This window comes from Ambystoma mexicanum, chromosome 5p (assembly GCF_040938575.1).
Source record: "Ambystoma mexicanum isolate Mex_15411 chromosome 5p, UKY_AmexF1_1, whole genome shotgun sequence".
NCBI lineage: Eukaryota > Metazoa > Chordata > Amphibia > Caudata > Ambystomatidae > Ambystoma > Ambystoma mexicanum.
Genome location: NC_090930.1, coordinates 1,226,466,732 through 1,226,538,820, shown reverse-complemented (window position 1 = coordinate 1,226,538,820; position 72,089 = coordinate 1,226,466,732).

The window sequence follows — 72,089 nt, the reverse complement described above, 5'->3', positions numbered from 1 at the left end:
AGATCAAAGCTTGTGGGGGAACACCTTAGCAGCCTGATACATAAATCTCAGAGCCCATTATTTACTAGACACAACAAATGTAATGATACTGTACAGTTCATGGCTGAGGTTCTGAGCCTGTTGCCTATCTGTTTTGGACAAGTGCATTTCAGTCTGATCAAATAATCATGTAATGTGTTTAGTGTTCATAGGATAGTGTCAGTACCTACAATGTTCATCAACCCCTAGGTTGCCCATCTTGGAAGGCTTACAAAGTCCAGCTTCACATGTACTTTACAAAATATCATCATAAGGCCAAAATCACAAATAACTCTCCATCTGCACCCTGTGTAAGATAACTTTGTCATGGTGTAAGGAAGAGGAAAGCAGAAACCAGTTCAGATAATATATGTTTGTGGCATCCCATTTGATGTGTCACCATGGACCATGCACAGCACTTCTAGGAACTCACGGTACCTAATCGCAACCCTCTCAATCCCACTAGCCAATCAATAAATGGCCCCAGCCTATACTTCTAACCCAGAAAACAAAAATATGCCTCTTGCACCATTGCATGTGACACAAAACACTAGCCCTAATTCCCGAGGGTGTATATCACTCACAGGATAAGTATTGATTCCACTTTGTTCTAAGTCTTTGTGATAGAGGCAATTGAGCATGGATAAAAACATCAAAGTGGGAATTTGGCAGACTACACTTGCTCCACATTATGTGGTGATAAAGGTGTATGGACATCTTGCCACATTCATTTGAAGAAAAAAAAACAGTTTCCAATGGATTATGGTATTAGAAATTCATGTTTAGGAAACTCCCAGTCACCATTATTTTCTGATTCAATGATGCCATGCAATTTCGCATGAGTGTCCTTCAGAAGTGGGACAGGCAGTAGCTCTATCTCAGGGGGCTAAACAATGACTCACACTGTGAGTCACAAAACCCTCCATCTGTTCCTATTGATGTTGTTATGATGTTCAATTGACACTAACACATCACATGGAGATTACATTAAGTATATCAAATGTGGGTCCTGTTAAAAAACAATCAAATATTCTGCTCAATCAGATACTACCTCAGGAAGAGGACTATCTTCTCTTATGTTATAATGTTTCAAAAATTAAACAATGGGGTAATAATAAGAGATTCACAAGCACGCCTGGGTGAAAGGATTCAGGCTACATTGAAATCCACTCCCACATTTTGGGTGGTTTGAGGTCCAACAAAATGTTGAATTTTCCCCAAACTTCCTCTGCAAATGTTCAAGATTAATTAGTGCCCTTGCCTTTCCCATCTCCACCAGGCCCAGCAACATTCCCCACTGCTCATCTGTAGCTTGTTACACCCTTGAAGGCAGTAGGGCATGTTATGCATCTTATTTTTTATTTGCAATGCACTTGATCTAGAAATAGAAAAAAGTGTTCCGTTTTGTTATGCTTTGGGGAGGGAAGCAGACTGGTGATTCAGAGGCACAAGGGAGGGATATGTGTGCTTTGGGAGGTGTGTTTGCTCAACTCGTCCACTCAAAAGGTGATCTGTAAATATTTAGTGGTCATTGCAACTACGAGGTGGTGACAAATACAAATTTGAAGATCACCTTTACTGTTCTCATGGCATAATTCATATTTTATTTTCCTTTGTTTTCTATTTCCAGTGCAATTGACATGGCAATAGAAAACAAAAAGAGCGTCCCCCTTTTTAGTATGCTCTGTGGGCTGACATCTAAAGGGGTTCTTCAGAGATGAAAGGAAAGCAGAAGGAGTGATTTGGGAGAGGGGATTTGTTCAGCTCATCCATCCCAAAAATGAACCTCAAATATGTTTGTGGATCATCAAAACTTCGAAGCAGTGACAATTTCTGGTCATTTTTTGGAGGGTTTGCTTGGCATTTAGTCATAAGAAAATATATGAAGGTGTTTTAATTTTCAGAAATTATTGCAAATGATTAACACGTACTTACATGTTCTTTATGACAGGAAAGGCAATGAAACAACTAAAAGAAATTCAATTTCTCTACATACAAGAACTCTTATATTGTTCATTCAAATGTTACGTCACTCTTTCTATATATGACAGATATACCTGCGATGAATGACTGTATGCTAAAATCGCTATGTACCAATGAACACCAGGCTAAGTGTTAATTTACTGTTTCACAACCCTCACCCAAACATTAAAATGTATGTAACATTGATGAATATATATTGATTTGGACAGTCTCAATATTGAGATGTGAAGATAAAATGGCTGCCTTATGTGTCCCTCCAAATGGGACCAAGAACCACCCAGAGTAATGTTTCCGTTCCCTACACAGCATATTAGCTGGGTGTCATGGTAAAGATGGTAGTGCACACGTTTGTTTCAAATGATATGATAAGAGATGATAAGAGAACGATATATAGAATTGTATGATTATCACATATTTAAGAATAGACATTGTGAGTAATTTTAAATTAAAAAAATGTAGAAGTCTTTGCTGTCAAAAGCAAGAGAAATGAGATGTACTGATTTAGGGATCTGTCAAATTATGGAGCACACTGAAGTATTGGAAGACAACTGTTGAACGTTCAAACCCAGACGTCATAATACCAATGTTCAGAGACATGTTTTCTTTCAGTCATTGTGAAACCCAGATAAAGTTTATAAGAAATATATTTCATCAATGCCCATCCATAATATGTATTGTGAAGTGCACAGTCCTTTTTGCAAAACACATCCCGATGGTGTGTGACATCCTGAGCCCAAAACATCAAAGAAGGATGATGTGCATTTGGGGTGCAGCGTTGGGTAGGGGTGGGCTAAAGTCCCACTGGTAAAAGGAAACATTTGCCAACAATTCTGTTCCACTGGATGAATGATTTTACACCTTTTCTCCCACACGTTCAGTGCTTTTTTCCACACAAAAAAGATTCTTTAGAAATTTCACTTTTCACCAAAATTTCATTTTTTGTTGGAGTCCGAAACACACAAAAAACAAAAGTTTGAGGAACAATAAAATTGAATTTGCAAAACACCCCTTTTCTGCCAAAAATGTCATTTAAAAAAAACTTTACAAAATATATATATATATATATATAAATTCCAGTAAGAAAAGGCCAGCAAAATTGGCAGATTGGGCAATATTATCCACTCAAATTTTCCTGCAGAACGTAATTATCTATTTTTGTACACTGATGGCTTTGAACAGAACGAACTATAATGCTTGAAGTGCTGGGAATACTACAAGCCATTTAATTGAAAGTTTATAATTGAATGTCTTCATATGTCCTTCAAATGCAAACAGCAAATGTAAAGATGATGTCATTCCAGTCAATGCGAGAATTAATATATAATGTGTTCCTTTATCCTGCAATGTTAGTAATTCCTTTCAAACTATGTTGGTTGGAACTTAAAACTAGGAATTAAAATGCTATTACATTGTTTTGCTTTGCTGTGTACATTGTACAGACTGGTCTGCGTGGATAAATGAAGACATTAAACAGAAAGGATCTGGAATGAAAGAACAGAATCACAATTGTCTACTGCCTAATAGAAACAGGATGGAATATATGTACATGTTATGGCCAGGCCAGGTGGCTGTTAAGACCACCCTGAGATTCACCTTTATTGTATTCAATACAGGGATTCAGATCAGTTAAACACTCTACATTTTCTTGAGGCATTCACTCAGGATACCAGGCTTTGCCTTCAAAGAATATATCACATGTTTTATTTCACATCAACTCATAAACTTAATCCATTTGCAATGAAAGGTCTACAAAAGAGGCCACTGGCATTTACATGCATGGCGCCAGCCATCCGTCTTGGACTATTCAAGGGTATCGGTCATTTAGAATATGCACTGCAAGACCTTTTACTTTATATAGGTGGGGCGTCCTCTCTACCCTCCTGTGGAGAACTGCTTCAATAGCACACTCATGAAATCCAAATGCATTTAAATGATCAGTAATCTCACTTAAAACGTATACAAATTATTAAATTAAGCCTTGCATTACCATGCAATATCTGATTGAGTTGAGCTTTGGACAGGTTATAGATAACAGTAATCTCTATCAGAATATTCAAACAGAAATGTATATCACCATGTTATGAAATAATCAAAATTGCTGAAGCATTGCAAAATCAGCAAAACATGTCAGAATTCCATCATTCAATATCTCTAAATATTTGCCTTGACTTGTAAGATCTAAAAATATATGCTCTATCAAGGAGTACAGATGAGTCCACATTTAGAGCATAACATGACATAGGCTTATCTCAATAAGGAGGATTTCCTCCCACCATTAGAGATAGAAAGCTACACTCCTGACACTTAACTCAGGGCTCTGCTGCTCTGGGTGCACTTCTCCTTGTACCCTCTCCCCTGCACTTGTTGTTTTGCGCACTTGCACGATCTCAATGACACAAGGCTTAGTAAGATCATTGTCTTTTCCTCCCTCTGTTCCCCCTCCCTTGCCTTGTAGCGCCTTGAAACACTTGTTTATAGGCCCATAATAAATAACAATAATCAAATAATCAATCGATCAATCCATACCAGCCAGAGGTGGAGTTTAAGGGAAATAATATGGGATACCCATACGAAGGAGGGACAGAATTTCTAGTTATGGAATATGCTGTGAGGAAGAGAGAGAAGCAGAACAAACTGCAGATTGAAGAACAAGATAACTGACTCTTGGCTGATAGCAGACCAGTCCATGAGACCTGTCATTGAGAGAAAGAAGACAGAGCAGCCCATGAAGGGAGGACAAGCTGGCACTTGTTGATTTATTCTAAAAAGGCCACCTGAATTGAAGGTTTCCTGACAGGATGATGTCTAGCTGACTGGGTCCCTTGCTGGGGACGTTACATGTAAAAAGGTAGATCACCAATCCCCACATTGTCCAATTAGAAAACTGGATAAAACATGCGAAGATAAAAGGACTGGGAATGCAAAAGGGTGCAATTTAAAACCAAGAATACAGGTGTTGATAAATGCATGCCCTCTGTTCCCCCATATACATATTGGGCCTCATTACGACCCAGGCGTTAAGGGTTAACGCCTATTCTGATTTTAACGGCTGCTCTTAGCAGCCGTTAAAATCCATGGCGCTAACCTGCCATGATGCTAATTATGCCACCGTAATTTACGGTGGCGTAACTAGCGCCTTCCCCACTCCCATTATGCCCTATGGGGCAAAAATGGGAATGGGGAAGGGAAAATGGGAAATGGGGATTTACCGCCCCACTCACCTTGGAATGGGGCGGTAAATCCGCCATCCACCATGGTGTAAACGTAGTTTACACCATGGTGGTAAAGTTGGCGCAATTAGCGCCTGGGTCGTAATGACCCCCATTGAATGCAAAGCGAGAGGTTGTCCTTTAAAGGACTAATTGACTTTTTATTAACTATTAAATTAAAAAGTGAATACATTTTGGCTGCCACTTTGCCTGTGTAAAGTTAAATATTATTTGCAAATATAGTTAGTAGTTGAAGCTGATGCTGAATCATGGTGAGCTATAGTGCAATTGATAATAAAACATTCCTGGCCAAAGATACATGGATATAATTGATGTTCTGATTTAACTAAAATATTGGAGAGAGAATTACATTTCTGGAAAGGTGCAGCCCTAATTAGGGGCCAACTAAGATGTGCCAGTTATAATAAGGCATAGTTGCCTTATTTCTTTTTGTGGTTTATCGAGGTCCTTGTGCTATAGGACCAGTTTTGAACTGGCAGCTCCAGGTTAAAATTATATAAAACTGACTGAGAGATATGTACACTTAATTAAAGCGAGTAAACATTGTGGTGCCCACCACTCCCGTATTTCTCTAGTTATATTGTTGTGTCATGTCTGAGTCAACTACTAGCCAACAAAATAACAAAATACAGTCCACCATATGACAAATGGCATCCCGAAGAAGCTCAAAACACACGTGTAATATGTTACCTGTCACTGTACTGTCCACTAATATTTGAAATTATGTGAGTGCATGTTTTCAGGCATACCCAGTAGGGTGCACATAAACATAAAGAGTGCCCCAAAAGTATATGTATTTATTTATCTTCCCAGTGAATGCCATCTCTGTAATATTTGACTTTTAAAAATTCATTTTGTTACTGACACTGTGCATGAGATTGGTGACATTGGTTATGCCAGGTTTATTAACATGCCATCCTCCTCATTAAAATTCCTAGTGACAAATAACCTTTCACCTACTTGGATAAGGGTGGTGGGTAGTCAATGTTTTTTCTAGTTGTGTTTATATTTGTGCTATTTGGGACGTACAGTGTTCTGTGGTTTAATTTCATATTAAACGCACATGTATGTTTGTCTTGGAGGATGTATATTTTTGCTTTGTGTATGTATAGAGAAAAGCTGCACATGTCAGTGTGATGTCTCTGATAACAACATAGGCACATATGAAAAGGTGTCCAATCTATGGACACTCCTGTCCCCTGCACAACTTAATGCTGATGAAACAGCCAAATAATTGAATAATAGAGCAATTTCACAGGTGAATCAAAAGAAAAACACTCTCAGCTATCATGTACCTCTTCCAATGTTCTTTATTCCTTAATGTTCAGATGTCAATCAAAGGTGTTCGATCAGTTTCAGCAATATCTCCCTGTTATTCAGGTGCAAAACTGCAGATATAAACGTAAACAGACCACATGTCTTATATAAAACACTTTGTGTACATTAATTGATTATTGCACATAATGTTCACCATCTAACCAACATGAAACACTAGAGCATATCATGCCACAGGTTTACAGGTGTGTTATACTGTGAGCATACTTCCTAAATCCAAATCTTGATAGGAAAAGAGTAAACCTCTTAAGAAAAAGTCCATAGTGATAGAACACCAATCAAACATGTGCCACCACCCTAAGCATCACAACCCTTTGAGTACCAAAAAAACAACCAGTGCGTCATTCTCAAAAATTGATAAAGGTGGTCAGGACTAATGAGCCTGCATGGCCCATTTAAAGGCAGCTAATGCACTATTAAGCTGATGTATACACAGGGATCTCAGTGCCTGAAATAAAAACATGTTTGATTTTAGGAGAAGAATATTTTGTTTGTGGTTCAAGTGTGAAATGTATTCAAAGCTATGATGTCACCACCACCTTCTAGAGGAATTCCAAACATACTAGGACAGCACTGACATACACTTCAACATCCCAGGAATCATAAATATTCTTGAGAAAGTTAAATATACATATGCCTTATTAGTATCAGTGTTCTAAACAATTACCTACTACAATTTCAATGTTGTATATGCAACCAATGCTGCCCACAATGTCCACACGCAACTCCTCTTACAGAACTATGTGCATATCAAACTGAAATTCTCTCTTCCGCTAAAGCTTGCCTATCTCGGTCTGCTGAGAACCCTGCTGGTGGTCATTTGAAAAGCACTTCCTGGAGCAGTCACGTGAACAAAATTCAACCATGTGTCCCGCATATTAATCAGAGCCTAAACATCGTAAACATTTGGTGGCCTTCTTGGAGAGTATTGTCGACATGGAACTGAATTATAACCAGTATTAAAAGAATGGTGAACTAAGGTATCCCAATACAGATAATGGGTGTACAAAGCAGATTCCAAAGGTATATACACAGAACCTATACAGAGACATCGAAGCAGAAGGTTAAAATCTGTCAACATCCACATGATATCGACCAAAATTGGAAAAGACACATTCAGTCTCTGTTCATTTTTAAGGAAACCCACGTGGAACGTCAGAAATTAACAACAAAGAACTGCTTATCTGCTATTTTGAAATATCCAAAATAAACACAAAAATCAATCTGGAGAACTGGAACTGCAATGCTCACAGTATAAGGTACATCCTGTCTAACACTACCCTCTCCTAATTAGTTCACAGATCCTGGTATTGTCAATCACAAGGCACTCGGGTGGGTCCAGAGGCTACTGTCAATCATCATATGTGTCCACACATCTCTACATAAAACCTCCCAATATATAGATGGAACCATAGGTTTCCAAACATTCCAGCCAATCCAATTCATATTTAATATGTAATGCCCCACATGGGGTGCTCATATGCACATGCCCATATCACATATCTTATGGTGATCCTACATATGTGAATTCCCTCACCGAGTGGCATGATAGCACTGAGATATACATTTCATACCTCTAAAGTTGTAGATAGTATACCACTTCCCAACATTCCCACAGATATACTCCTCATGAGTAATTTCTTATATAGTTTACATATCGTGCAGATCCTAAAGCAACCAACATGTAAAGACAAGGTTTAACTGTATCACCAGGGTGCCCCATTTCAAATGAAAAAATGTAGGCAAAATTCTTCATTCATATCCCTAGGGTACACAATATCCAACAAATGAACCCAGAATATGTTTCTTTGCAATCAGCATGTATTGAAGTCACCCCCCTGTTAGAGTGTTTCACCACTTCCAATATTGTAAACTGCATTTCTGCAATTGAATGTCTCTTCTCATTAAAGTGTCTAGCTACTGGTGATTTTAATATTGTTGTTCCAGACATTAGATTTATGATTGGTCGACCTTTCACAAGCTGTTCTCGAGGTTTGACCCACACATAACAGCCCACATGGACACTTAATGCTATAGATCACACCTGATGTCATACAAGTGGCATAGTCATTTATAACAATCATCCTGCCTGTGTGCGGATGAGTGATCATCTTCCCTTTAATCACATTATTACAATGACTACAAGAAATGCAGGGACATGTTCCCTTTTTTCAAGTACTCAGGGCAGTTTGTCTTTTGTGTGGTTTTTCTGATCGTACCAATTTATCCCTCAAATTAGGGCCTCGTTTGTAGGCCATCACAGCTGGTTTGGGGAATATTTTAAGTAATTGTGGATCATGTTGTAACATACTCCAATTCTTTCTCAAAATGTTGCCAATTTGAAAGCTTTGTCTTGAGAATTTAGAGATACATAGCAATGATGTCTCAGTGTCTTTATGTTTAGGTTGCAATAACAACTCTTTAGATACTTATTCTGCTCGTAACAACGCTTCACCTAGTACATCCTCCGGCTACCCTCTTTTGCTGAATCAATTTCAAAGGTCTCTACACTCATTGTTTAACACTTTCATATCTTAGATGAGTCTGAGCCTCTGAATGTATGGGAAACTTTTTTCATGGCTTTTGGGTGGAAACTCACATAATGTAATACATTGTTAACATCTGTGGGTTTATGATACAGTGTAGTAACCACTCTTCCTTCCACTATTGGCAATTGTACATCTACAAAGTGTATGTCAGGTTGCCCCATCTTTAGAGTAACTTTATTATGAAAGTGGACTTGTTTGAGATACTTAAAGAAGACCCTCAGTTCTTGTTTACTCCCACTCTCAATCCCAAATATATAATTAAAGCATTGTTTCCATATTAGTGTCTTACTTCCCCAATTCAGGTGTTCTAATACAAAAGTATTTTCAAATACATACATAAAGATGTTAGCATAGGCTGTGGACATTGCTGACCCCATAGATGTCCCAGATGCTTAAGTATAACATTTCCCTTGGTATCTATAGTAGTTGTTAAACAGGATGATGTTAATCATCTCAAACATAAAGTGCATATTACCTCTCGATGTTTCAGCATTCACGAGCATCCACTCAATGGCCTTGATTCCTTTGTTGTGGGGAATGGATGTGTATAGACTACTCACATCAAGTGAGAAGAGTAAACAGTCATGCCTAAGTTCTCCAACACCATGTATACAGTTCAAAAAATCTGTGGTATCTCTCAAATATTTGGGTTTCCCTTGGTTTAGTAGTTGTAAAATGTTGTCATAGATTGCTACGGGATCGAAGATGCTCTCTGGACCCGCCACAAGAGGTCTAAGCGGTGGTCTTGTTCAGTGTTTGTACATTTTTGGGAGACCATAAAAGACTGCAGTAATAGGAAAAATGTTTTGTCGCTAATCGAATCATTATCGGATGCTTTGTCTACACTGTCTGGATCAGATTCTTAATCTTGTTGATTGGGTCCTAGTCCAAGATAACACATGTATATTCATCCCTCAACAGTGTAAGGCAACTCTCATGGTAATATGAGAAGTCAATAAAGATTATGGCTCTCCCCTCATCTGCCCATTTTAGGGTTAGTTGTTCTTCTCTTGCTGTAATTCAACCTCCACTTTTTTTATCAAACATATTCAAAGCAGAGTTTTAAACAGGGTGGTCAAAATGACTTTTCGGACACATTTCCAAATTGTCATAAGTAACAGAGGGTTCAATGGTGGTTGTGTCTCCAAAAATATTCAGAGGCAGATTCTCTGTTAAAAGTTTGTCCAGATCGACACACAAACATACACGCATGCATGCAATGTGCCAAATGCAGACACTGGAATTAGTACTAGGTACTTTTAAGTGTCCAGCTATATTCATAAGTTCATGAGTACAAACGGCAGTCTTTCTAAAAGAAATACTGTTTTTTCTGAAACCGCATGACAAACACATCCAAAGCATATAACCATCATTCATTGCAATCTATCCAAAAGTTTATCAAATTTATATGAACATTTTCGGAAATGGAATAACACTCTTGGGCTCTAAGTCACAGAAAAAGGTCTATGTTTGTGCAAAGCAATTAGCACGTGCAAGAACATTGTGTTGCCTAAATGCACCGAACCGGGATCTGATTCACAGAATGAAATGCACTCAGAAGCATTTAGTGCAAACAAAAATGAGTAGAGACAAGCATGACCACAACACGCCTCCTGGACATAATGAATAAAGAGCTGTGGAAGTACTCTGTACCACATTGTGAAGTGTGACATTGCCTGAAACAAGGGCAAATAAGTAATCAAGGATTACTTACCAGCAATCACTATCACTTCTACTCCCCTACTGTGACCGTCAAGTCCCAGTACCTACACTAATCTGCACCCCTCCAATCCTACACTAAGGCAGCACCTACAAGTCCTTATTCCAGTACCTCCACTAAAATCAGCAGGAATCTACACCCACTCCCCTTTCTCACAGTGCGTGCCCCAACAAGGTGCAAACTGAAATTCATGCATCCCAAATACACATCACTCCACCAGCTACTCTTCTATTGCACAGTACTGGCACTGAGTGTTGGATATAAATCCAAATGTCTGAGTGAAATCCATCTGAATCTGCTTGCTGAAGAGGTCCATGATGAAGCCCCAGTCCACCTTAGTAGGCCTCCTCCATGTGATTTGGCTACAACACCCTGTTGACAACACCTCAGTGGATATGCCCTCCATACTGCTTGCGCTTCATAAAACAGCTTTTCAACTCCCACTTGTTACTAATCTTGTTGGTTGGTGAACACACAGAACTGTATGCTGGCCCACCCTCACAATCTTCTGTGATTTGGGTACAATCACATACCCAACAGTACCTTTACACCCCCTCACAAACCCTAGAAGATGCTGAACAGTCTTGTGGTCCTAGCTCAGTACCATCGTGGTGTTAGCATTACAATTTTTGTAAATCAAGAACACTTGCCAGCTATGCACCTTGAACACCCATGGCACAGTTAATTGTTGATGACTTACCTCCCTCAACTCTTCAGGCCTGTGTCTACGATGAACTTCACCTTGCAGATATCCTCCTCCAACATGATCACTTCGAAGCAGTGTTGCTAGTACCAGGACAGTCATATTTCCCATGGATTCCCCTTGGATCACACTCAGCTGCACAACAACAGTCAGCCACATGGTTTCTGCTGCGACCCCTTGAACATTTGACGTTCAAGTGATATAGCCCTCATGGTAGGGAGCCCATTGAATCTAAGGGATCCAACATCCTTTTTATCATCCACAATGCTAATAAACTATATGTGTTGAAGACGTGTGAGCACATCCACATGGACCATCAATTGCCAAATGGCCACCAAACTGCTCTGGCAGCATAAAGGAACACTACCTAGAAGAAAGTGATCTGCTGAAGTGAATTGGCAGAGCTGAATGAGCTATCTCCATATTCATCAAATATCTCAGCGCTAGAGAACGTCTGGCCAGACACCTAAACAAATGTGTAACCATTCTCAATAAGAGACCAAAACATCTTCATAAAAATACTTCCTATCACGCAATTTCCACCCACAACCCCACCAGTAGACACACAAATCAAATCATACTCAACTACCACTAATACACCAAAAGCAAACATACAATACTTCTGTACTATAAATTCCATCATTCATCCATAGCTTGCTACCCACACACTTGTGAGGCTCCCCATCCTACCAGTGAAACACATGTCCATATGGCCAAATGGGCAAGTCAGTCAAAGTAATGCCGCCATGCATACCTCAAATAACCACAAGACTCATGAAAACCTTTACAAAAAAGTGCAGTGCCAACCAAAGCATACATGGTTGACATACACACCATGTACATCATTGAAAATCATGCTTGTAAGCCAAAGCGCAGAAGTGGCAAAGGAACAGATGGGTTGCCTAAACATGTGAAACTCATAAAACTCTAAACATGTCAACTCCCCACATCAACCATAGGACACATTCATATGTTGGCCATAATGGCATGATAATAAACATCACACACACCAGAATTATGCACACGTCCCCAAGAAAAATAGGTCATTGCCACTATGATTCGCATAGTGTGCCCTAAAACCACCTGACAGCCATAGTTGGAGACCATATGATAATGACATGGCTAAAGAACCACAAAAGGACACATACAACAACAAGTTAAAACATGCTGCACATTGTACAAAGAGACAGAAATCTGTTGCATTGAGTAACAAAACATGTATGTAGTAATGCTAAACTATGTAAATACGGAGAATGAAAAAAGTCATATGCAACAAAATAAGTAAAATAAAAAGAAACCTACAACTACAGAACTATGTTCCTGAGCCAACGGGCTAGTCCATTGAAAGTTCTGCCAATCCTGTACCAAAGCCAATCTCCCACTACATACGCCTCCTGAAGGCGTATCTCTGTTGTTTCAAGGAGGGTTTGATGGGTCTCCGTCATCCTTGAGTCTATCTCCTCTGCTGCCCTGCAAGACCCCTCCAGAATGGCAGCCCATGCCAACCTCTCCACAGACTCAGTCCTCGCCCTTGCAATTGCTGTATCATGTGCCTTCTGACTTTCCTCATTCTGCTGACTCAGGAATTGCACCTGGGAGACACCAGGACATGTAATCACCACCTTGCCCCCTGCTTTACTTGCACAATGTGTGGTCCTTGTTGCCTCATTCTGGCAGCTATCCTATCAAGGATTTACCCCTTCTGCCCCAACATCTGGCACTGCCTATTAATGTGCCTTTGGTGCAGGAAGTCCCTTCCATCCAATAACAGTCTATATCGGGGGAGTACTGCACCGGCAATGACAACACTTGCCTGGGATTCTACCACAGCTAGTTTTGGTGTTTGTTCCTGGGCTGGGTCTGTGACCACCTCATCTGCACTGTATTGAATTCCACCTCCACAAGGGACAGACTCTCCAATGGCAGCACACGGCACAGAATTCCATGGTGTTGGCTGACATGGAGGTTTCAGTTGAGGTTAACTGGGGCACAGATGAGGAGGAGGGGGCATTGCAGTGGCCTGTCCAGAGAGGCCACCGCCAAGCAGTGCTGTTGACATTTGTGAACAGAGGTGTTCCGTCTGAATATGAGGATGTTCAAGCAACTCAGGAGTCGTATGAACAGCATCACATAGAGATGCCTGCCACTTCAAGCTATCCACCACCAGTGGCAGCACACCATCATGGATGGCTGCATTGGCCAGATGTATGGTATCTGTCTGGGTAGAGACCTCATCAAAGGAGGGTTGTGCTGCAGTAGGTGGTCCAGGGACAGGAAGATGCTTTGACTCCTCCACGGTGGACTGCTCACCCTTCAGTCTCAGAGCCAAGTGTGTAGACCTGCACATTACCCTATATAGACTGTCCTGACACTGTGGGCAGGACTGCAATTATCTCCTCCTCCTCCATCATCACGTGTCCTCCAATGAGTTCCCCATTCCTTGGACCCCCCTCTGTGGATACATTACCACTACCCTGTCCCTCTGCTGCTGAATTTTCTCACTCAATGATGGGATCCAGGAGCCTTTCCTCAGCAAGTCAGCAGCTGTGTCATCAGAAGTTGACGCTCCCCAAGGCACATTACCATCCAAGGAGTTGATGTAATTGGGCATGCCTGCCCGGGGTCTGCAGTGGAGTCTGGAGGCCTTGGCCCTGGATTGCAGCTGCACAGCAAAGGTTGTCCCCTCTTCTTGAAACACCACAACTGCAGAAATTAAAGATACAACATGGGAATCAATCACAAATGCCAATGCATGGGTAATCCCATCAATTGTATTATTAGCATACAGTAATCTTACGTCACCAGCCCACTGCCTCACACACGCAGGCCCATACTTGGAAGTATAAATGAATACAGTCCCAAAAGTGAAAGCAAAATGACTATTTACAATGATGGGACATGCACATCTGAACAATGCACATTGTGTTGTGCTGACATACACATGACAACAACTAATTTCACATAACAATAGCAATGAGACTGTGACAAGTGTATCCTGCAGGAAGGGCATTGCAAATGACGCCTGGTCACATGTGTCTATAGCATCATGGTCACATCTTCATGCAACAACATCTACCAACATGCATCCCTGACAACCCAGAAATTGTGCAACACATAAATGCACACAATACTGAGGATTAAGCAACAATGATGTTGGTCCCATCATGAATAAACATTATGACATGCCATGTATGCCCTATCATTCAATGGCTGGATTGGTCCTGATGTTCATTCAGACTGCCAAATGCACTAAATTGTCATGACCAGACATCCTAACACATATGTCAGTCCGATCTGCTGAGTGGACGTGACACAATCATCATTCCCTACTTACTTGAACAACCTTTAGAGGAGGTGTTCATGAATGTACCTTAACCTTGCCTCAAAATCTCAATCAGGGTTGTGTCTCTATCAGAGGCCTTGCAGTCTGCATCTTGCATAGCATGCACATGAGTATTCTTTGTCACAGAAAGCGGCCAGAGCTCACTCCTACTCCTGCCCGCTTAACAGATGTGTTCCTTGACATGCTTACAGTGTGTGCATGAGGCTGTTTGCCAGTTATGATTTGTGCAACACACATGCCGCGAAAAGCATTAACATGCTAAATTCATGCACACTCATCCAGGACATTATATATCAGTGGTACTGTTCGCCTGTGTGAACATACAAGCGCTTAGATACGGGTCTGCAGGTTGAGGACCTAGGCATGACATGCTGGGTTTACCTGCTCCAGGAACTAGAGGTGAAGCAATGTCACTCCATGGCAGCTTGCAGCGTCCACCTCCACGGAAGTACCTGCCTCAAGGACCATGTATGACCTTTGTCTGTTCTTTCAGATCCTCTGACATCCAACTGCCCAATATCCTTCTGCAGATTGAAGAGGGAATATTAATGGATCAGGAACTGTTCAACCAGGGTTCCAACTTCAGCAACAGAGAAATTGGCAGTCCTCAGCCTTGCCACTTTGGGGGTGCTAGATATTGTTGCAGATATAGTTTACCTGAGGCTGGTGGGGTGAACATGGGATCTGACAGTACCTGCACTGTGGAGCTGTAATGGGAAAATAGTGATGTGGAAGTATGTATATGGCAGATCAGGTGGTCAATGAGCATGCCACGGGACCCAAAGGAGAACAGCTTATAGGAAAAACAGGCACTCTAAGGCAGTGCAAATGGTCAGCAATCAGTCACACACTACTAGGCAGCAGGAGATGTTGATGCTTTGATGCAAGATATGGCAGAAGGAGGCACAGAATGTCACAAGGCTGGAGTAACAGCAAGTCACAGGTGCATCCTCTAGATCCATGAGGCAAGAGTGAAAAAATCAGAGGAATGGCCCTATGCACGTAAATTCACATGAAGCATAATGCTGTAAATAGGGTGCTCATCCGTGCCTTTCATGTATATGTCCTGCTCCAACTGTGCATGGACGTTGCAATATTTGGGGGTACCTTGAGGTAAATGCGGCTTACTTTGTGCTAAGGAGAAAATTTAACTTTACCATTGCATGACATCAAGACTGAGAGAGCTCCATGAAGAGGACAGGGATGAAGGCAGAAGAGGGTCTACCTGCAAAAAGTGGTGGTGAGGGTACAGGTGACTCAATACCACCATGACCCACTAGGGGCAAGAGGGGCCAGCCTGCAAGTCAGGCACAGGCAGCACCCCACAAACAGCCAAAGGTTATGGAGAAGAGGTCACTAAGGAAGAAGCACTTTACCATTGAGGAGTTCCAAATCCTCAAATATCATAATATATTAACATAAACCATGTCAATCTGTACCCTTGAGCTGGCAGTAGCCCTCCTGTGACCCAGCAGTGGACGATGTGGCAGGAGGTCACAGATCAGATAAATGCCTCTGGGGTGGAGAGGCGCACTGTGGAAGTGGTCCAGAAAAGAATGGGTAACCTTGCCAAGCGGACCAAGGAGAAGCCTGCCAGCAATGTGGCCTCTGCCCAGAGTACTTGAGATGGGTCACCACATGTTGAGGCACAAGCTCCATTTGAAGAGGTCGCCAAAGGCCTCATTGCGAGTGGGCAGGTACTTGTCATGGGAGGCATGGACGCCTAAGCTGCCACATCAGGTGAGTGCCATTTGCTCATCATATATCTGCTTTACTCACCACATGAGATGCCATCAAATGTTGCAGTACAGTCGGCCTGGGACATTCCCTCCCTTCCGTGAGTATTAAAATAATGCATCCATGGTCACTTTCATTGCATGTTGTGCATCATTGAAGGTGGATGTGTGATCTATGTTTCTTGTTGACATTGATCTTACAGCACACATTACTGTATACAGAATGATTTTGCAAGGTCAATACACCTATATGTGCATGCCATGGTCTGCAAGACACATGTCACTGGACACACACACAGTGTCATGGTTGTGGATAGTGCATAGTGAATGCTAATTTTGGCTCACTTGAAATCACAGTCAGCAGTGGATTATGTCAGAGTAATCCATTCACTGGCCCTAGCAGCCAGTGCATATGGATGATCAACAATGTCAGAGAAAAGAAGCTTGAGGATGTGTTCTTGACAGAAGTTGCAGTGGTTGGCTAAAAGATATTTGATAAGTGATGTTCATTCCGCTTTTGGGCTGTCAATTATTCAGTGGTCATGCAAGTTAACTCAGGTCATGTAGATGTTGTGTTCTCCTCAGACATGGTAAAGATGCATGTGTAGGTAACTACTATTGTGGCCTTGGGCAATCTGGCAAAGGGGTCATGGGGTGTTGGAAACACAAAATCCTGTAGGCATGTTTTGTCAGGAGGAGAAAATGTGATACTTCCACATGTTGCATGTGTGAATGGATGAAGTAGAGAATGGAATCAGCATTGAAACACAGAACTCCATCTGTGTACTGTAACATCTTCCACTCTCATACATGTCTGTGTGTATCTATGGTCACCTACACCTCGAATCCGTGGCTTGATACAGGACCTAAAGTGTCCCAACATAATTGCATTATTGAGTATTGAATGTTATCCACCTGTGCCTTCCACCTTACAGAATGCCCAGTTTCAATATCTGATGAATGTGCAGCAGGCCCTTTTGTGTCTGTGTGCATTTGAATTAAAAGATGCATGTTCAACTGGAGAGGTAGGCCTTTGAATACTGTTGTCTGACTTTGCGCAGGTGAGGACGCAGTGGATGAGGAGGAGTCAGAGGATGAGGCACAACCATCCACCAGTACAGCAAGGGTGATGTGTCTGGTGAGAATCCCCTCCTGTTACAGGCCATCAGCAGCACGCCTGCCGACTCGTTTACCAATGATGCTGCCGAATGAGATTTGGAAGGCATACTGAGGGATGTGGTGGAGGGACCATCACTGAGTAGTCCAGATATCACAGAGCTCCTTGAGTTCCTAGAGGCTGCTGAGTCTGAGGAGAGACAGGAGACCCTGGGCTTGGTAGTGGAGAGGCTTGCTTCAATGCTGGATAATGTGTCTGTGACATTGCCTTCTATCGTCATCGAGGCAGCAGCAGAGGCTGATGTCAGCAGGATGATTGCAGACCGCCAGCCTATGACAGTGCACTCACTGCGACACTCCAAGGCTGCTGCATCCCGGCTTGGTAGGCCCCGCACATGTGGTGGACATGTGCCTGCCAGACAGTTGGAGTGGGAGTAAAAGTTGCGGAATGGAGCCCGTGGTTGAAGGACCAAACATGAAAAGAGAGGAGAAAGCTGTAATGAGGGAAGGAACTTGAATGGGGCAAGGGAAATTTGATGAAGACGTGTGGATGTTTTGCGTTAGATTTTTAAAGGTTTGTAAAAACCAATAAAAAAATAAAAAAAAAAAAAAAAAGTAAAAGTTGCTGCGTGCAAGCGCCAAATGGTAAAAGGTCCCACAAGAGATGGCCAGGAACATCCATTGTGTAGCCGAAATTTCATCCCCCCCAATGCCACATACACTGCTTAACTACGCCTATTGCAGCAGGAAAGGAGAGAGGACCCACAACACCAGAGGCAGGCTACTAACAAGGAGGGTTCTGCCTTGAGGCAATACCTGCATGGTGAGTTTTTGGCCTCAAGCGATGACCTGCAACACTAAATGGCCACCTTGAGGCTAACCCTGCATACAGAGCTGTTGGCCTTAAGGGAATTCCCGCATCAAGACATGGATTCCTTGAGACAATCTCTGCATGAGGAAATGTTGGCCTCAAGGGAATCCCGGCATCAAGACATGGATTTCGTGAGACAATTTCTGCATGAGGGTGTTTTGGCTTTAAGGGACATCCAATGCCTAGATGTGACAGCCTTGTGGAAAACTCTTCACATGCAGCTGGAAACGTCAATCGCCAGAATGCATGCTGACTTTTTGACCACTCGCAATAGCCATCATCTGGAACTTGTTACAATTGGGTCTCTAATGCATGCATCCCTCTCACAAGGGGCCATAGCCAATGAGGAGCAGGCTTTGGCCATGCATGGCCAGAGTGCAAAATACCTCGATCCACCACAGGATGGAGGTTCCAAATGAACCATGCAGGTGATTCCATTGGACATGAACCCACACACCCCCGTCTTGTTGTCACCAGCACCCTTTCTTCATGCACCCGGTGTCCAGAAGCCTGTGAATGGAGTATGGATTTTAAAAAAATAAAATGTCCCTGTCCGAGTTAGACTATATTTATTTTGTCCTCATGATAGGGCCATAGCACTCTAGAGGGCAGTAACTCAACTGCCCATGCTAGTGGATACATTATTGAGCTGGGGGACTGGACATGCAGACATGCTCAGAGAAGTCAACTGACGTGGCCATGTGGATTGCTACAGCCTCCAATATACAGGTAAACATTCCATTAACCAATGACGTATATATGTGTAGTCTGTCAGAAAGACTCCTTTGGGTGGTCCAAACAAATGCCCTATGTCATTCAGGTGTGTTGCTTCATCCAGCACCCACATTCCCTATTTCCACACACATCCCCATTCCCTCTGCTTTGACACTGACCCTGCAGCACCAATGCAGTGGCTCAGTGTTGGGTGCAGGTGGTGAGGGATTCACAGCACAACAGCAGTGCCACCAGGTAAGGTTGTGTACTGTCATGCGTTTGCACGGCTGGTGATATATGCATTCCAATAGTTGCATAATGTGGCACACGTAGGGTTGAGTATGTATAATTAAAAATGGTGCTAATTGGGCAATGGTCACTGTCACTTAAATCATGTTGATACATTTGTGTATTTTGTGAGTGGCTACATATGCTTTTTGGGAGATAAGGAGAACATCATCAGAATCAGACAACAGACATCCTGAGGGCATCGGAGACATGCATGAGGAGGGGGTGGCTAGACAGTGTATGCCAATGGAGTGGTGCAATACCAATAAGGGGATGGAACAAGGGGATGCAGCTCACAATGTCTTTAGGCATGGTGGTGGGTGTTAGGTGTGTCGAGGCAGGTGTCATGGAATGGCTTTACCGTGCAGAGAAGGGTCAAATGCTCTTTCAGGAGCTGTGGCACTGAGTGTAGAGTACACTGTTGTGGGGAGGTACTTAAAGTATTTTCTTACATGGGCTAAATAAGCCTGTCTACTGGATCTCACATTGATGTATCAGCAGAGAAGTAGCCTATGCTTGTTCTCACTTCAGTTGTGGTTTGGGATAACAGAGAATCTGACTATCTGGTTGGCAAATCGTATTGACTTCAGGCTGGCAGCCTTGTATACAATGCTACAAGAATTGAAGGAGTAGTAGACTTGCACTGGGTCAGATTGCAGGTATATGATTGTACAATGCATGTGGCCTCCTATGCAGAGTACATTGATGGTTGGTGCAACTGCATGCAGGACACATCTCAGGGGTAGGAGCTTGTTAGAGTGAAGAGATAGTGTTTGACACACACCCTGGTTGGAGAGCAGCCTAGGAATGTGCAATGGGAAGGCTGTTGTTACTACTCTTTGAAATCAGATTTCACTTTCAGTCATTGGCCCTGTACCCACTCTGCTCTCTTCCACTTCCCATTCATGAACATCTGAGTGTGTAGCATGCAGGACCTGGCGCAAGGGCTCAAATGATGTTACCTGACAGGTTAGGATAAGTACTGCACATCTAGGTGATGCTTGCCATTTACAGGAAGAACACAAGAAAATTGCACCCTGCCTGCCAGTTGTTCTTTCTGACTATATATTACCTGCTACATCCATCTGCTTGTGGGGCCATCCATAGTGACGTGCTTGTAGGCATTGAAGCTAAACAATGTGGCCCAGTAACAGGTACATCTTGCAGAGCCTCTCGCAGTGAGGTTAGAATCCACCCTAGGACACGCTAGGCCAGGCACCTCATATGATACATACCTGTATTGTCTTAGAAATACACAGACACTATACGTTGGAACACACACACACCTGTCATCCATACATTGGTGTGTAATTATATTCATAAGTGTTCTTTTATAACGCACTAAATACCAGAGATTGGTTTATAACCACAGTATTGGGATTGAAACCTGTGTTGCGCAGTGTTGTTTTGCTTCCAAGACAAATACTTCGCCCTTGAGCTATCCCACCTCACCAGGGAGGAGGAGTGGCTGTCCTCACATTGTGGGAGTACTGTTGCAAATTGTCTTAGGTTGCATCTTTTATAGTATAAGTTATGCTACATGCGGCAGAGGTAGACCCATCTTTTTAGTTATGTACAGGGATAAGACAGAGGGACAAGAGTGTAGTAAGAGCTGGGAGCCAGTAGATGGAAGGTTCATTGTGTAGTGCACAAAATGGTTTTCACCGAATGACTGACTCACTCCTGCAAGAGCCATCATCGTTAACAGAATAGATTATTGGAATGCTCGCCTCATGGGCACCTCAGCATCTAACCTGGCTAAGCTCCAACTCCTCCAAAACAAAGTCTTGCAAGCAGCACTGAGCCTGCACTGCTCAGACCAAATCTCTGCATCTCGGTGTGAAGTCCACTGGCTACCCATCAATGCCTGCATTGATTATATAACCCTGACTATTGCTCACTGTTGCATCTACAAAGAAGCCTCTTTCTACTTGAATAACTGCATCTCCCACAGACAACCTTGCGCTCACTACGCTCCTCCAATAGCATCTCTCTTGCCACCCCAAACTTCAAAATGTCCAGAGCAGGAGGTGTACATTTCTTTGCACAGCCCCCTCCCTCTTTAACTCCCTACCTCCAAACATCACAAATGAACGTTCCTACCTTATCTTTGGGAGACTTGTGAAAACCGTGGCAATTCAACAAATATGACTAATGTTACTATTCACTTGGCTCCCACTTCATGTATCTCCGTTTCCCCTGTACAACCCCTTGGGCGTAACATAAATATACAAAAATGAATGCATAAAACATGGTTCTTGTTTGCCATAAGTTGTTCTTGCATGTGGACGAAGGAGTGATGGAGCATGCTGCCTGTGATTTGCCATTCGTTTGTGATGGTGTGGGGTGAGCAGAGGATGGGGTGGAGTGAGCAGAGGGACTCTCTGCACATGAATTCTTGAATAATTGTATGTTTCTGTTGCTACTTTCAGTATATGTGTGTCTGATCCATGGCCATAGGCAGTTATGGCACACTAATGGCACTTGTATTGGAAGCCTGGACACCCAGGGGTAATTGAAGTTGTTCTCATGAGTTGTCTTTCACTACAGATGTCCTGTGTAGGATTGTTGTATGGCCATTGTGTGACTTAATACACACGGTTGAGCCCTGCAGCAGGTCATTTTGAACTCAACCATTCGGTGGAGGTTGCTGCACAGATGCTGGGATGTAGTAGTACATCTGCCTCTACTCATATTGTCTGGTCTGGCATAGGAGGTTGATCTGGCAACAATGTCTTTATGGTATTCACAAGGCAGCCAGCACCTTTTGCCTTAAGTGTTGTGGGAGTTGGCACAACATGTTGTACATGTATGTTTCATTTGACAGTGAAGAGCTGAGGAATGTGTGACTGTGCTCATGTGTGTGCTGGTGTGTGCATGGTGTCTCCCGGAGTGCACAGAGTGCACTTTGTTATTCAGGGATATTTGAAAATTGCACTGGGGCCAGGGACAGCAGAATGGGTTATGACTGAGCACCCAAGGGACATGTATGCTGGGCAGACAAAGTGTATGGGTACTGTTCGGGCTGGGCTGCATAACCTGTTGGACATAGCTTTGCAAGCACAAGCTTGACATGATAACATGCAGATGTACCTGTGGATCTTTAGTACTCAGTTTTGGTGTGAAGAGCTCCAGCAGGTCCAGCCATAACAAAAGGGGCAGGAGAGGAAAGAGGCAAGCATTGCCCAGTGCATGGGAGGCGGTTGGGGCAGGGATCCATGTTGCCCTTTTTCAGGCAGCAGGTCAAAGGGACAACCATGAAACTATGTTTTGCAAGGTGATCCAACTGGTGGGTGACCCGCGGTGGTGGTGTAATGGGGGCAGGTGTGATAGGGTGGTAAATGTCCATGGGTGAAAAGGTTGTATTCATTAATGGTATTTTGCAAGGGTAGCTTTGGCCACAGAGGTCTCTGACAATTTTTGCCTGGGCCTGTAGGGTATTTTGTATAAATTTGGGGCCTAGCATTATTTTCTTACCGCCAAAATGAAAATAATTCAGTAATAATCACTCTTTGCATTCAGATTAGATTTGGTATATAGTACTACAGTATACATACATTATTTCAGTACACTGATACATTTAGTGTATACATTATGTTGGTATGCATGGTTGGTGGTATTTTTGGTGAGCATAATTCCTTTGTTTTATTTGTGGCCCCAATATCCAGAACCCCTTATTTTTGTTTAGATTGTTTGTCTGATCACTAGAGAGACCTCAGGCCTACATTTCAGAAATACCACATTTTAATTTTTAGTGTGCCACCATGGGCAATTTCGCACTGAATTATTTACCACAGCGAGCTAACATGTGGTACAACACTCACTATTTTATATACAACAGTGAACTATGTCCCGGGTCTCTATTTCTGCTGACTCATTTACATTCAGCAGGCTATAACACACACAGTTATTTATAATTGCTCATACTGAATGAAATCGTGCACACAGTCTTATTTCTAGCTACCTTAAAAATCACAATTGCACTGTCTAAACATCTCCCCACATCATCAGCACTGTAATGGTGAATGCACAAAGGAAAGAGAAATAAAACACACTACCCGCCTGCTTTCAGATATTTTTGTGTATTATAAAAATTGCATTTAAACACGATCTTACTCTTTTTACAGAATAAATGAAATAGCACAGTCAACATTATCTGTAACAAAATGAGAAGAGAGCGATGAGAACAGTCGCAACATTAAACATGTTGATAAAACACTGGAATTTCCCTCTTCTACACTGACTGAATAGTTTTGCACTCATGCACACTGCCCCCGTACTTTGCAATGTATAATTACCTAATCTGTTCAGCATGTGAAATTCTTCGGTTGGTCGCCTTCTGGATGTGGCAATTCCCTCTTCAAGCAACCCCAGTGAGAACAGGCATCTGCCGTTACTAAACCCGGGGATTATTGTCTGGAATTCCCAGTCTCTGCAGCAGTGCAGCTGGGATCTGCTTTTTCAATCAGGAAGTCCACAGCCACCAGTCAGGTCTTTCTCCGAGCTGTGTAAAAATGTATTCTGCCTTCTTCTTCCCCCAGATTCTACAGGAAAACTTGGTTACAGCCCCTAATATGATGCTTGTCCAATAAGAATCCCTCATGTTCTATCCTCCTCCTGCACACAATAGAAATCTTTTACAGTAAGCAACTGTAACAAAACTGATTTCCTGCTATTCGAGTCTTTGCTTCCTGCAAATACTGTGGACAGAGCAGCACAGAGCAGCAAAAAGAGAAAAATAAAATCTAGATGCGCGTTTAAAATGACTTTCAGAGTCTGCCTCATTTTGCAGTGGAGAACACATTATATTATTAAGAAGTTAAGATCAGGTTAGTTTTGTTAACAAGGTTAGTTTATTAATTCTCAAATGTGTCTCTTGCAACAGAGGAATTTCAGGTGGAGAAAAAAATATATGCTTTTAACTGTGAAAAAAAATTATTTGCATTTTAAATGTAGAAATCGTTTTTGACTGAATAGCCTGTTTTTCATTTACATGTCCATGTCACACTGGCAACACATGCCTTGCTGTACCGCATTATAGCAATGCACCAAACCCATGCAGTGGTGCTGCATAAAAAATAAAGCTAAATACTCTTACATATTCCCTCTTTTTTCTGAGAATTTGGCAGTCCAACTCATAAATAGAGGAAAATCAACCTGCTCCCTTCCTTCTTTTAAAATGTAGCAATCCAACAAAATGAATATTCACATGCAAAAATGAAAAAGTTGAAAAACCACTGTCCAATCAACATAATATCAAAATTCATCTTTGGGTCCATATGTTCCTTCCCAATGGAAGTGTCCATAGTTCAGTGCTTCAATTTTATACTTGAAGTCAATCAAAAACAATAAGATAAAACAGAAAACTAAAACAAAGATTTAAAATAACAGATTAAAATAATTAATTAAAATAACAAATACGTGGAACCCCATACGCCAGGACACTTGTCTGCCTCTGATATGTCCCGACCAGCATGTCACATCATTTGGCTCATTTGGGTGTTCTTCCATCTTGGTACTCTTGGATCCTTTTCTATAGAAGTCATCTTTTCTTTGGCATTCCGGTTATTTTGTCATCACCTCCACCCGGAGGCAGGCATCATTCGATCTTCATCCAGGGGACTCCAGGACTCCATCGTCTCCCGTGACCTCCGGTACAAATATGTTAATATTCTAAATCAAATAGAAAAGAAACAGATTAAGTATATAGCACAATACTAACTTTGCTCTTTTGCCAAAAATAAAACATGCTCTGTAAAACATTTCGCCCTTTTTCTTTCGCCTTCTGAAATTAAGCACAGGTCATAGAGAACAAGCATACATAAAACAACATTCAATATTTAATGCATTTTCATTCTGCTCACCGACTCCATAAACTTCATCTTCTTTTTTATATTACATATATATTTACATATATTACAGTGTTTATGTGCCATTATAATCAACCATCTTTATTTAACTTCTCTGTCACTGCCTCCTGACTGTACTCCTTTATTTTACCTTCTTGTGTTCACGGGACTTTATCTGTTTCTACACGCTCCAGATTTGTTATCTCATGTCTTGCATGACATGGCTTGATTTGGTTTACATGCACAAACTGTTCTATTGCTGTTTCACCCTCATTCTTCAAAATTTTATAAACCACAGGAGAGACCTTATCTATAATTCGAAATGGCCCCTGCCAGGCTGCTAGAAATTTAGAATTTTTCTGTTTACTTTTTCCAAAATGAAACTTATACACCTGATCCCCTACACTGTATTCTCTCACTGATGTTCTTTTATTGTAGTATGTCTTGGCGCTGTCAGCAGCCCTTTCCAGATTTCTCTGCACAAAAGCAAATGCATGTTGCAAATGCTTCCTCAGTTCATCAATGTACTCATGAACTGTGGATGCACTCACAAGTGTCTACTCATGTGTTCTGTATAGCAGGTGTTGTGGTAACACCATTTTCCTACCTGTCAAGACCTCATGGGGGCTAACACCTGTTGCTTTGGGAGAAGTTGATCTGATTGCCATTAAAACCAACGGTAAACGTAAATCCCAGCTGGAACCAGCTTCTGCCACAAATATCTTTTACATGTCTACAACAGACCTATTGCTCCGTTCAACTCCACCTGAAGACGCTGCCCGATATGCGATATGTAGTTTCCTTTTCACACCCAGTATTTGCCATCCCTTACTCATTAGCATACTTGTGAAATGACTTCCTCTGTCCGACTCAATTCTTTGTGGCAACCCAAACCTTGAGAACACATGGTTCACCAGCAATGTGGCTGCTGTTTGTGCACTACAATCTGGTGCAGGAATACATTCAATCCACTTCGGCATCAAACATATCACACTTAAAATATAACGGTTTCCTCTGCTCGACCTTTTTAAAGGGCCTACATAGTCTATTTGCAAATCTGACCATGGAAGAGTTAGGCCTCTTTTCATCAATGGTGAAATTGGTGAAGCAGCATTGGTGAAGCAGGTTTAAATTGGGCGCATACTAGACATCCTCTAGTATATAATTCCACATCTTGGGACATATGTGGCCAGTAAGCATAATCTTTTAGTATTTCCAATGTTTTTTGTGAACCTCTGTGGCCTGCAGTTATTGCATCATGTGCATGTTGTAGCATTAGCCCTCTGAATGAAAGGGGTACCACCCACTGTATCTGTCCTGTTATGGACTCTCTAATCATGAGTCCATCCTGTAATCTAATTCGTTTTTTATTCTTTAATAGCACCCTCAACTCTTCTTTTCCCATACAATCATTTTCTGTTAAAGGGTTTTGTTCAGGATCTATCAAATGATTATAATAGATTCCCAAAATTCGATCATTCTTTGTGCCTCAATCAAATCTTGGTCTGGTGTATCATGACCCCACTGTACCACCGGTTGATCTACCTCCTTTGGTGCTTCAGAACGTGTTACTGCATCAATTTGTATTTCACCCAGTAAATCATCAATAGGTAGCAATTCTCCCATCACAGCCCCAATTTTAGCCAGGTGGTCTGCCTTATCATTTCCCTCCTTATCCTCTCCGGGTGTCTTTAAATGCCCATGAATTTTTCTCCAGTATATTGTTAAATCATTCTCTGACACCAATGTGTCTATGGCTTGTATCATTTTTCGATGTTTAAGTGGCTTTTTGTTGTATGTAATCATGCCTCTCGCTTTCCAGCCAGGTAAATACTCCACAAAGCTATTTCGTGCATAGTCAGAATCAGTCACCTGGACAATTTCACTGAATTTATTATCAACTGCAGTAGCAATTGCTTTATAAATGTCCGCCAATTCCGCCACTTGACTGCTTCTAGCTCCAATCCTCATCCCTATACTGGGGACGCCTTCACATTTCAACCAGACGTTCCCTATTCCTGACACTAATTGTTTATTACTGTCATTTTCAATGTGAAAAGCACAACCATCCACATATACAGTTGGCAAATCCTTGCATGTTTTTTCATCAAAAGCTTTGTGTGGTGATTGTTCAAATTCCTGCAAATTAGGTTCCACTTCCATTTCATTTGATACCTGTTCAGCTGCACAGTCATGTAAGTCAGCTAACCCTTGAGCAATTGGGCTCTTTTTATTTTGTCCATATCTTACTTCTACAGGAAAACCTTGTAATGCCAGTGTCCATGAAGTGATTCTGGACTGCGCTAGATTACCTGACCTAATTCTTTTACTCTCTAAAAACTGCAAAGGTTGATGATTTGTCTCAATAATCACCTTTTCTCCCTGAACAATGGGGCGGAAATGTTGTAGCGCCCACACAGTGGTTAATAGGGCCTTTTCACATTCATTGAATTTTATTTCAACTTGGGAAAATGCCTTACTTGCATAGGCAATGGTTTTGTGATTCAAGTCATGTTTTTGTGATAACACTGCTGACATACAATGTTCAGAGAAACCTATTTCTATAAAGAAATCCCTATCCTTTATGGGGTATGCTAAACATGGTGCCTTTATAAGACATTCTTTCAATTTGGCTACTGCCTCAGACTGCTCTTTCTCCCATTTCCAGGGCGTATTTAGTTTTAGCAGTTTAGTCAATGGTTGAGTGATCTCAACATAATTTTCAATGAACTTTCTGTTATAGCCTGTCATTCCTAATAAACTTTTCACCCCTTTCACATTTATAGGGTATTTTAGTTTTTGTATGGCCTCTATTTTCATCTTCTGTGGATTTAGTCCATGTTCAGTTACTTCATGGCCTAGAAAATTCACTTTTTTCTTGCACCATTGTGCTTTTTGTAAAGACACTTTGGCGCCTGCTTTCTGCAATTGGCCAAGCACATGCCTTATTTCATCAAAATGGTTTTTTAAGCTTTCATTTTTTATCAGGACATCATCCACATAAACTATGGTAGCTCTTTCCGCTGCATCAGGCATGGCCTTCCTCAAAAATATTAATATCTTGACAACCGTTATTATTTACCATAATTCTTACAGGCCCTTCACCAATATCTACCGATGGAATGTATTCATAATCCAGGCCTTGCTGTTTTATGGATTCATTCAGGCACACAAATGCATCAGAGTCTTTCATTGCTGTCCATTTATGCATTTCAGTGTTATTGCAATCTGTTTTGTAAATGCAGGAATAATAATATCTTTCCTCATTTGTAATTCGATTGCATAAGGAACCAGTTGTGCACAATGATAAGCCCTTCTTTTATCTTCAAATTCAGGTGCCGGCCCACCTAGGCGTGACCATATTTTTTTATTAAGGAAATCTAACACCATACATATTCTGTGCATGATGTCATTGCCCATGTAAAAATCATTTTGTGCTCCACTCACTATCCATACATTATGGTAAATTGTTTTCTGCCCAATGCTAATTTTAAGCAGCCATCTGCCTGCAATTCGGTTTTCAAAGTCTGGACTGTCCAACCCAGAAACATATTGGTTTTTAATCCTAAATTTCGGGATTTGTTCCCTCTCCATTATTTTTTGCAACAATTTCTCATTAATGAAGCTCCTCTCCTGTTCAAGCGCTAAAGTGGCTTTTATTGTTTTAAAACAGTCATTTATACCAACATGAACCCATGATTGCTCATCTTCCATGTGTATTTCAGCAAGAGTGTTAATGTGTTTTTCTGAATCTGCTTTAGGAGTAATATTTTGTTTGCATATCTTTTCTTTTAAATAAAAACGTAATGTGTGCTCATCTATGGCGGTCTGCCAATTTTTCCTTGGGTCCAAGTATATTTGTACAGGTAGTTTTTCATTGTCGCTCTGCATTTTGTCTTGACACATTAATATAACAGTGACACTAGGTATGCAACTATTCTGGAGATATACCTCCACAGCATCATTTGTTTTGGCAACGGTGTGACATCCATTTATGTTGCTGTTTTGTGATTTTAGTTTCTTAGGTCTCAATGGTTTTTTAGTTAGGGACCACAGCACTCCATTCACCCCATCTATGAGAAGAGACAATCTTTTCAGACAATCTGTCCCCATCAGAAATGGAATTTCACAAATAGATGTGATCAATACCTCTTGTTTCATTCTGTGCTTTCCTATTTTTATATCAACCTCAGTTACATCTATGATGGGCACCTCCTCCCCATTAAAGTTATGCACTGGATCTTGATTGTCCTTCACTGTGATCTGATTCTGTGGGGATCTCCCTTCATTGATACTCTTTACCAGCTCCTTGGACATAATTGTGGCCTGTGCGCCAATGTCAATCATTGCACATGTTTGGCATTTTTCTTCTACAGTGATGGGAGCATAATACCTGTCCTCAACTTCCTCTAATACACATAAGAAGTGTGAATTCTTACTGATTTCAGCTTTCTCAGGCCTTTTTCACTTTTGGCTAAGCACATTGGTAAATGGAAAGACATTTTTCCCTCCTTTTTAATCATTTCTGCGCGAGAGACTTTATTCATTTCTCCATGTTCAGAGGTTTTTTGGAGTGTGGCCACTGTTCACCTATCCATCCAGGTATCATCAGAGGCCACATTACAACCTTCCACCTGAACATGTGTAACAACATCATTCAGCAATCTGTCATTGTCTAATTCTGTGCATTTGTGATCATTTAGTGTGGTACCAGCCCTTTCAGCCTCTTCAAAAATATATGGCTCAAAGAATTCTTCAGGTGATTGGCATGTACCCTCCTTTGGAGTATTTCCTTTTTCTGCCTGTGTTTGGTCATTGTTTTGACTGCCCAGGGAAGAAATTATAGCATCCCCACTTACTCCCTGTTTACTGGTATTCCCCATGCATGAGTCATTTTTCTTAAATCTGTCTCTTTGTTCTCTTGGAGTTTCAGGTTTTCTTATTTCATTTGTACAAATCTCCAATGTTTGATTTAGCTCTAGGTTAAACCATACCTCTCTTTTAGAGGTATTTGCACTTTCTGTTACATGTTCATTTACTGGCATTTTCAGTTTTAAATCATTAGACATCTCAGAGTCATTATGCGAAATTACATCAGAGCAACCTGTCTTTTCGGCGCTGTAGGTATCATGAGCACTTAGTCACTTTTCAGAAGAAGCCCCCCGGTCATTGCTATGGCCATCAGCCTCCTTTGATGACTGTTTTTGTGCTGTACAAAGCTTCCCTATTTGTTCAGCTAACATTTTCACTTGGGCCTCAAGGCACTGGAACCTTTCCATCTCTCTGATGCAATGACATCTGCGGGCACTGGTGGGCCACTTGGCTTTTCCACCCACACCTTTGCACCCGGTACCATACTGTCTGAAGAGCCAAAACCGCGGTCCCCATTTACTAGGATCATGTGATTGAAACATTGGTGCAGAGTGTGATGACCTTTGTTGATTAACCCTTTATTCAGGTGCCGAATTATTTTTACCTGGACTTTGAGCAGACTCAAGGGATATTTTGGCTGACCTGATTTCCATCACTGTTGCTGAGGGTTCTTTAGATTTAGGTCTAGTATCTTTCATTTTATCACTTTCTCTACCCCGACAATAGAGTACCTCATATAGTTTTGTGCTTTGATGCACAATCCACTCAAGGGACTTGTCACGATCAAATTCACGAACCAATTGGGATATGATGTCTTTCTGTAGCCCATAGAAGTAGGCGGTTTTAAATTCATTAGAATTGGGGTCAAAAGATACATCAAAGCGAGAAAATGCTCTTTTTAAGTCTTGTAAAAACTGGCGAGGGGATGTATTAGGCCCAGCAGTAAGTGTGTAAGCAACTTTCTTTGCCTCCTGTAATGACTGGAAAGGAGAAAAATGACGCCTAATTTCTTTTTCAAACTCCACCCATGTCATATTCTGCTGTTCATTTAATCCCCTTATGATGCTGGCCGCCGGAGCATCTAAAGTTAAATGAAAATATTGTCTGTACTGTTCCTTAGGTATCTGGAGTGCTTTAAAAATGTCATGCACCGCTTCTAAGTGATCCTCAATGCAGCATTCCCCTCCTTTTTTAAATGGTTTGATCAGAGCTTTAATAGATTTCATTATTTTTATGGGGCTACTTGTTGCAATGCATGGAATTGCACTACTTTGTGACTCAATCCTGGTTCCAGGTGTATGGGATTGGTGGCTGCCCCCAATAGGAGTATCAAATCCCCCAAGGGCGCTGCAACCAAGTTCAGTCACCGGCCCAGTCACTGGAGCACTAGCTCTTTGGGCAGAACTAGAATTCACCTCCACTCCATTGAATGTAGTACCCTGCCGCCTCTCCTGGGACCTGGGAATGCACATTTGTTGTTCTAAGTCTTTGCACTTTTTAAGGAGCCTGCATGCTTCATTTTGCAGGTAGTTGTTTTCATCACTCATTTTATTTATTACCTCCTGCATGTCGCACATTTGCATTTGGCATTCATTGAATTCTTTGTTTCTCTTGTCTCTTTCTTGAATCATTTTAACCATTTCTTGCTCTGCACCTTGGAGATCACTTTCTTTTTCAAAATTTTCTTTTTGTAAAATCTGCATTTCTGAAACAATCTCATCTTTATCCTGTCTAATGTGATCCACTAAGGCTTTTAAGTGTACCAATTCTTGCTCACTGTCTTCAAACTGTTTCTTGCTTTTGGACAACTGAATATCAAAATCTCTGCATTTTAATTGCATGTCTTTCTGACATCCTTCTAATTCTGTTCTTAACATCTCCTCTTTTTTACTTGCCCCATCTAAGTCAGTCTTTAACCTGTTAAATAGCTGGGTATAATTTTCTTGCATTCGCAGGGACCTATGCAAAATAAACCATATTTTGGAGCATAGCCGTATTAAACAGTCTTTCTCTGCACTTTTATCGGCTGCATTCAATAACCTTGTAAGGCAGACCTGAATTATGCTGCCTTCTGCAAAAATATTGTCTAGTTTTTCTTTCTGCACCTCACCCTGAATGTGGTCATGCCATTCTGAGGTACTGTTCGATGACCACGTCCCATGTGCAAACAACTCTGCCTCTAAATATTGCACTAAGTCTGAGAATGTGGTTTCCCTTTGTGAAATTCTGAAATTTGTTTTCGGTGACACACTGTTATTATGAAATGGGTTCCCTTTAATGTACAGATGGCAGTGTGAGACACACTTGCCACGCCCAGTAGGTGCTCTATGATCACTTTCCCGGCCTGCAACGCACCATAAATATGTTGGGTATTTTGTATAGATTTGGGGCCTAGCAGTATTTTCTTACCGCCAAAATGAAAATAATTCAGTAATAATCACTCTTTGCATTCATATTAGATTTGGTATATAGTACTACAGTATACATACATTATTTCAGCACACTGATACATTTAGTGTATACATTATGTTGGTATGCATGGTTGGTGGTATTTTTGGTGAGCATAATTCCTTTGTTTTATTTGTGGCCCCAATATCCAGAACCCCTTATTTTTGTTTAGATTGTTCGTGTGATCACTAGAGAGACCTCAGGCCTACATTTCAGAAATACCACATTTTCATTTTTAGTGTGCCACCATGGGCAATTTCTCACTGAATTATTTACAACAGCGAGCTAACATGTGGTACAACACTCACTATTTTATATACAACAGTGAACTATGTCCCGGGTCTTTATTTCTGCTGACTCATTTACCTTCAGCAGGCTATAACACACACAGTTATTTATAATTGCTCATACTGAATGAAATCGTGCACACAGCTGCAGCCAAGTCTTATTTTTATCTTCCTTAAAAATGACAATTGCACTGTCTAAACATCTCCCCACATCATCAGCACTGTAATGGTAAATGCACAAAGGAAAGAGAAAACAAAACACACTACCCGTCTGCTTTCAGATATTTTTGTGTATTATAAAAATTGCATTTAAACAAGATCTTACTCTTTTTACAGAAATAAATGAAATAGCACAGTCAACATTATCTGTAACAAAATGAGAAGAGAGCGACGAGAACAGTCGCAACATTAAACATGTTGATAAAACACTGGAATTTCCCTCTTCTACACAGGCTGAATAGTTTCGCACTCATGCACACTGCCCCCGTACTTTGCAATATATAATTACCTAATCTGTTCAGCATGTGAAATTCTTCGGCTGGTCGCCTTCTGGATGTGGCAATTCCCTCTTCAAGCACCCCCAGTGAGAACAGGCATCTGCCGTTACTCAAACCGGGGATTATTATCTGGAATTCCCAGTCTCTGCAGCAGTGCAGCTGGGATCTGCTTTTTCAATCAGGAACTCCCCAGCCACCAGTCAGGTCTTTCTCCGAGCTGTGTAAAAATGTATTCTGCCTTCTTCTTCCCCCAGATTCTACAGGAAAACTTGGTTGCAGCCTCTAATATGATGCTTGTCCAATAAGAATCCCTCATGTTCTATCCTCCTCCTGCACACAATAGAAATCTTTTACAGTAAGCAACTGTAACAAAACTGATTTCCTGCTATTCGAGTCTTTGCTTCTTGCAAATACTGTGGACAGAGCAGCAAAGAGCAGCAAAAAGAGAAAAAAAAAATCTGGATGCGCGTTTAAAATGACTTTCAGAGTCTGCCTCATTTTGCAGTGGAGAACACATTATATTATTAAGAAGTTAAGATCAGGTTAGTTTTGTTAACGAGGTTACTTTATTAATTCTCAAATGTGTCTCTTGCAACAGAGGAATTTCAGGTGGAGAAAAAAAATATATGCTTTTAACTGTGAAAAAAAAATTATTTTAAATGTAGAAATCGTTTTTGACTGAATAGCCTGTTTTTCATTTACATGTCCATGTCACACTGGCAACACATGCCTTGCTGTACCGCATTATAGCAATGCACCAAACCCATGCAGTGGTGCTGCATAAAAAATAATGCTAAATACTCTTACAGGCCAATGGTCAAGAGTTAATAGCAATGGAACGGGGGGCATAAACCCTGAGAGATTCAGGGGGTGGGCCTTTGAATAATTGGTAGGACATCTATGTAGCAGCTGGCTGAGTTAGTGTCAGGCATGACAGGGCAGACACAGGGAGAACCAAAGTGATAGGATGTTAACCAAGTGGAGGAGGGTGAAGACACATGGAGAGAGGGTAAGCTTAACAGAGTGGGTTGAGTAGGAGGGATTTTACATGAAGATTGGTGCTGGTGAGGGCCTTGATCGGGCCTGGGCTGCTGACAGAGGTTGTGGGTCCTCTGTTGATGAGGGATAGAGGCAGGGGGACACACAGGGAGCATTAGGGGTTGAGTTTGGCAGAGCAGCTGTGGGTTGGGGTTTACGATGGACATGGAAAGTAGTTGTGGCACATGCACCACTACTGTTTATGTATAGTAGAGTAGGGTGTGTTCTGGGGAAAAGGAGGTAGAGTGAGTGTATGGCTAGGGATCCACAAAAACATGCCCACGTATAACAGGAAAAGTGGTCTGACCCTGCCAGGGGAGGTGGCAGGGCAGCAGAGGTAGAATGGGGCTACACTGAGGTTGGAGACAGAGATGGAAATATCAGGTGCTATGCCCACACCCGCCATGGGCAACAGGATAATGGATAGGCCAGTACCAACCTAGATAGAAGCAGAGATATGTGGGGGTGGTGATTTGTGGAGGAGACAGTCACTAAGGGTATGGGGTGTATGCAGTGGTACAGGGTGTGTGCAGTGTTAGAGGGTGATACAGGAGTTGCGAGAGGCAATTGATGGATTTATAGGAAGGGCATGATGATGATTAGGGAGGCAGAATGGCATTGAAGAGGGTTACATAGTGTAAATGGGGGTAGGGATGGGATTGGCGGAAGTGGTGAGAAGGAAAGAAAGGTTAACAGGTTCAGTGGTGGGGCACCTGTTGACTTTCTCCCCTGCATGAGCACATGCATGGAAGTGGGGAGTGCAGGTGAGCAGGAATGGGGCAGAGGGACCCAGAATCAAGATACCACTCAGGTGAGCCTTTATTGTAGCACTTGATGCATGCGACTCTGGGGAACACATGTAATAGAGCCAATATGCCAAAATCTGGCTTTGCAATATCAGGAATTTTGGGTGGGAGACATGGACCCTTTATTTCTGACATGACAAAAGTGTAGGCATTGTTTGTTCATTTTATGACAAGGATGTCAATGGGGTGGCAATGTACTATTAATGTTATGGGGCACACAGTGTTTGCAAATCCAAAAGATGCATTCTCAAGGTGTTGTTAATGGCAATATGGATTAGCCAAATTGCATCATGGAAGGCCATCACAGATGTTTGTGTTCCAAAAGGGTTGTCATTTTTATGAAGTAGGTTTGTGCTACCTGGTTGTGTGTGTCCAGTCCCTGTGCCCTTTGGCCTGCTAAAGTAATGGGTGGTGCCTATGGATGAGGGTGGAAGCCCTCCTGAACCTCTACTGCTATGCCATGGAGTTTGATGATATTATGCAGGACACAACATGCCACAATGATTTTGCATACTACAAGGAGTACATACAGCAATACACCACCTGATTGGTCAAGGGAGCGGAAGCATGATATGATATGATATGATAGTTTATTTATATAGCGCCTACACACATTGTGTTTCAAAGCGCTTCAAGGCAAGGGAGGGAAAAAGGGAAAAAACAATGACATTCTTGCAGGCCATGAACAGTAAGGATGTGAAATTAACTATCAGACTCGGACAGACGACATTTCAGATAGTGCAAGAGCTAAAACATAGATAAGGAAGGGAGTGGGAGAGTGGGAAGGAAATGGAAACAGACAGGCGACTACCGCACTAGGCCTGACGACATTTCTGGTAGAGCCAGAAAAAAAACAAGAGGTGAGGGGTGCAGAAAGGTAGGGGAGGAACAAAACAAGCGATTATCATATTAGGCCTGACGACATTTCAGATAGTGCTGGAGGGGGGTTGGGGAGGAAAAAAAACAGTAAGGGGAGGGAGGAGGAGACAGACGAGGTTGCTATCATACTAGGTCCAGGTACAATTCTGATAGAGTAAGTGCATAGAAGAAAGTAAGTAGAGGTGATAGGAAAAGGGAGAAGGGAAAGGAGGAGAGAACAGAGAGTTAGCAGTCAAAAGAGTGGAGAAGCAAGAGGGGAGAGTGAATACAATTGCAGAAGTCAGTAGTAACACATAATGTTGCAAGCCAGGATACAAGATGAAGATGGGAACAGCATGATTCAGGGCCACCATGAGTATAAAATGCAAAAGAAGTTCAGCATGAGAGTTGAGAAAGGGTGACACACCATGAATGAATGAAGTCCATAAAAGTCAAATCCAGCATTGTCCACAAGACGGTGATGGTGAAACCAGAATGTATCAGGACAGACTCCTGCAGAAGTAGGCTTGAGTGTGGTGAGGGGGGAGCAGGGTAGAAGAATCAAGCAAAACAGGCAACACCTGTGTGCGAGAATGGGGGGGGGGCACAAGCGAACATCACAGGGGGACCAGAGGGAGTAAAACATGTTGGTGCCTGACTACCTGCTGTCTGAGCAAGGGGTCGAGCCCTGGGTCCTCCTGGTCTGAACAGGTCCAAACAGGAATTCCCCTTTTCTTCGTCTGCCCTTCGCTTAGGACGCCCGGGTGAGAGCCGCCCTTGATCTAATAGTTAGGAGCAGGTAGGAAGAGGCAGGGCTAAGAAGGTGGGTGGTGCTTGCTAAGTGGTGAAAAAGTGCGTCAAACAGGAAGGCACCAGGTGGGTGGGGGCTTAGGCCAAGTGACCTGGATCCACTTGCACCTGCAAGAGGCTAGAGGGCTCCTTAAGAGCGGCAAACAGGAAGGCACCAGGTGGGCGGGGCTGGCTAAGTGGTGAAAAAGAGCGGCAGGCGGGAAGGCACCAGGTGGGTGGGGCATAGGCATGACTTAAGCACTCCAAATGTGCACTCTATTATGCCCCTAGTTGATATGTGCTCTACATTGTAGGGAACCTAACCTGGGGTGGCTGGATACTTGATCTGTGTCACCAGCAATGGTGATTGCAGGTAGGCACTGTCCCCTGCAAAGGAGTAAATGATTATTGATTTAATTATTATTGAATATGTGTTTCACTCCTCTCTACCAACAACCATTGCATACCATCATCACTCATTGTCAACCACACCACTCCCCAGCAATATCATGGACATCCCATCACAGCAACTTCACCCATCACCATTCCAGCATCCACCACTACACAGAAAGAGATGCTCGCCAAAGTTTGCTTAGTAATCAACCATGCAGCTGTTATTGCAGACCTCATCAACACACAAGACTTGGATGGCATCTTCATTACTGAGACCTGGATGACATCCACCTCCACCGACATCCCAAATTTCCTCACACCCGATGGCTACAGAATTGTACAACAAGACCATCCAAACAAGGTCAGCAGAGGCCTTGGCATCATTCACAAGTCATCTTGGCCATGCACCCAAGTTGACGTCGCCACCATTGGTTCTCTCGAAAATCTACCCTGCACTTCCCACTCTCCCCTGCAGACACAGTCACTTTTCACCTCATCTACAGACCACCCAAGCCCAGCACCTCATTCATCAAAGATTTCACGGACTTGACCACCACCTTGTCTCTCATGCATGCCAACAACTTCTTCTTCAGTGAGTTCAACATCCTTGGCAACCCAGCAACCAAGCCAATGAAGGATGATCTTCACTGACTACTTGACACACTGAACCTCACACAGCACATGCTCTTCAATTCTGCTTGACTGAACGAAAATCCTGCCCTTTGAGATAAGTCAGATCCCACCTCTCAAGCAGACCCATTGGAATCCAAGCAAACAATCTCAAGAACTTCCCAGAGGAGGATCTCACAGAAGATCTCATCAAACTCCACCTCACATGTGCTGATCTACATATGGTGAAGCATGACTGCAACTCATTTTTCCAAGAACTTAACACTACCCTCACAAACCACATCAACCAGAATAGCCCACTGAAATGGAACACCCTGAAGCCTAAAACTTCTGCAGTCTTGTACACTAAAGAACTCAACCTCAACAAATGAACCATCAGTAAACAACAAGAGAAGTGAGTCGGAAGCGGCCTCGTTCAGTGTTTTCTCGGTGTGTGAGAGGCGTGGCTTGACTCGGGTACCCGGTGTTCTGAGGTCCATTCCTCTAACCTTTCAGCTCTGAGAGCTTCTGTGAGGATCAGTAGCGGCAGCAGCAATAGCAATAGCTGGTGTTAAGACAACGGTGTACGGCGTGAGCTAGAACCAGGAACGGGGGTCATGGGTAAGGACATCTTGTGTTGCCGAGGTTTGCCCTTTGTCACCGGAGCAGCCAACTGCTTTGGACTCAGAGTGCTCATGGTGGCAAAAGCATTGTGTTCAGGAAAGCATTTTGCAGCCTGCAATTGTCACCTATACAGCAAGTGGTGATCAACTCTACGCTGGAGATGCTGGAAACGACACCAGCGGGATTGTAAGTAGCGCAGGTAGCGCAAGTAGACATTCTCAGACATTGATATTGACAGTCACAGTGCATGCACCAGTGGATGTGCGATTGCCCTTCCATTTGTGACACTGTACAAAACTCAGAAGAGCACTATCACTGCTGAACTCAGTCATTCAGTCCTGTTAAGTTGCCCCTGCCACTACACATAAGACCATGGCAGCCATTGGGAGGGGGTTCCAAATGGGGAGTAAAACTGCACTGGTTGACTGTGTTACCGTGAGTTAGCACCGCTCTCTCATCTGTGCATCTCAGTGGTAGGGAGCTCGGTCGCTAGTGAATCGAGCTTCATGTATAAGGCACAGACTGTTTTGAATGTCCTTATGCTTGCACAAAGTGAAATAACTAGCGGGTAAATTGGTGATACAACTAAGTGCTGCAATGGATGGTATGGAAATCCCTCAGTCAATCTAGACGATAACGCATTGAAAAACCTTGAAATCAGCACGGCCCTCACTGAAGCCACAGCTGATCATTTTGGTGAAACTGTTCTAGTATGCCCTATTGACATTCAAGTCCAAATTAGAGCTGCTACTACTTCCTCATTCAATATTTTGAAACATTGGAGACTGTTTGCGGATAAAAGGAAAAGCAACTGCAGGGCATGGGCGGTGTTTGGGTGGCTTTCTGGAAGCGCATCAAGCTGCACCTCAAGATCAGGAGGTCTTGGATCAGGCCCTTTTGTTACAAGCCATGATTCCTAATGAAAATGTGATTGAGCAGGGGTGAGCTACAGCTCTACCGGCATTGGGGAGGCCGTCCCAAGTGAGCAAAGGAGTATATTTGTTTGGGAGATCAGACTCCGATAACCAGCAAAGGAAAAAGATTCCCCAAAAGTTGATTTGGAAGCTGATTTGTCTGGCCCCTGAAAATCTTCTATCAAGACACTGTTTCTTCTACTGTCGAAAGGAACCCCCTACTGGTGGTGGAGAAAAGCTGGCCCATGATGGTTCAATTGGAAGTAATGTTGTCTTTCATTTGAAATCCCAGACAATACAAAAAGTGCAAATGTCGCTGGACATGTACTGACTCTCTTTGCATTTGTATTATTTATGAATAAACCTGAATGAAAAACAATTAAACGAAAACTAATTTAGCACAATTTCATTGTCTAAAAACACCACACCATACTTTGATCTCATGTGAAGCCATTCATCTCAATCGCTTCCATCCTCATTCAAAAAGACCCATTCATACATGTGCAAAAATAAATGCAGTAATACCCGTTTGGTTAAAAACAACCGATGGGCCTAACCTTAGACCCTTGATGTTAGACATTGTTCGTCGCCCTCTAAAATACATCAATTGTTTAATGTACTGTTGGCATATAATGCAATCATTCTGATATATTCAATTGCCACATCTTTGTATATTGCAAGAAAAAAAACCACATTCTTTTTCAAGAAAGGATTTTAAACTGTTGTCATGTCAACTTGAGTTTCGGGCCAGGCTTAAGGAAGATCTCCTGCCCGGGTCCTCATCAGGACAAAAAAACACACTCTTAATTTTAGATCCCATTGGTGTTTGTAGACATGTTTTTTTCCATTAAGTTATTTGTAATTTCCTCTGTGTATTCCCAAAATCTTTAATTGGGCAGTGTTCTGTACTGAAGATCTATCTTCAATGGGTGATGTAACTTCTCTGTGTCTCAGTGACCCAACAGGCATTAGTGGTGCTTGAGAGAGGCCCAGTTGCTCCTTGTTGTTGGTAATTTCACATGGGGTACACCTGGGGTGCAGGCCACACAAAACCTGGGCCCGGGAAGACTAAACCAATCCTAGGTCCATTCCAATAAATATCACCGGAGAATCAATATTTGTGTGCCCCTTGGGCTGATCAACCCATTGCGGTCTGTTTATGAAAGGTGTCTGTGCTTCCTCGATTTCTCAAATTGCGGTTACCCATAGACACTGCCACGCGATGTAGCCAGCTATTAAAAAGCTTCCAAAAATTTGAAATCCGAGGACAAAGAAGTTGTTAAGACCAGCCCGAATGATTCTCAGGATAAAGAACAGAATATACGGCCAATTCCTCAGCAATAACCAATAGGTAGTACTGTAGAGGGGGTCACCTCGTTGGAAGCATAAAAGAAGGTGAGATGAGAACCAAGTGTCTCAAGGTTGTTCTTCATCTGACTTTTCAAGATAAGTCTTGACTCTAGATAAGAGTCAACAATCCAATTGATATAAGCCTGGACTTCGTTGAGCTGGGCCCAAGGCTCAGGCCAACAAAAGCAAAACGTAATCCATCTCAGACGCAGATATTCTGGCAGATGTGGGTATGACACAATCGAAGTTCACGGCAGAACCTCAACAAGGTATTGATGCTGGGTTTCTTTCCTCTCTTTCCTTGACCCTGGCACCCTATATGGAACTACACAAAACCATGAGCGAGAACATCTGAGACCAGATGACGGTGCTAGTCATGGTTTATACTAACTCCTTTTTTTTAGAAGGCTGTGTAACAGCAATCCAGGAATATATGGCAAAAAATAGGGAGGACACTACTGGTATTCTGCAACGCATAATTGAAACAGCATTGAGGGATAAAAATAAGAGATGCTCTGACGCAGGCCTTTCTGAAAATAAATGTGAATTAAAGGAAGGTCAACAGTCCCTCTCTTTTATTGGGGCAAAATCAATGGTGGAAACGCATTTGGAGCCCCTGATCAAGAGCATGAGTACAGGGACAACGTCTAGCCCCCTGGCTCTTGGTATTCAGCAGCCGAGTCGAGACGGAGGTGTGACACATCAGCGGGATCCTCCTGACCCCAAAAACTTCAAAACAGCCCCTGTAGGCTTGAAGCAAACTCCTCTGGAGCTGATCCCAGGGAAAATAACTGTTCAGGTGATGGACAAGGAGTCCAGATCAGGAAAGCAGTCGGAGTAGGAATTTGAAATCTTCACAAACTACTTGATGGTAAAAGGGGGCTCAGTTACCAATTGCTGCAAAGTCTACGAACTGCACATAAAAAGAAATTGGCTAAGGAAAAGGGGAGCAGTGAAATGGAACAGCAAGCCTTGGTGAAGACGGATCCTCCAAATTGCATACAGAAAAGGAAAGAGAGGAATGTATTAAGTAATGTAATCCCTCCAAAAACTAGAGAGGACATAGATGTCAGTCACCTCCCCAGGGGCCAGGAGAATCATGTGAGAAGGACCATGTGCAGCATAAATAAGGCTCTCAATAATTCCATTAATAAAATAGATTATCTACTGAGTCTAGATGTTGCCCATTAGTCCAGGTCCCCAAGGAAAGAGGTAATACGAGAATGCAACCAATCTCTGGACGTGCCAATTGGGTACGAAGAGGTGGTGGTCGACTTGCTTAACCTTTCCACATATTCTTCCCTGGGTGAAGAAGAGCAAGAGATGTACTTTGAACAAGGAGATAGAGGACATCTTTCATGTATCTCAGTCAACGAGATCTCGAGAGTGGGTACTAATAAAACCATTGATGAAGATGAAGGGGCAGATTCTTTACAGGCCTCTCTTGTAACATCAGAAAAACCAAGACACTCTGGGCCATCGAATTATAGACATGTCAAGGCGAGACACCCTTCAAATTAATTGACTCTAAGAGACAGGCCTGTGTGCGCAAGCACATTGAGTTAGAAAAAGGTGGCCTGGAGCCTCTAAAAAAGGTCACCTGGAGATCGAATGCAATCCCCAAGACCAATCCATCAACAGGCAATAGTGGGGGGAGGACCGATCGAGCCCCTGCTTTCAAAGACTCCAACAAACAACAGAATAAATATTTTGATGAGGCATTCAGAATTGCATGCAGTACCTTCTGGGACCACCACATACAATTAGGACTAAATGTGTAAGCAAAAATCAAACTTTATTATAAGTCTGTACTACACAGTTTTGTGGTAGCGAGCTGGGCAGCCAGGCTTATCTCAAGACTGAATGTGAGCAGTACAATCTATTACACAGAGGACTTTCAATCACAGTGGTTCAAGTAGACACTCAAGGTTTCTTGGTAAAACACTTATTAATTTATTACACAATCATTTAGAAATCATTCACTAGAAGGAGGCAACTTAATGTTATATACCAATACACTACAATACAAAACTCTAAGCTTTTGAGACAGTTTCAGCTCCCCTGAAATAAGAGCCAATGGTAGTTCAGTTGCTTAGAAGTGAACAAAAGACAGAAGGTATGTAGAATAGATAACATATACTTGTTAGACAGTGCAAATTGATTCAATTCAGCAGAAGAGTTTAATTCAAGTCAATAGGCGTAGGCCAAAGTCAATGGGCTAGTGTTCTGGACAGGAAAGAGCAGTTCTGGTATCAAATGGTAACGTCTTTGCAAAAGTTCTCTGAAGTAGTTTAGGCGAAAAGGAATCATATGTTGGGTCACAAGCTGATTAGGCCTGCAAGTTGGGAAAGTTTCAAAAAATTTCACCACCATAGTGGTGTTCTTTCAATTGGGTTGGCACAGTACCTTAGTATGAAAAAACAAATGCATCAGAAGTTGTTGGTTCCTGGCAGTTCCTGCAGATCTCACTGTTCCTGAGCCTCAATCATGGGGACAAGAAGGAGGACGTCGGGGGACTCCTGCACTGCACAGGATCATCGGAAAACGCAAACAAAATGGAGTCACTTCAGTTCCAGTAGCTGTAGATTCAAGCACACAAGCTGGTGTCCCTCTCCCTCGTTAATCCTAACCAGCCTTGAGAATGGTATCCAGGTGGCTTACGAGTGGATTGGTCCCACCAACTCAAAGGAAGAAGTCGTCCTTGAAGGGGCTTCTCTGTCGAAAAAGGAGCTTTGGTGATTTGGACCTGCAGCAGGGCTTTACTGGGCAAATCAATGTTCCAGGAGTTGCAGCAGCTGTCCTCTTCCAGCTCGTCTTTGGTTCTTTCATTCCAGCGGCCGACTCTGCTTTCCAGGCCAAGAGACTCGCCTTTTAAACAGTTTTCTCCCATTCATTCCAGCCTAGCTGCCACTCACCCATCAGGGTGGCTGTCCTTGCCGGACAGTCAGCAAGCCAATCATGCCAGAGTGCATTTGGGTCTCCCAGGAGACTAAGCACACAGAGTTTCGGGCACCCCGTCACTTCCTGCCCACCCCAGTCTTCAGTCCTGAAGCCTGCCAAAGGCATGGAAACAAAGAGACCAAAGCTGGTTTGGCGCACAGAGACAAACACTAGAAGGACCTTTCCAAAAAAGAGATGGCGAAAAAAGAAGACCGGGACCCGTTTTAACAAAGGGGCTTAAGGAGCCATCTTGAAAAACATGGCTGCCGCGATTTTTAGCTACTAATGTTCGTTGTCAGGAAAAATCATGGTAGTTTGTTCTAAAACCACTGCCACCATCCATTTTGATAGAAAAGGATAACATTGGACTGCTACATGAGTTTCTAGACACAGGGGATACTAGGTAACCCCTCCAGCACTCTATAAGAAAATAGTGTGTGCTGGGTCTAGGAATTTAAAAACACTAGCAAAGTGAATTTAACCTTACATTCTCTGGGAAACAGTAGTTTATCCCAGAGAAGGTGTTTAAACCTTAAGGAAGTCCAAAAATACATCCCTGGGTCACTGCACTGTGGGTGCTGTGTAGCCCACATGAAAAGATGCCTATGGAGATATCTTAAAACTCCATAATCCAAGAACACAAGTGTAAACCATACATCAAAATACATGAAACAGTGGGAAAAAATGCTCACACTCTTTCCAGGTAAAAAGAATCAAGTCCTCAAAATCCAGCAAAGTTGCTGGGGGTCGCAAAGGTGGAGGGAATTAGCACATTTATAAGAATTCTCCCTAACAACGTCCACTTGGTAGACTTCCCAGAGGAACATCGTACGGATAAAGTAATTATTTATCTATCGAACTGGAACTAGAAAGAACAGCTATTACAACAAAGGGCCACTTTTCTATCCATGGGCTTTGTATTGGCAGACTATGATGGTCCTATCTACATCGAGGAAAGGCGGCATGAGGCCAAATGGGAAGTGGAGCCATCAGGATCGGGCAAGAGCCCAACTGGAACAATTCAGTTTAGCACTAACAACAATAGTCAGAATCGTGATGGCCTTCAGGAGTCAAAGGAAGTGTCTCCGCTGAATAACCGCAAGCTAACCATAGTAGTGAAAAATAACAACTTTAATGAAGTCTGCAAAAACAACGGTCAAAGTAAGTCCCAAGTGCCAGAGAAGAATGACTGGAGATGGTTGGCAGGCGCTTCGGCGGGAGAAGAATAATATTCATAGCCGTCCAGCAATTCAAATTACCAAGCCGAGACATTCCAAGGGAGAAAGGTTTTGGGTTTGATCAGGCTTGTGTGCTGGAATATGGGGGGCTTTGCTCATTTGTTCGTGGTGGGGGCTTTAAAATATCAAGATTATGATATAATCTGTCTCCAAGAGACTTGGCTCCAAACATCCCCTCTGCTGGAAGGATTTACTATCTTATTGAACGCTTCCATGAGGGGTGCCAAAGGCAGACCAATGTCGGGCCTGTTAATAGCTTTGAACCACGATAGGAAATTTGAAGTCATCAATTTGTTTTTGCAACTGCTAATATGTTTGGGCATATATAGGAGTTTAGCGTCAATCGCACGGATTTAAGCGATCATAATATACTGGTCATAACAATTAGAGAGTGGGTGACAGAAACAACCCAACTATTTGTCTGAAATATTCAAGTGGAGCCCAACTGCAATAGGATGAGTTTGGTTCGTAATCAGGGTGTCAATGGGCTTCCAGGTCAAGGAGTGACTTCTGCAGACTTGTACACGGGATTGAAAATATTTGATGCAACTCAAATGAAAAGCAGTAAACCTGGTTTTAAGCAGCATCATACATTCGATGGGGAAGTAGCTCTAAGGAAGAAACTTTTAAATAAGACTCTAAGATTAAATCCACTGACAAATACAGATCATTCTAGAGAATCCTCAAGAAAAGCAAAGCAGGCCTTTAAGAACTTGGTAAAAAGCCATAAATGCTGTATTCTCCAACAAGATGCACAGAAAATGCTTTATAGCATTTCCTCAAAGAACAAGCAGATGTCTGGAGACTTATGAATGATGCCCATGCACCTCAGGTAGCATTGGAGTTGAACCCTATACCAGCAGGGGTTTGGGAAGCCCACTTCAGTCAACTGTACTCTCAAGTTCAGACGATCACGAATGATGAGGTGGAACAGATCAATGTCCTTGACTGCATAAAGAGATCAATCAATTCCAGGGATGCAGGCCCAGATGGTATAACTAACCTAACTCTCAAAGGTGATCCGGAGAAATGGGCCAGCATCATATATAAATGGTTTGAGGATATTAAACGGGAAAAAAGGTTACCAACCTCCTGGAAAAACTCCATAGTGCTTCCGTTCTTCAAGAGAGGTGATAGATCTATTGCGAGTAATTACAGGCCTATCGCCCTCTTGGATGTCATGGGAAAAAAATCTTTGAATCGTTGCTGTTAAGGGCCGTAAAAGCTTGGGTGAAAACATTCTATCAGTATGACCCTTGGCATTCTGGCTTCGTAACGGGCACTAGAACAGACCTAAATGTATTCATCATCAATATCTTGAAGTCCAGGGCCAAGGGGGATAATGGCTCTGAGCTATACCTAGCCTCAATCGACTTGGCCCAAGCTTTCAATACCATTGATAGAAGGCTGTTGTGGGCCAAATGGAAAGGTTGGGGCTGTCCTGAAGATATAAGGGAGGACTTACGCTTGTTTTATGAAGGCACTACCTTGCAAATCAGTTTGGACAAAAAGGGCAATCTTAGTAACCATATTGAAACATCTAATGGTTTAGATAGGGCTGCCCTCTTGCACCAGCAGTCTTCAACCTCTTTATTTCGTGGGTATAGCTCTGGAGCCAGTACAATGTTTTTCACCCCATTTGGCGGGGATGTCGATTGGCCGTTTATTGTACGCGGACAATCTGATCCTCTTTGAACAAACCAAAATAGGCCTGCAAAGACAATTAAATGCACTGGAGGAGAATGTGAATACTAATTCTCTTAAAATCAATGTGCAGAAATCAAGGATACTAATATTTGGACAGAAGAAGTCATCTGCAGCCAACAAAGCCAGGGATGGTTTCTACAAGGGGAGAAAATCCCGGTGGTCACCTCACTTACACACCTTGGTATGTGCTTGAATGACAGCGCTATCGACATACATCGCAAAATGTGCCATCGAAGCAAAGTGAAAAATCTGGCAGCACAAGCAAGATGATACTGGCACGATATTGTTAATTCTCATTGATCCAGTTATTGAGTTCTTCAGCGTTAAGTCTCACCGATTTTAACTTACGGGGCAGAGGCTTCATTTACTCTTTCACATGACATCTGGAAGAAGTTGGAGGGGCTCTTTTGGAGGACAGTGCTAGGCCTGCCATCTTGTGTTCCTGTCAAGGTTATAACGGCGGAGTTGGGTCTGACTTCCCTGTAGGCCTGTACAGTTTGGAAATCCTTATCACGTCTCTGAAAATGATGTGAGGAAAATACTGAAGGGGCATGGGCCTGCATAAGGAAGGCACTGTTGGAAGATTCTGATCCTGTGCTTAAGGTATGGAGGTCGGTCTGAAATGCTATCTTGGAGGAAGTGATTGAGACGGCACTGTGACTTGAAAGGAATTTGCTCAATGTAAAACAAAAAATCTACGATTTAGACTGGATTCATACTAGTAAAGCTAGAAAGCAAGCCAAATTATATGGGAATCAATTCTCGGATATTAGAGCTAGGCGGACATTATCAAAGTATGTGTCTAAGTTTCCGTGCAGATTCCGACATAGCCAATTTATGCGCTTTTGGCTCAATCCGTTCTCAAATATGTCTCAAAATTTGATGTCAGATGAAATGCTCCTGTGGCAGTAACATACATCCATATCAAAACATGATAAATAATGAGACAAAAAATAATATTTGCTGTGTTTATGTCCCACTTATAGGATGTTACTCATGCAGGATACATATGCCTGCAGATCAGTGAAAGATTCCTCCTGACCCAAGTAACATTTTATGCCACTACAAAGTGATTGTGTTTTTCGGTCATGATGAAAGCGATGCACTTTTACTTGGCAAAAAACATTTAACCATAATATGCAGGAACAACTGAAATCATTGTTGACATGACAACAAATTACTTATGAAGAAATATTAAACATGAAGAAAGGAGGTCAGCACAGCAGCCGTTCGTGAGGTTTGATTAATGATTGATTGGGGAATTCTGACATGTCCCATTGTTCTCTCTGCACTGGTCACAGCAAATGGCTGATTTTTATGAGAGTGGGGTCTGTAAATTCACTATATATTTTAACCTTGTGTGAAGCCTACAGATTTCATATTCTTGGATTTTTTAATTATTTTTCTAATATTCTTCCCTTAAAGACTCCCAAAAGTGGTACGGCTAGCTGGCTCAGATTTGAAACTCAGTTCCACTTGAAGTGAGAACAATATCAGGTTGAATCAAACTTCACTGTTTATCAAATCACAGAAAATAATCACTGCTTTATTAAATTTTACACTGTAGTATATATTTAAGTCACTATATTATTATAAGCTTTGTAAAATAATCTGACAGTTGAGGAGAAAGAAAACATTACATTAAAAGACTGAATGATTGATGCTTAATTTCCTTCATTTGATGCACAGAAGAACATGCTTAAGTGTACCATTCAAAACAATTGTCAGCATCCTACAACTAGAGTTTTATCAGTTTAAAACTTCTATAGCACATTCCGTGTTCTCTGATTAACAGGATTATATTTTGGACTGATTCTGGCCTCTTTGCACTTATAACTGGTGCATTCTTCATCTCCTGATTTCACTTGAGATCGTTAGAAAACCACTATTTTGGTAGAATGTACTCAAAGACCCAATGTGTTGAGTATTACTTCTAAGATGCACATGTGATACCTTCATTCTGCAGGCACATTCTTGTTATGGGGGTGAAGTAGAGGTGGAAATCATAACTAAAATTAAGCATTTTAAATGTGCCTCTCAGACTTAAACGCGAAATAGTCTCCATTGGTCTCTGATTCTCCCTACTCGAAGCCAACTGCATCACACTTAAAAGGAACAGTGTAGTTTACCATTTTTCGGCACAGGTTTGCTATTGAAAATAATACTTGGGTTTCATTTTACCATGAAAAAGGAATATTATAACTATCTCATAATAATAAGAACATCTGTTTAAATATTGAAAATAGTAATAATAATGATAATAATGATGCCAATGATCACAATAATAATAATAATAATGTCATATTTGCATATAGCACTTCATGGCAGATTCCTGACACTTCTATGCCCTGTGATGTTAGATGTGAATATTAGCCTACTTAATGACACACAATCTACTGATCTCTGAATGAAGAATTGATGCGTCTGTGCTGCTACGGTTTAGAACTTGCGAAGAACAGGCTCAACCAATCCCAGAGTCAGGTACTAATCGGATGACATATCAACCATTTATTTAACTTCTAAGAGCTATAATCATAGTAGTAATAGCAACAACAACAACAATAATAATAAAATAATATTAATACATGATTAGCCGAACAAATTATAATTTATTTATTTATTTAATGCAATTTAGTCCACATAAGAAACTTTACACATACTATAAAAGAAAGCAATAATTGCATCATAATCCATAAAATCCCAAATCAAAAACAATCCTATTAAAACTAAAATTATAATTGAGTTTGCCAAACGAGTTTGCCAAACGAAATCATAACTAAAATTAAGCATTTTAAATGTGCCTCTCAGACTTAAACGTGAAATAGTCTCCATTGGTCTCTGATTCTCCCTACTCGAAGCCAACTGCATCACACTTAAAAGGAACAGTGTAGTTTACCATTTTTCGGCACAGGTTTGCTATTGAAAATAATACTTGGGTTTCATTTTACCATGACAAAGGAATATTATAACCATCTCATAATAATAAGAACATCTGTTTAAATATTGAAAATAGTAATAATAATGATAATAATGATGCCAATGATCACAATAATAATAATGTCATATTTGCATATAGCACTTCATGGCAGATTCCTGACACTTCTATGCCCTGTGATGTTAGATGTGAATATTAGCCTACTTAATGACACACAATCTACTGATCTCTGAATGAAGAATTGATGAGTCTGTGCTGCTACGGTTTAGAACTTGCGAAGAACAGGCTCAACCAATCCCAGAGTCAGGTACTAATCGGATGACATATCAACCATTTATTTAACTTCTAAGAGCTATAATCATAGTAGTAATAGCAACAACAACAACAATAATAATAAAATAATATTAATACATGATTAGCCGAACAAATTATAATTTATTTATTTATTTAATGCAATTTAGTCCACATAAGAAACTTTACACATACTATAAAAGAAAGCAATAATTGCATCATAATCCATAAAATCCCAAATCAAAAACAATCCTATTAAAACTAAAATTATAATTGAGTCTGCCAAACGAATGAAGGGCTGCATCCCTGCTAAGAGGTCCAACCTGGTTTTGCAGGTTACTGACATATCTTTAAAGCCCTCCCTACCATTCATCATCAAACGCCAGAAAATCCAACCTAGTTAGTTGTGCTACGTTAAAGGTTCTTGTACCGTGCAGTGTTGCCGCCTGCATGGTCTCTTGGCACTCTGGAGGATCTGCAATGCAAGGAGGGTGATGGGTTTGTTAGTTGGATTGAGTGGAGGGAGGAGAGCAGGAGAGTTTTGATGTGCTGTTCGCAGCTTCAGTTTGGAGAAACCGGTCACTGAGCATTGGTGTGTTATCAGTGGGTAGCCATAATGTGGTGTTGAGTTGAGATTGTGTATGGCTTGGTTTCATGTTGGATGTTATGAAGTGAGTGTGGTTTTTGTGGTTTGTGGTGCCCTAGAGGTATGTTTGTGTTTAGTTCAGCGTGTGAGGGTGAGTATGAAAATGGTGAGTTTTTAGTGCGATTCGTTAGTAGCAATACATTTCCTTCCCCCAATAATCCACAAAGTGTGGTACATTTCCTTCCCCCACAATACATCTAAGTTGTACAGATTCATGTTCCCAGCAATCCATCTAAGTTCACACATTAATGTTCTCAAGAATCCATCTAAGTGTGGTACATTTCATACCCCCAACAATCAGTCTAAGTGTGGTACATTTCCTACGCCCAATAATCCATCATAGTGTGGTACATTTCCTGCCCCCAACAATCCATCTAAGTTTGACACATTCATGTTCCCAACAATCCATCTAAGTGTGACACATTAATGTTCCCAAATAATCCATCTAAATATGTCACATTTCGAACCCCTAACAATACATCTAAGTGTGACAAATTAATGTTTCCAACAATCCATCTAAGTGTGACACATTAATGTTGCCAACAATCCATCTAAATGTGCTACATTTCCTACACCCAACAATCCATCTAAGTGTGATACATGTCCTATCCCCAACAATCCATCTAAATGTGGTACATTTCCTACCCCCTACAGTCCATCTAAGTGTGACACATTAATGTTCCCAACAATCCATCTAAGTGTTTACATTTCCTACTGCCAACAATCCATCTATGTGTGGTACATTTCTAACCCCCAACAATCCATTTTAGGGGGCAGGGCCTAGCACAACACAGATGCTACACCATGCCCATCTCATGGCACTGCAGGGAGCATAATCTCAGCACATACAGTTAGACCGGATCCAGAACATAGTTTATCCATTCTACTGTATTCTATATATTTTTCATATAGCGCCACACGCCCAGAGGCCTCAGAGCACTGAGCAATCTAGGCAAACAGGTTAAGCGCATGTGTGGCCAATTTACACAATGAGGCTACATGCAAGATAAGGCTAATCTATACCAGCAGACTAAGTGCAAGTAGGTATAAGATATTAGGTAATACGAGTGATGGTGTTTTATTGGAGTACAGTAATGGCTGTACTAGTCACCCACACCACACTTAACTTGTCAGTCACTGTAGGTAGTCTGAAACAGGCATCCCAGGCGAACACGGACAAACACGGAGTGGAGCTGCTTAATGGGAACTGCCCTTTACCTTGCGACCTTTAGCCGACTAGCTGCCTAAAAGTCCTTCATTAATCACAGGCCTGGAAGACGGGAGGTGGGTGGGCTGGCACATAGGTGGGGAACTGGGTGGATTCGGAGGCTGGCTCAAGTAGGGCTGGGGAGGGAACAGGAGAGAATGAAAAACGAACAGAAAGAGAGGACAAAACAAAATGTAGAGAACTAGGAAGCTGGAGCAGGTAGGGCTGGGGAGGGAACATGAGAGGACACACAACGAACACAAAGAGAGGACAAAACAAAATGCAGAGGGCTAGGAAGCTGGAACAGGTAGGGCTGGAGAGGGAACAGGAGACACCAAAAAACGAACAGAAAGAGAAGACAAAACAACCATGGAGAGGGAAGAGAGGATGGGGCACTGGTGGGACACACTCACCCCATGGGTGCAGCCAGGCACGGGAACCTTCAGCGCCACCCGCTCAGCTCAGTTAGAATCACATTGGCCCTCATTACAACCCCGGCGTTAAGGGGTTAACGGCGCCGTAAAAGGTGGCGGCGCCGTTAAACCCTTAACACCTGATTACGAGGTCCCTTTGCGGGTTGGAGACTTTAACGCCTGCTTTTTGCAGGCGTTAAAAACCAACCCGCAAAGGGACCTTGGTGCTAAGTACGGTGCCGCAATTTGCGGCACCGTGCTTAGCGCCTTCCCCATTTCCATTGAGCCCTATGGGGCGAAAATAGGAATGGGGAAGGGCCATGGCGGCATGGGGAATCACCGCCCCGCCAACCTCGGAATGGGGCGGTAATTCCCCATTCCGCCATGGCGGAGGCGGTAAGTTACCGGCATGGACCATGGCGCTATTAGCACCATGGTCCAACGCCAGGGTCGTAATGAGGGTTATGTTGAGTACAGGCATGAACACTGAACGCTGAGATGAATTGTTGTTTACTTTCCACATATGTAACACTGTGTTCTAAATAGACTAGTGTTACAACAAAGAAGATGTTTTTGTAAATGTCAGCCCTTTTTAGTCCTTCACAGAGCCAATACATCCACCGATACTAGGATTTTTGGAAGCTGCGATTATGTGCTGGCAATTGTTCCACGATGAATGCATAATGGGAACTCACTGTAAGTCAGCTTCAGCCACCTGCCAAAGTGTCAGCTCAATGCTGTCCTGCTTTCGTGCTGCCCCCTCCTAGCTCATGTTGATATTTCTGAAAATTCGATGTAGACATTTTAATGCAGTGTGTACCAGAAAGAAACAGTCATTACATTTTCAAAGGGTCCAAAAAATAATCTTGTAAATTAATCTGATCCTCAACTATCTCAAAAGATGTTTTAAATTGCATCCACCCCCATATTACGTAGAGTTCAGACAGTGGAAAGTGTAGGTTTAACAAAGAATCTGTATTAATGCAGCACACCGTATAATAGTTAGAAGTGAGAACATCTGTTTTTTCTAACAGCTCGCATCTGCAAGCATCGCAATACTTGCACCATGAATACATTACCTTGACTAAACTTCTGAAGGCCACCTTAATATATCAAAAAAGGCAGTATTCAGATGAGCAGAACGTTTTTTAAATGCGGTGCTTCAGTCGCCATTCGTCTTTGCATTCTCCACGAGTCCTAAGTGCCCTTCACAATTAAACTGTCAGGAACATTGGGCAACATTTTCATGTTTTGGGAAAAAATGTAAACGTAAAGCAAATGACGCGTGTTTTGGTATTTTATATATTCGCCATCTTAATGGCACACACAGGGCCAGATTTACACAAACTGGGAACCAAAAGAGGCCGAGGAAAAAAATGTCAAATTGGCCCCGTATTAGAAATTTTCAGAAAGCTCAGCCCTTTTCCTAAAAGAAAATGTGAAAATAAAATAAGTCACCACACAAAAGATGCACGGGGTGCAGAGGTCTACCAGGAAATATTCTGTATAGGCCAGTCCATTACTGAATTGCACATTCCCATTGAAAAATGTTTTGCAAATCAGACAGACAGTCTGTAAACGTATGCTCTTATGAACTTGTAAAAGGCTTCTTTTAAGTACCCCTCCACCACCCCTCCAGAACTATCTGAAATGTCGTCAGGCCTAGTATGATAGTCGCTTGTTTTGTTCCTCCCCTCTCTTTCTGCTTTTTCTCTGGCTCTACCAGAAATGTTGTCAGGCCTAGTACGGTAGTCGCCTGTCTGTTTCCATTTCCTTCCCACTCTCCCCCTCCCTTCCTTATCTATGTCTTAGCTCTTGCACTATCTGAAATGTCGTCAGGCCGAGTACGATAGTTAATTTCACATCCTTACTGTTCATGGCCTGTAAGAATGTGATTGTATTTTCCCTTGTTCCCTCCCTTGCCTTGAAGCGCTTTGAAACACATTGTGTATATGCGCTATATAAATAAACGATCATATCATATCATACGATGATTAACATGCCTGTAAAGTGCATGCACTGATGAATATAGACTCTCTCTGAGAACAGCTTTTCACACACTTATTTTAGTTATTTGTATTGGATATTTGTAGGACTCATATACAACACATGGTGTTTCAAGGCGCCACAAGACAAACAAAAAAGAAGGTAACAAGGCAGAAAAATAACAAAAACGGCCCAACTAGGCCTTGTGACATTCGGATCGTGCAAGTGCATTAACAAAAAGTGCGAGGGAGACAGGGGTGTGGGGGGAGAGTGTCGGTCTGTTCAAAATGCAAAGCACTAGAGTGGGAAGGGAAGTGCAGGGTAAAGTGGAGAGAGTGCAGGTGCAAGAGGGGAAAAGTGGGGAGGAGGCACACAAGGGCTAGGTGAGTGATAAGGAGGACATTAGGGCATGTGTCAGTGACTGCAAGGTGTACAGAGGGTCAGGGTCTACATGCTAAGTGCAAGGAGAATGGTCGACTGGGTGAGGGTGGCCTGGTGCCCTGTAGAACTCAGAGGGAACCAGGCAGCCAGTCACAGCAGCAGAGGGGATGTTAGCAGGGGATGAGGGGAGGGAAGAAAGAAGAACATGTGAGGGTCTTGAGGAGCTTCTAGAATTTAAGGAGATCCAGCTCAAGCCTGAGAGGGGCAGGGAGACCATTCCAGGGCAAGGCTCCTGCAGCGGAAAGAGATATAGCCCCAATCTCTGCTTAGAGAAGCGTCTGATCTGCAGAGAGGTGGAGTTAGAAGACTGGAGGGCTCTAGCAGGGTGGTATTAAGGGAGAGAGAGTTGGATGTAGTAGGGTCCCATGCCCCATAAAGCCTTGTGGATGATGCAGAAGGTCTTCAACTTTATCCTAGCAGCAGCCGGGAGTCAGTGGAGAGATTTTAGGGCTGAGAGATGCAGACCCTGGGCTTGAGGCCAAGGACAAGTCTTGTAGTACTATTCTGGATTAGCTGAAGAGGGCGAAGGGAGGATAAAGGAAGATTGAGGAAGAGGCTGTTGCAGTAGTGCAGGCTATAGAAGACCAGAGTTATGGAAACATTGAGTGAGGGTGAGGGGAGAGAACCCATAGAGGGCAGCCAGAGGCTAGGATGAAAGAAGGGGGCTGGAGTCCCAATGAGAAGGATCTCAGTCTTAATTGCATTAAAGCAGAGATCATTGGCAGCACACCATACCTGAAAAGCAGTCAGTCAGGGATGAGAGAGGAGGAAGAGGAGGCAGTAGAGGGAAACTTGAAGGAGAGCTGCATGTTGTCTGCATAACACTGGAAGTGAGGAGAGAAGGAGGAGACCAGGTGGGCCAAAGGGGCAAGGTAGATGTTGAAGAGCCACAGCGAGAAGACAGAGCCTTGGGGGAGGCTACCGATGGAGAGTGTGATAGGGGAGAGAAAAGGGCCCAGTTGGAGCTGGGAAGGTCGGTCGGAAAGGAGGAGTTGAACCAGTCCAGTGCCAGGCCTTTCATGCAAAGGGTGTCACCAAGCTCATTTATACGGGTGGCATGATTGACGATGTCGACATCAGAGGAAAGATCCAGAAGGATAAGAATGGAAGTTGTAATCGAGATTTGAGAGCAAGTCTTCATGTGTGTTCAGTAGAGCAGTTTCCATGCCTCTTGATACTCTGAAGCCAGACTGGTGGTCATGGAGACAACCACCAGATTCAGTGTGTTTGGTCAGTTGGGAGATGACTAGCTTCTCCTGGAGTTTGCCAGGAAGTGGGTAATGGAGATAAGGCAAAGTTAGAAGGGCAGGAGATGTTGGCAGAGTGCTTTTTAAGAAGAGGATGCTCAAGCGAGTGCTTGAGGGGTAGCAGGAAGGAGCCAGTGACAAAGGAGTGATAACAGAAATTTGCCAGGGCTGAAGCAAGGGAGGCAATGCTGTCCTTGATAGTTCTGGAGGAGCAGGGGAGCACCTGTTTGGAGGGGACTTTCATAGGGAAGACTTGTCTAGAGACCCCATTCAGTGCTAAGGATGACAAAGGGGACAGTAGGAGGGAAGGGAAGAGAGGACCAAGGGAGACCCGAGAGCTGGGGAGTGTAAGAGTGTTTAGCGTTATTTTTATGCAGCACCACTGCATGGGTTTGGTGCATTGCTATAATGCGGTACAGCAAGGCATGTGTTGCCAGTGTGACATGGACATGTAAATGAAAACAGGCTATTCAGTCAAAAACGATTTCTACATTCAAAATGCAAATTCACAGTTAAAAGCATATATTTTTATCTCACCTGAAATTCCTCTGTTGCAGGAGACACATTTGAGGATTAATGAACTAACCTTATTAACAATACTAACGATTCTAACTCATTAATAATATAATGTGTTCTCCAGTGCAAAATGAGATGGAAAATGATAGGCTCTGAAAGTCATTTTAAACGCTCATCCATATTTTTTTTTCTTTGCTTCTATCTGCGCTCTGTCCACAGTATTTGCAGGAAGCAAAGACTTGAATTAGCAGGAAATCAGCTTGGTTACAGTTGCAACTGTATAAGCCAAGCCATTGTCAAAGAAAAGGAGGGTAGGAAATGATAGAATTTTATTGGTTGAACTCGTTTGGCAGGCTGTAACAGAGCTTTGCTAATGAATCTCGTGGAAAAAGAGGAGGAGAAGACATTTTACACAGGTGGGAGAAAGACCTGGCTGGTGGCTGGGGATTTTCCTGATTGTAAAAGCAGATCCCAGTGCACTGCTGCAGAGACTGGGAATTCCAGTCAATAAGCCCCGGTTTGAGTGACGGCAGATGCTCATCCTTGCTGGGGTGATTTAAGAAGAATTCATTGAACCACTTCCAGAAGGCGACCAGCCGACGAACTTCACATGCTGGACAGGCCTGGTAATTATATTACAGAGTGTGGGGGCAGTGTGTATGTGTGCGAAACTATTCAGTCAGCTTGGAAGAGGGAACTCCAGTGTTTTATCAACAGTTTTAATGTTGTGAATTGAGTATGTTCGCGCCGCTCTCTTCTCATACAGATAAGGTTGTTACTGTGCAATTTCCATTTATTTCTATAAAAAGAGTAAGATTGTGTTGAAATGCAATTTTTATAATACACAAAAAATATCTGAAAGCAGACGGATCGTGTGTTTTATTTTTCTCTTTTATTTGTGCATCTACCATTACAGTACTGATAATATGGGAGAGGTTTAGACAGTGCAATTGTCATTTTTAAGCTAGCTAAAAATAAGACTTAGCGGTAGCTGTGTGCATGATTCCATTTAGTATATAAGTGTATGTTTCTGAACGGAATATAATAATAATATAATGAAATAGACGGCTGCTGGAGGTACATGAGTCAGCAGAAAGAGAGGCCCTGGACATAGTTCACCGATGTAGATAAGTTGGTGATAAATACTGCATGTAGCTCGCTGCCGTAGATAAGACAGCGAGGACAGCCCATGGTGGCACTCCAATTGAAAATGTGGTGTTCCTGAAATGTAAGCCTGAGGCCTCTCTTGTGATCACACGAACAAGCTAAGCAAAAATAAGGGGTTCTGGATATTGGGGCCACATATAAAACAAAGGAATTATGCTCACCAGAAATACCACCAATAACGCATACCAACATAATGTATACCACTAAATGTATCAGTGTGCTGAAATAATGTATGTATACTGTATGCAAAGAGTGATTATTACTGAATTATTTTCATTTTTGCGGTAAGAAAATACCACTAGGCCCCAAATCTATACAAAATACCCTACATATTTATGGTGCGTTGCAGGCCGGGAAAGTGATCATAGAGCACCTACTGGGCGTGGCAAGTGTGTCTCACACTGCCATCTGTACATTAAAGGGAACCCATTTCATAATAACAGTGTGTCACCAAAAACGAATTTCAGAATGTAACAAAGGGAAACCACATTCTGAGACTTAATGCAATATTTAGAGGCAAAGTTGTTTGCACATGGGACGTGGTCATCGAACAGTACCTCAGAATGGCATAACCGCATTCAGGGTGAGGTGCAGAAAGAAAAACTAGACAATATTTTTGCAGAAGGCAGCATAATTCAGGTCTGCCTTACAAGGTTATTGAATGCAGCCGATAAAAGTGCAGAGAAAGACTGTTTAATACGGCTGCGCCAAAATATGGTTTATTTTGAATAGGTCCCTGCGAATGCAAGACAATGATACCCAGCTAATTAACAGGTTAAAACTGACTTAGATGGGGCAAGTAAAAATGAGGAGATGTTAAGAACAGAATTAGAAGGATGTCAGAAAGACATGCAATTAAAATGCAGAGATTTTGATATTCAGTTGTCCAAAAGCAAGAAACAGTTTGAAGACAGTGAGCAAGAATTGGTACACTTAAAAGCCTTAGTGGATCACATTAGACAGGATAAAGATGAGATTGTTTCAGAAATGCAGATTTTACAAAAAGAACATTTTGAAAAAGAAAGTGATGTCCAAGTTGCAGAGCAAGAAATGGTTAAAATGATCCAAGAAAGAGATAAGAGAAACAAAGAATTCAATGAATGCCAAATGCAAATGTGCGACATGCAGGAGGTAATAAATAAAATGAGTGATGAAAACAACAATCTGCAAAATGAAGCACGCAGGCTCCTTAAAAAGTGCAAAGACTTAGAAAAACAAATGTGCATTCCCAGGTCCCAGGAGAGGCGGCAGGGTACTACATTCAATGGAGTGGAGGTGAACTCTAGTTCTGCCCAAAGAGCTAGTGCTCCAGTGACTGGGCCGGTGACTGAACTTGGTTGCAGCGCCCTTGGGGGATTTGATACTCCCATTGGTGGCAGCCACCAATCCCATACACCTGGAACCAGGATTGAGTCACCAAGTAGTGCAATCCCATGCATTGCAACAAATAGCCCCATAAAAATAATGAAATCTATTAAAGCTCTGATCAAACCATTCAAAAAAAGGAGGGGAATGCTGCATTGAGGACCACTTAGAAGCGGTTCATGACATTTTTAAAGCACTCCAGATACCTAAGGAACAGTACAGACAATATTTTCATTTAACTTTAGATGCTCCAACGGCCAGCATCATAAGGGGATTAAATGAACAGCAGAATATGACATGGGTGGAGTTTGAAAAAGAAATTAGGCGTCATTTTTCTCCTTTCACGTCATTACAGGAGGCAAAGAAAGTTGCTTACACACTTACTGCTGGGCCTAATACATCCCCTCGCCAGTTTTTACAAGACTTAAAAAGAGCATTTTCTTGCTTTGATGTATCTTTTGACCCCAATTCTAATGAATTTAAAACCGCCTACTTCTATGGGCTATAGAAAGACATCATATCCCAATTGGTTCGTGAATTTGATCGTGACAAGTCCCTTGAGTGGATTGTGCATCAAAGCACAAAACTATATGAGGTACTCTTTTGTCAGGGTAGAGAAAGTGATAAAATGAAAGATATTAGACTTAAATCTAAAGAACCATCAGCAACAGTGATGGAAATCAGGTCAGCCAAAATGTCCCTTGAGTCTGTTCAAAGTCCAGGTAAAATAATTTGGCACCTGAACAAAGGGTTAATGAACAAAGGTCATCACACTCTGCACCAATGTTTCAATCACATGATCCTAGTAATAGGGAGAGCTACATCAGTCCTAGGTACTTAGGAGATAGGCCCCGGGCAGGCTATCGGGCTGATATGTCAGGTATGAACTATAATCAGAGACAAAATCAAGATCAAAGAAATGATGGTCCCTACCAGACATTGGGGACACAGAGCAAATTTGATCCCAACACCATGATATATGGTAATCAGGATAGACCCCGATATGTGGATCGATTTGCTGATAATGGGAATCAACATAGGGGTCAGTACCCACAACATGAGAGACAGGACATGAGACAGAACATGAATTACACTCCACGTCAGTACAATGATTCCCCACCAGGGGACTACAACCAAAGGATGGGTGCACCCTGCTCCCCTCCACAAATGAATCAAGAGTTCAGAAACTATCCCAATAGAAATCACTCACCTGAGAGGTATCAGAATAGATCCAATCAGGGAGAAAGCAACCAATATCTATCTAGGCCACAGAGGGAGGATTCTAGAGAGATGGAAAGGTTTCAGTGCCTTGAGGCCCAAGTAAAAATGTTAGCTGAAAAAATAGGGAAGCTTTGTACAGCACAAAAACAGTCATCAAAGGAGGGGGCTGATGGCCATAGCAATGACCGGGGGCTTCTTCTGAAAAGTGACTAAGTACTCATAATACCTACAGCGCCGAAAAGACAGATTGCTCTGATGTAATTTCACATAATGACTCTGAGATGTCTAATGATTTAAAACTGAAAATGCCAGTAAATGAACATGTAACAGAAAGTGCAAATACTTCTAAAAGAGAGGTACGTTTAACCTAGAGCTAAATCAAACATTGGGATTTGTACAAATGAAATAAGAAAACCTGAAACTCCAAGAGAACAAAGAGACAGATTTAAGAAAAATGACTCATGCATGGGGAATACCAGTAAACAGGGAGTAAGTGGGGATGCTATGATTTATTCCCTGGGCAGTCAAAACAATGACCAAACACAGGCAGAAAAAGGAAATACTCCAAAGGAGGTACATGCCAATCACCTAAAGAATTCTTTGAGCCACATATTTTTGAAGAGTCTGAAAGGGCTGGTACTACACTAAATGATCACAAATGCGCAGAATTAAACAATGACATATTGCTGAATGATGTTGTTACACATGTTCAGTTGGAGGGTTGTAATGTGGCCTCTGATGATATCTGGATGGATAGGCGAACAGTGGCCACACTCCAAAAAACCTCTGAACATGGAGAAATGAATAAAGTCTCTCACGCAGAAATGGGTAAAAAGGAGGGAAAAATGTCTTTCCATTTACCAATGTGCTTAGCCAAAAGTGAAAAGGCCTGAGAAAGGTGATTCCTCAAATCAGTAAGAATTCACACTTCTTATGTGTATTAGAGGAAGTTGAGGACAAGTATGCTCCCATCACTGTAGAAGAAAAATGCCAAACATTTGCAATGATTGACACTGGCGCACAGGCCACAATTATGTCCAAGGAGCTGGTAAAGAGTATCAATGAAGGGAGATCCCCACAGAATCAGATCACAGTGAAGGAAAATCAAGGTCCAGTGCATAACTTTAATGGGGAGGAGGTGCCCATCATAGGTGTAACTGAGGTTGACATAACAATAGGAAAGCACAGAATGAAACAAGAGGTATTGATCACATCTATTTGTGAAATTCCATTTCTGATGGGGACAGATTGCCTGAAAAGATTGTCTCCTCTCATAGATGGGGTGAATGGAGTGCTGTGGTCCTTAACGAAAAAACCATTGAGACCTAAGAAACTAAAATCACAAAACAGCAACATAAATGAATGTCACAGCGTTGCCAAAACAAATGATGCTGTGGAGATATATCTCCAGAATAGTTGGATACCTAGTGTCACTGTTATATTAATGTGTCAAGACAAAATGCAGAGCGACAATGAAAAACTACCTGTACAAATATACTTGGACACAAGGAAAAATTGACGAACGCCATAGATGAGCACACATTATGTTTTTATTTAAAAGAAAAGATATGCAAACAAAATATTACTCCTAAAGCAGATTCAGAAAAACACATTACCACTCTTGCTGAAATACACATGGAAGATGAGCAACCATGGGTTCATGTTGGTATAAATGACTGTTTTAAAACAATAAAAGACACTTTAGCGCTTGAACAGGAGAGGATCTTCATTAATGAGAAATTGTTGCAAAAAATAATGGAGAGGGAGGAAATGCTGAAATTTAGGACTAAAAACCAATATGTTTCTGGGTTGGACAGTTCAGACTTTGAAAGCCGAATTGCAGGCAGATGCATGCTTAAAATTAGCATTGGGCAGAAAACAATTTACCATAATGTATGGATAGTGAGTGGAGCACAAAATGATTTTTACATGGGCAATGACATCATGCACAGAATGTGTATGGTGTTAGATTTCCTTAATCAAAAAATATGGTCACGCCTAGGTGGGCCGGCACCTGAATTTGAAGACAAAAGAAGGGTTTATCATTATGCACAACTGGTTCCTTATGCAATCGAACTACAAATGAGGAAAGATACTATTATTCCTGCATTTACAAAACAGTTTGCAATAACACTGAAATGCAAAAATGGACAGCAGATGAAAGACTTTGATGCATTTGTGTGCCTGAATGAATCCATAAAACAGCAAGGCCTGGATTATGAATACATTCCATTGGTAGATATTGGTGAAGGGCCTGTAAGAATTATGGTAAATAATAAGGGTTGTCAAGATATTCACTTAGAGAAAAACTCCCTATTAGGAATGGCCATACAAAAATCACATTATACTGCAGATCTAAATAACATGGTGATTGGAAATATCCCTGAAAAGTATGTAGATGCCAAGGGTGAGTTGCCAGAATACCTGGACTCTCAGCCCAAAGGAATATTTAAAATTCATTCTGTGTACCCTTATGATTCAAGTGAGACAGTGTGCTGTTATCAAGAGAGTTGTACAACATTTGATTTAAGTGAAAATGAAATGGAAAATCAGCCCATTGAAATGGAAGCTGACATGATAAAACATTTAAAAGTGGCAGCTTTACAAAGAGACACAGCCACACAGCTAGAGGAAAGCGCCGAGATTCAGCTACCAGAACATTTTCCGGAACTTTCCAAAATGGTAGAAGAGCAGATCTCCTTAGCGGATGCGTGTGACAATGATGAGGATAGAAACGAATTGAGGAAGATATTTATGGAATTTAAAGATGTATTTGCAAAAGATGCCTATGATTGCGGGTTAACTAAGTTACATGTGGCCACACTTCCGGAAGTGTGTAGCAGAAGTCCAGTATTTGTATGTCAGTATAGACTACCACTGGCATGTTTAGAATCATTGGCAGAGATTATTAAAAATTTAGAATCGCAAGGAATCATCAGGCCTATCCATAGCACATCCAACACGCCCATTTTAGGTTTGTTAAAGCCAAATGGTCAATGGCGGCATTGTGCAGATTTGAGGGAGTTAAATAAAAGAGTACCAGTGTCCAGATGGCCACTGCCATTCATTGATCAGGGCCTAGCTCAGGTACATGGTTCAAAAGTGTTTACCACATTAGATCTCACCTTTGGATATTGGTGCGTGCCATTGGCAGAGGAGATACAGAATTTATTTTCCTTTACATTTGACCGGACACAATATGCATGGGTTAGAACTCCGTTCGGGTACGTTGATAGTGGGAGTTAATTTGGAATATTTTTGAGGAAGGCCATGCCTGATGCAGCGGAAAGAGCTACCATAGTTTATGTGGATGATGTCCTGATAAAAAATGAAAGCTTAAAAAACCATTTTGATGAAATAAGGCATGTGCTTGGCCAATTGCAGAAAGCAGGCGCCAAAGTGTCTTTACAAAAAGCACAATGGTGCAAGAAAAAAGTGAATTTTCTAGGCCGTGAAGTAACTGAACATGGACTAAATCCACAAAAGAAGAAAATAGAGGCCATACAAAAACTAAAAGACCCTAAAAATGTAAAAGGGGTGAAAAGTTTATTAGGAATGACAGGCTATAACAGAAAGTTCATTGAAAATTATGCTGAGATCACTCAACCATTGACTAAACTGCTAAAACTAAATACGCCCTGGACATGGGAGAAAGAGCAGTCTGAGGCAGTAGCCAAATTGAAGGAATGTCTTGTAAAGGCACCATGTTTAGCATACCCCATAAAGGATAGGGATTTCTTTATAGAAATAGGTTTCTCTGAACATTGTATGTCAGCACTGTTATCACAAAAACATGATGTGAATCACAAAACCATTGCCTATGCAAGTAAAGCATTTTCCCAAGTTAAAATGAAATTCAATGAATGTGAAAAGGCCCTATTAACCACTGTGTGGGCGCTACAACATTTCCGCCCTATTGTTCAGGGAGAAAAGGTGATTATTGAAACAAATCATCAACCTTTGCAATTCTTAGAGAGTAAAAGAATTAGGTCAGGTAATCTAGCGCAGTCCAGAATCACTTCATGGACGCTAGCATTACAAGGTTTTCCTGTAGAAGTGAGATATGGCCAAAATAAAAAGAGCCCAATTACTCTAAGTTTAGCAGATTTACACGACTGTGCAGCTGAACAAGCATCAAACGAAATGGAAATAGAACCTAATTTACAGGAGTTTGAACAATCACCACACAAAGCTTTTGATGAAAAAACATGCAAGGACTTGCCAACTGTATATGCCGATGGTTGTGCTTTTCACATTGAAAATGACAGTAATAAACAATTAGTGTCAGGAAGAGGAAATGTCTGGTTGAAATGTGAAGGTATCCCCAGCATAGGGATGAGAATTGGAGCTAGGAGAAGTCAAGTAGCGGAATTGGCAGCCATTTTTAAAGCCATTGCTACTGCAAGTGATAATACATTCAGTGAAATTGTCCTGGTGACTGATTCTGACTATGCACGAAACAGCTTTGTGGAATATCTATTACATACAACAAAAATCCACTTACACATGGAAAAATGATACAAGCCATAGACAAATTAGTGCCAGAAAATAATTTGACAATATACTGGAGAAAAATTTGTGGGCATTTAAAAACTCCAGGAGAGGATAAAGAGGGGAATGATAAGGCAGACCACCTGGCTAAAATTGGGGCTGTGATGGGAGAATTGCTACCTATTGAACATTTACTGGGTGAAATACAGATTGATGCAGTAACACGTTCTAAAGCACCAAAGGAGACAGAACAATCAGTGGTACAATGGAGTTACAACACTCCAGACCAAGATTTGATTGAGGCACAAAAGAATGATCGAATTTTGGGAATCTATTATAACCATTTGATAGATCCTGGACAAAACCCTTTAACAGAAGATGATTGTATGGGAAAAGAGGAATTGAGGGTGCTATTAAAGAATAAAAACGAATTAGACTACAGGATGGACTCATGGTTAGAGTGTCCATAATAGGACAGATACAATGAGTGGCACCCCTTTCATTTAATGCTACATCATGCACATGATGCCATAACTGCAGGCCAGAGAGGTTCACAAAACACCTTGGAAATACTAAAATATTATGCTTATTGGCCACATATGTCCCAAGATGTGGAATTGTATACTAGAGGATGTCTAGTATGTGCCCAATTTAAACCTGCTTCACCAATGCACAGAGCTCCACTAGTGAAAAGAGGCCTAACCCTTCCATGGTCAGATTTGCAAATAGACTATGTAGGGCCTTTAAAAAGGTCGAGCAGGGGAAACCGTTATATTTTGAGTGTGGTATGTTTGATGTCGAAGTGGATTGAATGTATTCCTGCACAAGATTGTAGTGCGCAAACAGCAGCCACATTGCTAGTGAATCATGTGTTCTCAAGGTTTGGGTTGCCGCAAAGATTTGAGTCAGACAGAGGAAGTCATTTCACAAGTGCTCTAATGAGCAAGGTATGGCAAATACTGGGTGTGAAAAGGAAACTACATATCGCATATCGGGCGGCTTCTTCAAGTGGAGTTGAACGGGGTAATAGGTCTGTTGTGGACATTTTAAAGAAATTTGCAGCTGAAGCAGGTTCCAGCTGGGATTTACGTTTACCGTTGGTTTAATGGCAATCAGATCAACTCCTGCCAAAGCAACAGGTATTAGCCCACATGAGGTCTTGACAGGTAGGAAAATGGTGTTGCCGCAACACCTACTATACAGAACACATGAGCAAACACTTGTAAGCGCATCTACAGTTCATGAATACATTGATGAGCTGAGGAAGCATTTACAACATGCATTTGCTTTTGTACAGAGAAATCTGGAAAGGGCTGCTGACGGTGATAAAACATATTATGACAAAAAGTCAACAGTAAAGGAACATTGTGTAGGGGATCAGGTGTATAAATTCCATTTTGGAAAAAGTAAACAGAAAAATTCCAAATTCCTAGCAGCCTGGCAGGGGCCATTCCGAATTATAGATAAAGTCTCTCCTGTAGTTTACAAAATTTTAAAGACTGAAGGTGAAACAGCAACATAACAATTTGTGCATGTAAACTAAATCAAGCCATGTCATCCAAGACATGAGATACAAAATCTGGAGCATGTAGAAACAGATAAAGTCCCTTGAACACAAGAAGGTAAAATAAATGAGTACAGTCAGGAGGCAGTGACAGAGAAGTTAAATAAAGATGGTTGATTATAATGGCACATAAACACTGTAATATATGTAAATATATATATATAATATAAAAAAGAAGCTGAAGTTTATGGAGTTGTTGTTTTATGTATGCTTGTTCTCTATAACCTGTGTTTAATTTCAGAAGGCGAAAGAAAAAGGGCAAAATGTTTTACTAAGCATGTTTTATTTTTGGCAAAAGGGTGAAGTTAGTATTGTGCTATATACTTACAGGGTAATTCATGGAAAATTAGCGCAAAAGTGGTGCAGGCGGCTGGCGCACAGTGTTCCCGTGCGATAGACTGCACCAGCCGCGTGCGATAAAATCCATTTCAGCGCACAGTGTATTCATGGATTTTAGCCTCCAAAACCAGGCGTGGCGCAGAGTGGCGCAGCGACCCTGCAGCAGCGCCAGTTACGCCTCCAAGAACGCCCTCGCGCAAGGAAAAGGCATCAAAATCCCCAATCCAGTGCAAAGGTCTGCAAAAACCCAAAACCAGTTTACCGAACTGCCAAACAGCAAACGCCAAGCGAGGAACGTGTATTACGGGTTTCGCGGTTACTTCCACACGCGAAAGGGCCTGTGCGAGCGTGGTACGTGTATAACTGGGGTTCGCGGGAATTTTCACACGCGATTGGCCTGGGTACGTGTATTTCAGGGGTGCGCGGGAAGTTTCACACGGAATGGGCTGGGTACGTGTATTTCAGGGGTGGCGGGAAGTTTCACACGCAAATGGGCTGGGTACGTGTATTTCAGGGGTGCGCGGGAAGTTTCACACGCAAGCCCCTGAAGTACATTCATTGGTTGAACTTGTTTGGCAGGCTGCAACAGAGCTTTGCTAATGAATCTCGGGGAAAAAAAGGAGGAGAAGACATTTTACACAGCTGGGAGAAAGACCTGGCTGGTGGCTGGGGATTTTCCTGATTGAAAAAGCAGATCCCAGTGCACTGCTGCAGAGACTGGGAATTCCAGTCAATAATCCCCGGTTTGAGTGACGGCAGATGCTCGTCCTTGCTAGGGTGATTTAAGAAGAATTCATTGAACCACTTCCAGAAGGCGACCAGCCGACAAACTTCACATGCTGGACAGGCCTGGTAATTATATTACAGAGTGTGGGGGCAGTGTGTATGTGTGTGAATCTATTCAGTCAGCATGGAAGAGGGAACGCCAGTGTTTTATCAAGAGGTTTATTGTTGCGAATTGAGTATGTTATCGCCTCTCTTTTCTCATTTTGTTACAGATAAGGTTGTTACTGTGCAATTTCCATTTATTTCTGCAAAAAGAGTAAGATCGTGTTGAAATGCAATTTTTATAATACACAAAAAATATCTGAAAGCAGACGGATAGTGTGTTTTATTTTTCTCTTTTATTTGTGCATCTACCGTTACAGTACTGATAATATGGGGAGAGGTTTAGACAGTGCAATTGTCATTTTTAAGCTGGCTAAAAATAAGACTTAGTGGTAGCTGTGTGCATGATTCCATTTAGTATATAAGTATATGTTTCTGAACGGAATATAATAATAATATAAGGAAATAGACTACTGCTGGAGGTACATGAGTCAGCAGCAAGAGAGGCCCTGGACATAGTTCACCGGTGTAGATAAGTTGGTGATAAATACTGCATGTAGCTCGCTGCCGTAGATAAGACAGCGAGGACAGCCCATGGTGGCACTCCAATTGAAAATGTGGTGTTCCTGAAATGTAAGCCTGAGGCCTCTCTAGTGATCACATGAACAAACAAAGCAAAAATAAGGGGTTCTGGATATTGGGGCCACATATAAAACAAAGGAATTATGCTCACCAGAAATACCACCAATACCAATAAAGCATATCAACATAATGTATACCACTAAATGTATCAGTGTGCTGAAATAATGTATGTATACTGTAGTACTATATACCAAATCTAATCTGAATGCAAAGAGTGATTATTACTGAATTATTTTCATTTTGGCGGTAAGAAAATACTGCTAGGCCCCAAATCTATACAAAATACCCTACAGGAGGGACTAAGGAGGGGAGTGGAGGAAAGTGAGGACAGGATGTCCTGAGTTTTGGTTAAGAAGTGGGAGGCCAGTGAAGTAGAGAGGGTCACTTCAGTAGGATTGGCAAGTTTCTTGCAGATTTTAAACCGTTTTCCCGTGTTGTTAGTGTCCCCAGAAATGCAGGCTTGGATATGGGCACTCTTCTTAGAGTGGATGGCGAGTCTGGGATTTGGGCTGTTTGCCCATAATGTAAAGTTTTGCAGCCAAAAAGACTGTAGCTGACTTGACCATTATAGTCAAACAACCCAAAGTAAATTCCTCCCCAAACATACCCTTTTCCCCCCAATTTACCGTTTGCCTTTGCCGGCACACCTCATTGTGTGCTGCCGACTCCCTGCGACACTGGTTCCCTTCACTTACGTGCATGGGAACCAACGCTGTAGGGTCCTTTCTTTTTTAAAAAATGTTATTCCCATATGCCCCTATGCAGGGGACACCCCCACAACCCCGAATCCAAAAATGACAAACATGCGGAGTGGGGCACACCCCCACAACCCCCGCTCCTCATGTTCAGTATTTTCGGATTCTCAATGGAAATGCCCAAAAAGACTGTATCCATTTGTACAAATGGTACAGGCCTTTTTCACTCTTTTGTACAATTCATACAAATGGATATAGTCTTTTTGGGCATTTCTGTGGATCTGCATTTCCTTTGGAACAGGCCGCAGGCCAGTCTATCAGAGGATGTCCCAGATGCCCGCCACTTCCGCTCAGCAACTGTGTACTTGCATTTCAGAGAGATTAGGTCGGAGTCATACCAGGTGTTGTGCTTGGAGGCAAGCTTCGTGTGGATCCTCTTGACAGGGGCAAGGATATCCAGGGTGTTGGTGATAGAGAGGTGAAGATTTGCAAGGGCTGAATCAGTGTGGGGGGGGTCGGAGGGGGAAGAGATTGGTGGCAAAAGCTGCAACTGGCACTAATTTCATCGGTCGAATGACAGAGGAGTCTGGCAGTGCAGGCAGAGGCTTAGTAGGGGGCCTAAGAGATCAAGGTAAGAGGACAGGAGAGCAAGGTCAGACCATGAAAGAGGTGTAGTGAGAGGGTTGGAGATATGGGTGTCTGCTGAGACGAGAGCATTCAAGGTATGTCTGACTGCTTGCGTCGGACTGAAGGGGTGAATGGTGACATTAGACCACTCTGAGAGGAAGAGGGAGACCAGACCAGGGATCCTGTAGATGGCAGTGAGAGTAAACGAGAGGGTTGGAGAGACACCAAGCCTGCAGGCAAGGCATTCTAAGGAAGAGTAGGTCTGAATTGGAATCATAGTAGCAGGAACCCAATCAGGGAAGGTCAAGGCCACTCCGCCTCCAGACCGGTTAGGCCTAGGCTTAGAGAGGATCTTGTAACCCTCAGCGAGGAGTGTGTTAAAGGAAGTGACAGAGATGACAGTGAAGCATGTCTCAGTGAGAGCGAGAATGTCAAGTTCAAAATCTTCAAGAAGGAGAAAGATATTAGAATAGTGTTTAACAGCAGAGTCAGAATTGAAGGTAGCTAGATGAAGCTGGTTGCTAACTTTGAAGGTCTTCTGAGGAGGGGTGGAGAAGGGGCATGAGGGGTGGCAGACGGAGGAGTATCAGCAGAAGGGAGGAAGTTGATGAGAGACGGAAGCTGCCTACCAAGAAGGAGGAAGTTGGGTTGAAAGCCATGACAGTGCCATTCTGATAGACATTAATGATGCACCTAGAGGATGAGAAGCCTCCCAAGAATACTTCCCACCTGGTGCCACCATTCATGGACAACAAAGAGAAAGGGGAGAGTACAGAGACCATTTCGGGAGTCCATAGGTACGGAGAGGGAGCTACAGAGAGGATGTCTGCGACAGTCTGCTTGGAAGAAGCATAGACTTAGGTATCAGTAATGGGCAGGTCTGTGTTGGATACCAAGGGATCTTTTTGGAACTTTTTCCTTCCAAGCTTCGAGAGAGAGGTAGGATAGGTTATAGAGTAATAGTTAGTGTAAATAGGAGAGATGGAGAGCACCATGGAGGGAGAGAGCAGAGATATGAAAGAGGGGATAGAGATGGAGAAACTGCAATGCACGGAGAAACTACACAATGCATGACAAACTCACCAGGAATCCTTGCAGCAAGGCCGTTGCAGACAATTCTGGTGCATAAAATGTCCCAGGTCATTAGAAAACAGGATGGGTAGCTTGATGCAAGGAGAGTCTCCACTTATTAAATGCTTGGGGGGTAGCACCAAGCTTTCCATAGTGGTGTGCACCATGCAGAGCCTTCCACCTATGGGGCTTCCTTGTCGTGCCTGCAGTCAGCAGGAGGGACATCTGCTACTCCTATGGCACCAGGAAGCAGCAGGAATTTGCAGCACTCTCCCTCCTGCGTTCATCAAATAGAGCAAAAGTAGATCACATCCAATTCTCCAAACGTAGTGTGCAGTCAGCACACAAAGAGTAATAATATCTTTCAAAGATGCTGTGCGAGCCACAGTCAGTAAGAGGGTGTGCAAACCCTCCCAAAATAAGAAAATGTGCATAGGCTCCGAGCTCCACCACAACCTTCAGCAAACAAATTGCAACATCACCACCTGCAACAGCTGCTAGTAATACAATGCACGAGTGACACCACTGGCACACCCACCTTCATCTACAGGAATGCCTACAGTCTTCATTGTAGCTGGTCTGCAATCCAAACGTGACTTTCAGATGCATATCGCTGAGCGGGCATCCGGGCTCCCAGGTGCTTTCATTTTTAGCAGTGAGTTCAGTTGTTTAACGCACATAGAGGACATCAGAACTAAGGCTCTGCAAGTATCAATCCACACTGCAACCCGGGGAACTGTCTCACACTCCCTTTTCTTGTGGGGTGGCAGTCTGTGTTGCCCAGTCTCAAATCAGCTACCGCAAATGGGAACTGGCCCTCCAGCAGGGCTGGAGTGAAGCAGTGAGGAAGTGGCCTAGCTGCGGCCCCATGCCATTGCAACTCTCACAAGACTGGCCAAAATCCCACAGACAGCAAGTTTGGGCCCATGCAACAATCAGATCCACCCAGAATCATGGCACACAGTCACTGTAGTTTTACACAGTCTCTCCCCACAAGCATCTTACAAATAGGCCAACATAGACAGCCTATGGCCTACTCCTCCTCCACTCATCCATACACAGAGCTCAACTTTGTCCATCGCCCCCTGAGCAATCTTCCTGCTGCGCCTCACTTGTGCCACTATCCTGTGATGCCCGCACGAGGGTGCCAGCCTATATCTGTTGACCGTTGTTGCGCCCTCACTTCACAGGCACTCCTCCAGACTGCTGTTGAAGGAGCGTGGTGGCTCACGGCTCGGGGCACAGCCCGCTGTGATCTAGACTCGCATTGGAGCGCATCCCCTCTACCAAGCTAGAGCCCCAATCAGAGGGCAGTCCTCTTACTGTAGCATACACCAGTCACTGGGAGCCAGAGACACCTCCTGCTATGCCCGACCTCTGTTCAGCCATTGGTTCCAGGGCAGCGCCGCAGTGAGGGCGCTCTGCTCCTGTCCGGGGGGACATCCGCTGTGCAGGCCCTCTTCGTGTATGCACTCACAAATGAGGAACACCGGGCGCTACTTTTTCTACTTGGTAGAGAAAGTGTTAAAAAACTGGAAACTGGCTGTGGATATATATATATTTATTCAGTGA